The sequence below is a fragment of the Primulina eburnea genome, chromosome 3 (genome assembly GCF_022965805.1).
Source record: "Primulina eburnea isolate SZY01 chromosome 3, ASM2296580v1, whole genome shotgun sequence".
Lineage (NCBI taxonomy): Eukaryota > Viridiplantae > Streptophyta > Magnoliopsida > Lamiales > Gesneriaceae > Primulina > Primulina eburnea.
The window spans coordinates 49095673-49161994 of NC_133103.1; the positions used below are offsets into that span (position 1 = coordinate 49095673).

A 66322-nucleotide genomic window follows, 5' to 3' on the forward strand; every position below is an offset into this window, starting at 1 on the left:
ACACTGGTTGCAAGTGAATCCTTTAGGTGTTGCCCTAGGTGTTGCCACACCTGGCCGCAACATCTGCAAAAATTCAGTGTGTTTGAAATCCAAAACTTCTGGAAATTCGAGTGGAGATGATGAATCAGAAGCTGATGATGAAGAAATCACTCTTGAGAGTGTTCAAAAGCTTTATGAAGAGTTGTTTGAGGATTGGACCAAAAGAAACAAGCTAAACTCAACTCTTATGAAGAAGAACATTGATCTAAAAGCCGTAGTTGCCAAACTTGAGGTAATTTTGAGTAAAAAAGATTTAGAACTTGGTAAAACCAAAGAAGAACTTCAAAAGGCAACTGAAACTTTGTCCAAGTTTAATTCAAGCACATCCAAACTTGATTCCATACTTTTAATGGGAAGAGATGACAAGAAAGGCTTAGGCTTCAAAGACAGTGTGTTTGAGATTAGTGAATCTTCCAAGTCGACTATCTTTGTGAAGGGAAAGGATGATACATCCACGCAACCACAATCCAAACCGCCGATCAAAATATCTCCTACAAAAAGACAACCTGCTGCACATGTGCCTAAGAAAAGAAAACGCATGTATGTATGTCATTACTGTTTTAAGCCTGGTCATATCAGGCCCTACTGTTTTAAACTCCAGGATGACTGCATGAATCAAAATTCGAGCCAGATGTTGCCCCGAATGTTGCCCAACATTTCCCGCAACACCTCCCACCATCGACCTACAATAAGACAAATTTGGGTACCAAAGGTAAAAACTCACTGTAATGTTGTCTATACTTCATTGAAAACTAATATTGCAGGTCATTGGTACTTTGATAGTGGAAGCTCACGCCACATGACATGTTCAAGAGAACATCTCATCGATTATGTTGAACAAAATTGTGGTAGAGTGACCTATAGAGGGGGAGCTAAAGGAAAGATTGTGGTAAAGAGAACTTTGAATGTGAAAGGACTACCAAAGCTCCACAATGTGCTTCATGTTAAAGGATTAAATTCAAATTAGATAAGAATAAGCCAATTGTGTGACGATAATTTGCTTGTTAAGTTTGATAAACATACTTGTGTAGTTTTTGATGAAACTAATATGTGCATTATGACAGGTACAAGGTCTTTGGATAATTTCTACCAAATAGGTGAAGATCTTTCATGCAAACATGTGCAAATCACCGAACTTGACCTTTGGCATCAAAAACTCGGACATGCAAGCTTCAAAACCTTAAAAAACTTGAGTAAGTACGATGCAGTACGAGGTATGCCTAATCTTTCATTTGGTATACCATTTGTGTGCGGAGATTGACAAAAAGGTAAGCAGACTCGTGCGTCACACCCAGTATTGCCATCATCTGGGATAACACGCTGTCTGGAGTTACTACATATGTATCTTATGGGTCCTATGGAAGTTGGAAGTTTCGAAGGTAAGAAATATTCCTTTGTGTGTGCAGATGACTTTTCACAATTTTCTTGGATAATTTTCATTAGGGAAAAATCAGACACTTTCGATGTGTTTAAAAAATTGATCACAAGGATTGCAAACTTTCATAATTTGAAGGTGAGAAGGATAAGGACTGACCATGGTAAGGAATTCGAAAATACTTCCTTCTCATCTTTTTGTGACAAAAAAGGTATTTCACATGAATTTTCTGCTCCAAAGACACCACAACAAAATAGGATAGCCGAACGTAAGAATAGAACACTTCATGAAATGGCAAGGGTGATGTTGACTTCAAAGTGTATTTGTAATGCCCGGTTACTCGTACAAATGATAATAATGCGTTTATGTCGTTTATTATGTAGTTATTTAGCTCCTTAGATTCCACGTGATGATTGAAGTATCAATATTGAGATTGAACATGACTTTTATATTGCCCATGGTATATTGAGAATGAATATATGTCTAAATAGTTAGAGTAAGATGTGTAGGTAATGATAGTGTAATGGAAGTTGTGGGAAATGAGATGTAAATATGGTAGTTCGTACGGGTTTTAGCATAATGATTTGAATATTGATCCAAATCATGTGAGGCCTTAACCGTTAGAAAGCTAAGATATAATGCTACAACTTTCACGTTTTGGGTTTTGTCCAAATCATTGTGGAAGACAAGCCAAAAGTGCTCCGAAGTGCGTCGTGTCTACCGTCATTCCCTCACCGACACATGTTAGGAGAATGGGCATAACTTTTTACTCAGACCTCCAAATGACCTGAAACCAGTGGGAGATTTAAGCCAAGACATAGAGCTACAACTTTGTAGTTTACCATTTTTTCAGATTATGAACGGAAGAGACGTTTCTGGAGCAATCTTTGAAGAAGCAGTGCGCAGAAGCAGAATAGGTGGTGCCCGAGCGGTAAGAAATTACCGCCCGAGTGCCAATGGTTCTGGATTTTTGGTTTTGGACAGAAAGTGCCGCGCTCGAGCGGTAATTTATGACCGCCCGAGCGCCGCCTTATATATATATATATGGATAAGTTTCGACTTTCTAAGCCATTTTATCAGCTCTCCACTTTTATACCAGCAACCAACTCGAGAGAAACCTACAGAAATCTTCCTCCAAAGCTTATTTCTTCATTCATTTCAAAGAATTGAAGTTAGAATTTAGTTCTCCATCCCAAGAGCTTCCTAAGGTTGTAAGTTTTCTTCACTTTTAGTTGTTCTTTGTATAGAGGTGTAACTTTCACTAGTATAGACATAGTAATTAAATTATTGATATGTTTGACAGTATAGGAGCGAGAACATCGTCTCAAACCAGTATTCGTACACTTGGACTGTAAGTTGGCATGTTCTTGAAGTAATACATGAGTAATATTATGAATTTCAAATGCTTCTCATTGTCTATTGATATATGTACATTGTTAGTATGTTTATTGATGAAAACATAGCACCATATTCCATTGTTATGTATTAAATATGTAAGAAACTCATGAATATTGATGATGGGTGCTATGTCATGAACAAGAACATGAACATGAAAAGAAAAGGATTGATTTTACATGATATAGAGCTTGTTGACATCATGGGTGGTTTTAAGTCCACCAAAGCTATTGGCCAATATATGTTCATGGGGCGTGGGGTTGCCAAAGGTTGCTCCCTGACGTCCAACACAGTAGTAGCTATATAATAAAGCAAGCACGGTAGTACAGGTCAACTAATGAGGCTCAAGTACAAAAATGAACGGTATGACATGTTTTTAAGATCCATTATTGATCACGACTTGATATGTATGTTCCTTCGATGCATATTGATACGTATAAGTGCCAACTTATTGAGTTTTATAAACTCACGTAGCTCATGTATTACAGGATCAGGTAGTGAAGATGCCTAGGATGCCGGTTCGCCAATGGATGCTAGTGACGTGCCCAACCTCGACAAGAACCGGGACTTCTTATTGTATAGCTTCCGCATATGTATTGTAGTAAATTTTATATGAGGGTTTGAAACAAGTTCCATGTTATGAATGATGATACAAAGTATGTTTTTATATGAGAATATGCTTGAGGTTGTTGCTTGAGTTGAGTTTTTGGCTTATACAAAATATAGGGACATCATGCCAAAATTTTTATAAACCGTCAAAGTAATGCCTCTTGTTTGATTTGCTTCATACTATAGTTATATCATTCAAACCTTATTTTGATTATGGTAATCATGCTAAGTATAGGGTAAGGGTGTGACATTTTTATGGTATCAGAGCCCACGGTTCTTCGACAGGGAAGACACTGCACTTCATCCACATGGAGAACTCGACAAGTAAGTATCATTATATTACATAGTTTATGCTAAGTTATGTGTTTCTATGTGACCTACATGTAGGTTAAGATAAGCGACGATGCCACCGAAACGTAAAGTACATGAAGGAGAGTCATCTAAGGGCAAGGCCCCAGCAGTCGAAGGTGAGGGCAGTGCACCACGACCGATAGATGACTTCGCGCAATTACTCCAACAACAAGCAAAAGTCCATGGTGAACAAATCCAGCAGCTACTGGAGATGCAAAGGACTACTCATGAACAGGCACAAGCTCAAGCCATAGTACACAGACATGTGCCTGTTCAGACAGACGTATATGATCGTTTTAGACGTTTGAATCCTCCGGAATTCATGGGAAGCACTGATCCATCAGTAGCAGAAGAATGGATTAAGTCGTTGGAGTCCATCTTCTCCTACCTTCATATGGAAGATGTTGACAAAGTAACGTGTGCCATCTTTTTGTTAACAAAGCATGCAAGGATATGGTGGGAGAGTGCAAGGGTGGCAGTACCGGCGATACCATTGACATGGGAAACTTTCAAAACCATGTTGTAAAACAAATACTTCAGTAAAGATGTACGAGCCAAGAAAGCCAGTGATTTTCTTAATTTGAAACAAGGAACCATGTCAATGACAGAATATGTACAACAATTCGAAGCTGGAGTCCAGTATATACCATATATTGCACAAGATGACACAAGTAAGGGCGAACACTTCATGAGGGGACTTCGCTCTGAAATTAAAAGAGATGTACGAATGTCGAAAGTTGCTACGTATGGGGAGATAGTAAAAAGAGCACTTATGGCAGAACAAGATGAACATGACATTGACAGGGACAGGCAACAACGAAGGCAGCAGTACTTTCAGAAGAGCCAAGGAACAGGACAAGGCAAAAAGATCGATAGCAAAGGTGCTCGACCAGAGGAACCCCGTGGCAAGGGTCCCCCTCCACGTAAAGAACAGGACAGACCACCTTGTCCTAAATGTGACAAACTTCATGGCGGGGAATGTATGCAAGGTTCTAATGTCTGTTATCGTTGCAAGAAGCCAGGACATCTCGCCAAGAATTGTCCAGGAAGTTCAGAGAAAGTACATGGACGCCTTTTCTCCATGACCAAAGAAGAATTGGATGCTGATACATCGATGATCACCGGTATGTTCTTGATTTCTGGTATTACAGCTATTGTTTTACTAGATTCAGGAGCCACGCATTCTTTTATTTCGGAATCGTTTGTAAAGAGACTGGGCATTACACCAAGTACAACAGAGACACAACTCGCCATAGCCTTACCTTCCGGGCAAGAATTACGGACAGATCAGATTGTGCGAGGATGTTCAATATATGTCCAAGGTCATCAGATGTATGCTGAATTGATTGTTTTGAAAATGACCGATTTTGATGTGATATTGGGAATGGATTGGCTCTCGAAGTACAGAGTTACTATTGACTGTGGCATAAAGATGATCAAGTTTGCACCAGTAGGAGCTGAACCATTCACCGTAGCAAGTGCAGGTATATCCTTACCTCTTCGGATAATCTCTTGTAAGAAGGCTTGTAAATTACTACAGAAGGGGTGTCAAGGATATTTAGCATCTGTGTTAACTAGTGATCCACCTGTTCGTGAATTAAAAGATACAGATGTTGTTTGTGAATTTCAGAAGTATTTCCTGATGATGTAACAGGCTTACCTCCGGATAGAGAGATCGAATTTGTAATTGATGTTGTGACAGGAACTCATCCGATCTCAAAAGCTCCTTATCGATTAGCTCCTACAGAAATGAAAGAACTGAAAGAACAGTTACAGGAGTTTCTTGATAAAGGGTTTATTAGACCGAGCTTTTCACCGTGGGGTGCACCTGTTTTGTTTGTGAAAAAGAAAGACGGTACTCTTCGTTTGTGTATTGATTATCGGGAGTTGAACAAAGTGACGATTAAAAACAAATATCCACTCCCCAGAATTGATGATTTGTTTGATCAATTACAAGGAGCTGCTATCTTTTCGAAGATTGATTTACGATCAGGCTATCATCAATTAAAAGTTAAATCAGATGATATCTCAAAGACTGCCTTCCGAACCAGGTACGGGCATTATGAATTTCTTGTAATGCCATTTGGACTAACTAATGCACCAGCAGCTTTTATGGATTTAATGAATAGAATTTTCAAGCCATTTCTAGACAAGTTCGTGATTGTATTTATAGATGATATTCTCATCTACTCACGAACTGTAGAGGAGCATCGAGAACATTTGCAATTAGTTTTGCAGACTTTGAAGGATAAACATTTATATGCCAAATGGAAGAAATGTGAATTTTGGCTTGAACAAGTATCATTCTTGGGTCATATCATTTCAAAAGAAGGCATATCAGTGGATCCAAGTAAGATTGAAGCTGTTAATAACTGGCTACGACCTACCACTGTTACCGAGATACGTAGTTTTCTTGGGCTAGCTGGTTATTACCGTCGGTTTATAGCGGGATTTTCTAAGATAGCATTGCCTTTGACTGCTTTAACTCGAAAGAATGTGAAATTTGTGTGGGACGAAGCATGTGATCACAGTTTTCAAGAGTTAAAGGTAAAATTGACTTCAGCACCGGTCCTTGCTATTCCAGAAGGATCAGGAGATTTCGTAGTATATAGTGATGCTTCGAAACAAGGTTTAGGAGCAGTCTTGATGCAACACGGGAAGGTGATTGCTTATGCCTCTAGACAATTGAAAGAATATGAAAAGAACTATCCCATGCATAATTTAGAACTGGCAGCAGTGGTATTTGCGTTGAAAATATGGCGCCATTATCTGTATGGTGAACGGTGTGAAATTTACATGGACCACAAGAGTCTGAAATCTTTATTCACACAAAAAGAATTGAATATGCGACAACGACGTTGGTTGGAATTGGTGAAGGATTACGATTGTGTTATTAATTATCATCCAGGCAAAGCCAATGTTGTTGCAGATGCGTTAAGTCGAAAGTCCAGTTCTATTGCTGCGATGCAAGTACAAGAACAAATCCTATGGGATTTGCAGAACTTGAAGCTTGATGTTATTCCAAAGGGAGCTGCAATTCAGCTATCATCTCTAATGGTTCGACCAACGCTTGCAGACAGGATTAAGGTCGAACAAAGCACAGATAATGAAATACAACAATTGAGGCAGCGAGATGAAGAAAAAGGAAATTTGAACTTTGAATTGGATGGGGAAGGAATATGGACATATCAAGGGATATTGTGTGTGCCAAAGCAGGGAACGATCAGAACCGACATTCTTATTGATGCTCATGCTACTCCCTATTCGATCCATCCAGGAGGCACAAAAATGTACAAGGATTTGAAACCATTATTTTGGTGGCCAGGTATGAAAAGGGACATTGCTCAATTTGTTGCACAATGTCTAACTTGTCAACAGGTCAAAACTGAACATCAAAGACCAGCAGGACTCTTGAAACCACTACCCATTCTTGAATGGAAATGGGAACACATCACGATAGATTTCATTCTTGGTTTGCCAAGAACTCAAAGATGGTTCAATGCTATATGGGTTATTGTGGATCGACTTACAAAATCAGCTCACTTTCTTCCGGTGAAGACCACATACACGATGAATCAATATGCTGAAGAATACATCAAAGAGATAGTGAGGCTTCATGGCATCCCAGTGTCCATTGTATCAGATAGAGATCCCAAATTTACATCTGCATTTTGGAAAAGCTTGCATCATGCTATGGGAACTCGATTGTCATTCAGCACAGCATTGCACCCTCAAACTGATGGACAATTAGAACGAGTGAATCAGATCTTAGAAAATATGTTGAGGGCATGTACTATTGACTTCCCAGGTAGTTGGGACAGTAAACTACCGTTGGCTGAGTTTACATATAACAATAGCTATCAGTCAAGCATTGGAATGACACCATATACTGTATTATATGGTAGAAAATGTCGATCTCTAGTACATTGGGATGAAATAGGAGAAAGGAAATTATTAGGCCCTGAATTGGTACAACAGACAGCTGAATTGGTAACCAAGATCAGAGAAAGAATGCACACTGCTCAGAGTCGACAGAAAAGCTATGCTGATGTGCGACGTCGTCGATTGGAATTTCAGGTTGGTGATCATGTATTTGTAAAGATATCACCATTGAAGGGCATTTTGCGTTTTGGTAAGAAGGGAAAATTGAGTCCAAGATATATCGGTCCATTTGAAATCTTGGAAAGGATAGGAGACAGGGCATACCGAGTTGCTTTACCACCGAACTTATCAAATGTTCATAACGTTTTTCATGTTTCCTTGCTACGAAAGTATTTGTCCAATCCTTCTCACATTATTCATTAAGAACCATTGGAGCTTGCATCAAATCTCTCGTATGAAGAACGACCAGTCCAAATCCTCGATAGGAAATCAAAAGTGTTACGGGGCAAGGAAATACCTTTGGTGAAACTACTATGGCGCAACCATGCAATTGAAGAAGCAACTTGGGAGCGAGAAGAAGAGATCCAACGGAGATATCCTGAACTAATTGGTATGTCAAATTTCAAGGACGAAATTCTTTGAAGGAGGGGAGAATTGTAATGCCCGGTTACTCGTACAAATGATAATAATGTGTTTATGTCGTTTATTATGTAGTTATTTAGCTCGTTAGATTCCACGTGATGATTGAAGTATCAATATTGAGATTGAACTTGACTTTTATATTGCCCATGGTATATTGAGAATGAATATATGTCTAAATAGTTAGAGTAAGATGTGTAGGTAATGATAGTGTAATGGAAGTTGTGGGAAATGAGATGTAAATATGGTAGTTCGTACGGGTTTTAGCATAATGATTTGAATATTGATCCAAATCATGTGAGGCCTTAACCGTTAGAAAGCTAAGATATAATGCTACAACTTTCACGTTTTGGGTTTTGTCCAAATCATTGTGGAAGACAAGCCAAAAGTGCTCCGAAGTGCGTCGTGTCTACCGTCATTCCCTCACCGACACATGTTAGGAGAATGGGCATAACGTTTTACTCAGACCTCCAAATGACCTGAAACCAGTGGGAGATTCAAGCCAAGACATAGGGCTACAACTTTGTAGTTTACCATTTTTTCAGATTATGAACGGAAGAGACGTTTCTGGAGCGATCTTTGAAGAAGCAGTGCGCAGAAGCAGAATAGGTGGCGCTCGAACTAAACACATTGACATTAGACACCACTTTATTCGAAATTTAGTAGAAAAATGATTGATTTGAATTGAATTTGTTGGTACAAATAACCAACTGACTGACATATTCACAAAATCATTATACTTTGAGAGATTCTCCAACCTTAGGAAATCTTTTAGCATATGTTCTGCTTGATCATTCATAGATGTTGTCTCAGATGTTACAACATCTCGGACAACACCTAACATGCATGTGCATTTCTTGGACTTAGACATACTGCATTTGCATTCATACTGTTATATGATGTGTTATCACAATGTTGCATAATCTTCTGGTGCACTTACAGTTTCTTGTTCCATTTAATCTTTAACACACTTGGACATGATTGATGATCTATTTGAATCACAAAGTAGTTGAGGGATGATCATGTACTCCATGACATTGACCCATACGAAAGGTGACTTGAAAAGATTAAAAAAAATAATCAATTATGCATATTGATCTGTATCAGTAGAAAAGATGGGAAAAAGCTACCTAAAAGAGTCCAATGAAGACTGTGTTTTTAGTGTGGGAGCTACCACTTCTATGATCAGAAAGTTGTTAAATCATCAAGTGTGAAGATAAATCAAAATTGTTTTTCTGGAATTGTGCGTGTTGTCAGAAGATGTTGCCAACATTTGTGCCAACACTTCATTTGTGAACATATCTCATATTTGTTTTCATATTTCTATTTCTGTTACATTCTGTTATTAGGCATAAATAGGTCATGCATAAACATAACATTGTGGATATTGTTGGTCAAGAGGGTATGCGTATTTCAACAGAGAAAATTCGATGAAAATCCGGATTTTGCTAGAAATCCAATATTTGTGATTTTTGATGGTTCAGTGGTGTTAAAATCGATGTGGGTTTCAATTCTGGAATTTTTTTTGAAATGATTTTTGACGCAATTATCTCAGTAATTTTGGATAGTGATTACGGGCTAAAGCTGATCTTGTCTCCTATGAGAACTTAGTTTCTGACTATCGTCTGGCTATGAAGGTGGATGTCCATCCTGGACAAAAAAGGGGAGAAGATGCGACTCAAACTCAAGGGACTGTTTTGCAGGTGTTGTCTCAGGTGTTGCCAACACAACGAACAACACCCGTACTAACTTGATTTTATTCAGGGAGGTCAAAATTCTCATATTAAGGGGGAGCTAACTGGAGTTCAACTGAGAAATTGAGTTTGATTTTATTTTGTCCAGAAAGGTAAAAAAGAGGGAGATTGAAGGGAAATATATTTTCTTTATTTAATTGATATAATTTCTTATCTTAAATAATTTCCCTAATATTATCTTTCCTTGTTGATTTGATTGCGTATAATATTTAATTGTGGTTTTGCCTTTCTAGATAATTATGTTAAGATTTTATTGTCAAATAATATCTTCTTTAAGTCTAATTTCATTCTTGATAAGATTATGTGGAATATTGGATTTTACTTTTCTAGATATTATCTTTGTGATAAATATCTTCTAGATATAATATATATGATAATGATTTATATGATATGATATTATTGATTTTTCCTAATAGAATTCTTGTTTACCAAATCTTATAGATTTCTTTATGGAAGATAAACTTTAGGAGAGATGAAAGCTATACATAAGAGGTGATCAACGTGAGGTGGTGGTGGGTGCATAGAGAGAAGATTGTAGAGAGAGACTAAGAGAAATTCATAGAGTTTTAGTGGAGGAGTTTTTTTTGTGGGAAAGTTTTCGTGTGAGGTTCTTGGAGTTCTTCGTGGGAAAGTTTTCGTGGTGCTCTCTTTTCTCAATCAATATACACGCACTGTACACGTCATGGTTCTCATAGAAAAACATCCTACAAAGGCGTTGCTGATTTGAATAGGAGTCGTCCGTTTTGTTTTTCACTCTTCGCTTGGAGGTTTTCATGAATGCATAACTGATGCACTTTTGCACGTTCAGAATTTCAGAGAAAATCTTATTCAAGAGACGTGCTGTGTTTGAAGAGTGTTGATCCCGTGTTGCTCTGAATGTTGCCAACATCTACAGACAACATCGTAACGATGTTGACTGAAGATCACATCTAATTGATCGTACTTTTCGGGATCAAGTTTTGCTTTCTTATTCACGTTTTAATATTGTTGGTTGTTTTAGAAAGCTTTGTTTTCTCAACTTGTTGAGGAAATTGATTTTTGTCATAATCACTAGTGTTAGGTTTTTGTGTAAACATTGTAGTTTTCTAGTGATTAATTTTTTGCCAGAAGGCACCTGCACAAGTATTTATACTTGTGCATATTTAATCTTGTCCATCTATTTATTTCAAGTCAATTTGTGTTATTAATTTTCCGCTGCATGTAGATGTTGTCCGAGATGTTGTAACATCTGGCACAACATTTAATTCTGACATAACACAAATTTATTATTTTTAATCTTTTTCTGATATTTTCATTATTTTCGATATCTGTCGGACAAAATAATCCTTACAATTATGTTGATTTGATGTGGAAGATCCTGGCTTTGTATCGGGTTTTTTTTTAAAACTAATTTAATTTTTAAAAAAAATTCAAAAATAAAAATTTGCAAAACTACTGCAATTCGCGTTTGGTAAGCGCGAACTTTGCTCCAAGTAGGAGCGGGCTCCGACAGAATATTTAGCGACAGAATATATATCAAAACCGTCGCTAAAATTGAATCAGCGACGGTTACGAATCCGTCTCTAATTTTAGGGACGGGTCGCTGATATAGAATTTAAACCGTCGCTAGAATATATGTCAAAACCGTCGCTAAAATTGAATTAACGACGGTTGAGAATCCGTCGCTACTTTAAGCGACGGTTAAAAACCGTCGCTGAAATGGAATCTGTGACGGTTTATAAACTGTCGCTCTCATTTTTATAACGCCCACTCATAGGAGAGAGAAGGGGCGTTCAGTTAGTTGAACGCCCCTCTGTCAGTTATTTTTTAAAAAAAATTGGACAATTTACGACGGTTTTTTAAAACCCATTAGCGACGGATTTGCAAAACCGTCGTTACGTTGCTAACACGCGTCTCCGTTTTGGATTATTTTAATTTTGTTTTTAAATTTTTAAATTTTGAATTTTCCTTCAACGATAGGATTGTTTTTTACAATTTTTTTTATTTCATTTTTAAATCGTTGTATATATTTTATTTTTTATTTTAAATATTTAATTAAATTTGAATTAAATTATAAAAAATCCAAAAACTTTGTAACGGCTAGTTTCGATTATTTTCTATAAATACCCACAAATGTGCACACATATTTTCATTCCTATAAAAATGTCTCATTCTACAAGCAGCTCTAGCTCAAATTCTAGCTCGACAAGCAAAGACGAAATCCATGTCGAAATCGACGCGCAAGCTTATGATCCGGTTGAAGAAATGATGTCATTGGTACTTCAACAACACCAACAACTTATGGAATCATATCAGAGGAGGGAAACACGCAGAAGAAGAAGGTTCATCCAAAGAAATCGTGAGGTCGGGAATGAGAGGCTCGTCGATGATTATTTCTCTACGAACCCGATGTATCACAATGAAATATTTCGAAGACGATTTTGAATGCAAAGAGAGTTATTCCTCAGCATAGTGAATGCATTAGAGAATCATTCAACGTTTTTTCAACAGAGGGACGATGTTGTGTGAAGAAAAAGGTTCTCATCACTACAAAAATGCACAGCTGCGTTTCGTCAACTGGCTTACGGAGTCCCCGCCGACAATCTTGACGAATACCTACGTATGGGCGAATCAACTATCATCAAGTGTCTTTTCAATTTCTGCGAATACGTGGTTGAAATATTTGGTGATAGGTACTTGAGAAGACCAAATGCTGAGTGTGCTACTTTCGTTAAAGCTTTTCCTTGTCCGGAGGATCCCAAGAGGAAGTTGTTTAAGGAAAAACAGGAGTCCGCAAGAAAAGATGTCGAACGAGCATTTGTGGTGCTTCAATCTCGATGGACGATTGTCAGAGGTCCAGCTCGTTTTTGGTATAGGAAAAAGTTAAAACAAATCATGTTAGTATGCATTATTTTGAATAACATGATCGTTGAGGATGAGAGATATCACGTGACAAATTGGTACAACGATGAAGGTGACGAACCCGCATAACTTATCCATGGCTCAAATCGAGGATTTCAGGATTATCTTTGGACAAATTCTGAACTACGTGACACTCAAGTTCATCACCAACTTCGTGCAGACTTAGTTGAGCATATTTGGGGGCAATGCAACAGCAATTCGTGAATTATTATTTCATATGTTAGTTTTAATTTCATCAAAATGTAGTTTATTTCTAAGTTATTGTTTCATTTCAATTTCATATATTTTTTCGAACACCTACTTTATTTTAAAAATATATTTTAAAAAAAATTAATATTACTTATTATTATTAATAAAATTATTTTATTAAAAATTAAGATGGTTTTAAAAATTAGAATAATGATTTAAATAATGTAAAAATATATTTAAAACATATTTATTTAATGAGTGGACCGTGGGACCCATATATAATGAGTTTGAATGTTAAAAAGAACGTGAGTAAAAGAGATATGTTGTTATAATGAGTATGTGGCAGTGGAGCCCGTGCTTTTTGATGAGTTGGTGGGTGTTATAGTGGATGCCCTCATTATTTTGTTATAATTATATTTTCATCCTTGTTTAAATATAAATCAAATAAATTATAAAAAATATTATACAAGCACGCAAAGCGTGCATCGGTACACTATTATTTTATAATCCAAGAATGCTATTTTCATTACAAATGGGTCAATGAACAAGATTGGTGACTCTACTTGATTTTTTTATCTATCACACACCGTTTGATGCAAACGATAAACACCTGAAAGCTAGATGTACAGAATTCCCCATATCATATTATAATTTTTGGAGCACACAGATAAATAGATAGAAACAAACAACAAACAAAACACATAAAGAGATACATAAAAATCGTAATATTTTTTTATCAAATCAATAATGATTCAAGAAAGGAATCATACTTATGAGATTCGAGGAACCCTCGACTTCTCTTTAGAGAGGAGAAAATCGTCGTCTTTGAATGAGGAAGAGAGATATATGAGTAAATAATATATTTTATTTAATTAAAAGTCTACCAAAATTTATAGGATGGGTAGAAGATAATTTTTTATAGGGATGTATTCATTCTATACTTTCAAAGACTTTTAATGACTTTTTTTAAATGATTGACTTTTGTGGAGTTGATGGTTTTTATTGACTTTTATGGAATCTCATAGAATTGTAAAACAATTTCATAGACTCTTATAGACTTTTTTTCAAGATTTTTGTAGACTTTTGTAAACTTTTTTATATAATTATGTGAATTTTGTAGTTTATAATTGTGATTTATTTTTTATTAATTTTTTTAAAATAATTATTGGACATAGATAACCTCTTCAATTTTAAATTATTATTTTTATTTATGAATGTAAATGAATTTTACATACTTAAAAGTTAAATCAATTTAATTTGTGAAAAACGACAAATGAACTATCCAATTTATTGAAATCAAAATTTCAATTCTTTATGTCAATTCAACATATTAATGAATAATATTTTATAATTTCATAATAAAAATTTATTAAAAGAACACTCAAAATAGTAGTCTTTTATAAAAATAATCTAATCATTACTGACAATTTGATCAACATCGTTCTACATTCCATTGGCTATGATATCTCTCCATGCATTAGCATTTGCTCGTTGTTGTTTTTGAGTATTAAATAACTGATCAAAGCTGTTACCTTCATAACTTGTGTTGATGAAGACAATTGAGCTTCATTATCTAGTTCAATTTGAAATTCATCAAATTGACACTTTTTTCAAAGAAAATTGTGTAATATAGCACATGCCAATACAAACGCTGTTAGAGGTGGGAAAAAATACCGAATTTTCAGTATACCGAGATTACCGTGACGAAAAAATATTGAATTTACCGAATTTTAAGTATACCAAAGATTTCGATACGGTACGGTAACAATACCGAATTTTTGGTACGATAACGATATCCAATTTGAAAATTTTGGTATATACCGAAATACCGGAAAAATATACAAAAAGTTTAAATATATAAAAATTTAAAACAATAAATTATAATTTTTTTTAAATGTAAGGTTTTTTTGGTTCGGTATACCGAAAATTTTGGTATAGTATCGGTATGAATTTGCTTATACAATAATTTAAGATATATTAATTGAAATTAAAGAAAATAATTAAAAACAAAATGTTATATAATAATTAATAAAAAATTAAATTTTAGTTTTTAAAAAGTACAAATAAAAAGAAAAATAAATAGATGAGAAAAGAATGAAAGCTTATATTAAATGTACATCCAAATCTTTAGGTTGAATCAAGGCTTTTGTTGACATTTTATTGTTGTACTTTAGATTATAATTCTTGTACTTAATAGAATTCCATAGAGTCATTAAAAGTCTATTGACATTTTGAATACCTATAGACTTTTGTAGAGTTTTTAAAAGTCAAGTTTGAATATCACATGACTTTTTAAAATTCTACAAAAGTTTACATTGAATACTAACTTATGAGTATATAAAAGTCGAGTTTGAATACCTCTAGACTTTTAAACTCCATAAAAGTTATTAAAAATCTATAACCAATATACCCCCTTTAGTTTTTATAGCTCTACCTAGAATTTTATGGTTTGTACATAAACAATTATATTAAAATCATTCTAAATCTATGAAAATATTGGATATATATAAATTTTTAAAAAGTCAAGTTTGAATACCACTAGATTTTTTAAGATTCTATAAAAATTTAATTTAAATACTACTAAATTTTATAGAATTTATAAAAATATATGTTCAATACCTTTAAACTTTTAAACGGTACAAAAATCAATAAAAATAATCAAATATCCAACATTGAATACATCCCAATTTTTTTTGAGTGAGTCTCATGTAAGACCGTCTCACGGATCACAATCTGTGAGACGGGTCAATCCTACCCATATTCACAATAAAAAGTAATACTATTAGCATAAAAAGTTATACTTTTTCATGGGTGACCCAAATAAGAGATCCGTCTCACAAATACGACCCGTAAAACCTTCTCACACAAGTTTTTACCATTTTTTTTTTGCCCTTTTTATAAACTAGAATTCTATAGTTATTCACAGTCTCCTCGATCGATCGTGTGTGATTTCATTTTCCTTTGATTCTCTCTCCTTTGATTGACTCAAACCCTAATCGTATCCATTTCGAGGCGCCTCTTCCTGAAATGGACTCGCTCGCCTTTAATGATGCTGTAAACCAATTGTAGGTATCTTGTGGAGTTCATATTTCTGCCGATAGCCGTGCTGTTGCTCAGAAAATTTTTCAAGGTTTTGTATCCCTCTGCCTCTACATATATCATCTTATTCAGTTTTCGTACTGTATTTTCCCTCAATCGCATTCTTTGAGTATCATATGTAGTTTAAATATGTCCAAACACTACGGTTAATGCTTCTGATTCCCTATCCCTCTTTCTGAAAATATTTCTTCAATGGTCCATGTCTCGCGATCTGCTTGGTTATCTAGTAATTTTTCCTACTATTATTCGGAAGCTTGATTTGAGAAAAAATTAGTTATTAGAAATTTCGTTTAAGTTTTTTTTATCTATTCATTGACTTTTTAATGAGTATTTATCATTTTTCTAGCATATCGTATTGTGTTTGAATATAATTATTAATTGAATATTTTTGGGATGGGTGGAAAGTTAAATCAAAAGTAAACTGGTTGGAGATTGAAAACAATTTTTCAGAAGATGAAACGAAAATGGGACAGTAGTTAGTGTTGCTTTTGAAAATGATAAAATGTCTTTTACCAACATAAGCAAAGCAAGACTCAATACTTTTGTCATTCCAACAAGTTATTTTAAGTTCCAAATAAGTAAATCATCTTCCATTCCTAAGATTTAACGCAAACTTAAGGAAACTGCGATACCTATCTTGACTTTTGCTGTTTGGAATTCAAACCATTCATGTTTCCTTAAACATTTGCGAAGTTGTTTGTTGTGTCTACATTGCTGTTGCCATTATAAATTTGTAATAATTCTGTTTCTCTTTGTTTGCTGAAAACTACGGAGAAGATCTTTCGGTAACTGAAGGGGCTCTGGGCTTCCTGAGGCATGCCTCTATCAAGTTGGCGACAAACCTTAAATTATATATTGAAAAAATTATGCTAGATGAGGATGAATTCTGTTTAGATCGTGCATTTGTGGAACTGAAATAATTGGAGAGAGATGTAAACAACCAACAAAGTTTTTATCTTGCTCATGTAGAAACAATTTTAGTTCCTTCTCTATTCAGTATACGTGCTTTGGATAATATTCATCCCATGGTTTACCTCTATGTCATGTGCGGAAAGAATACAATATCTTGGGAGAAAAGTGGAAGAAGTTTGTGCAGAAGTGGTTGCCTAGTTCGGTGAAGTCGTTCTGTGGAATAGATAACAGGGCTGGCCTCTTGTCCCAGTTAGGCCCCGTGGTCGTCGCCTTAACTTCGAAAGAACATGCAAGCGTAGATAATAAAGACCATATCTCTTCGGAGGCTAGTCGAATTCATACCATTATAGATCAACTCAGGAGGACATTTTATGTTGACTACTGACAAAATTTTGTAGTTAGTCCAAATATGATTGTTGAAGTTTGGTTAACCTTCTCGATCATCTCATTTTATCGAGTTTATTCCCACACATAAGCTTGAATTTAAAAATATTAGTGTCTTATCTAAGTTTATGATTATTGTGACACGTGTTCTCGTTATTGCTTCAAAATTTTCTGATGAATTTCCTCTCATGGTTTTAGTTGGCAAGCTTGTCAGTAAGAATCCCCTCTTCACATCTCTCTAGGCAACTGAATCTGACCCCTGAAGGTGCCAGAACTCCATTTTTTGGCACTTCGATTGGATTGGATCATATTATCACCTTTAAAACCATAACAAAGAAAAAGCCTTCTGGATGCCCATGAAGATCATTTCTACTTGTTGGATGCCGTGGGAGTGGCATGACTGAGCTTGCTAGAGCTCTTTCCAAGCAGCTATTTGATCAGGAAGATATGCTTGTTTTATGCTACATGTCTGATTATCATTTTTATAAGAGGATTATGAAGAATGTAACTTTTAATTTGTGGAAGTGTTCCTAAATTAAAAGATGACTCAAATAAATAATGTATTTGAAAATTGTGATTTTCATAAGCATTATTATGGACTAAATTAAATTAATTCAAGTGTTGAATTAATTAAACATTATCGGACCTAGTAGAGTCAAAATATTAAATTAATTCAAGTGTTGAATGAATTAAATAACATTAGGTATTGTGGAGCCCAATTGGAAATAATTATTAACTAGTGGGTTTGAGTAAAATCAAGTAAAGTTTAAATGATCTCAAATATGTTTGAGACATTTAAATAAAAAGTCAATGGACTTAGTAATTGTTACAAGACAAAGTAAAAAGCATGCAAGGGAGGTGAAGAGTTGGAGACAACTTTTTCATTAAACAATGCATGACATGCTCATGCACTTTATCACTTTTTCAAGCACAAAGAAAAATTCCTCCCCTTCTCTCCTCAAGCTTCTTTGGCCGAAATTTATCCTCACATTTTTCATTCATTTTTCTTCTTCAATTTGTTGAGGAAAGCTTAGTCTTCTCAAAGTAAAATCTTCTAATTAGTCTAGTGCAAAATTAGAGGAGATTTTTCTTGTTAGTGGTGGACCTAATTTAAAGGAAAGAGTCCAAAAGCAAAGGAGAAGCTTGTAGATTGCCTACCTTCAAGAGCTAAGTCGTAAACTCGAGCCCGTTTCAAAACTTAAACGATTCGTTTTAAAACTTGGATCGGGGTCCCGGTTTTAACCAGAATCAACCCGAAGCTTACCAGATCTTTCCCAACTCATTTCATGTCTTAATTATACTACACCAGCCCCTAAACCCACAATTCCAGACCCCGTATGACCCCCAAACCCTTGCTGAAAGTTGCTGGAAAAATCTGCAAGTTACCAAGAAACCCTAGACGCACCACCTTCCATATTTTCGATCCTAGCCTACACCCAACGGGACCAGCCACGCACCAGCCACTCCTAGCCCATCTTAGGACCTACGGGACTTACTTGACTCACGGCCACAGCCCCATGCAAGCTGCAACACGCCTACGCTCGCTAGTCACCTAAGAAGCACCACCTGCGGGCCACTCTAGGCGATGACTCAGACCCACCAGGGTCTGGTCCACGGCTTGGAACACCCCCTCACGCCACCGGCTTCACCCATTCTCTAGATCTACCCAAAGCTGATCATACCTCTACAAAACGCCGCACGGCCCCTCACTCAACTCGTCTATACCTCGTCACCAGCCTCATGACACAATCTTAACACATGAACAGCCCTTATCACACACCAAAAACAGCAGCCCCTTGCACATACACAATAAAACGTGAGATGGAGGCATAACAATACAAAGTTTCATATCAAACTCATTCAAAAATGTAAACACAAGGTAGATCGAAGGATTGTCATGCATTTACATAGATATCAGCATACTTATGACATGTATGAAGAGAAAACGAAAGTACAAGCGTGTCTTGATGATTATAAGCTCACAAACTCGAAGAAACGCGTGTCGGGGAAGCACCGGAGGAGCGGGGAGGGAACTTTCTTGAGAAAATATGGAGGAATTTCGATTGTGGCTGGTTGCTGCTACAAAAATGAGAGGGAGAGGCTGCTGATGGGGAGGGAGGGGCGGCCAATATGAGGGAATAGGGTTAGGGTTTGCTAGAGTAGGTTTTAAATAGATAATACATGCACTAATGGGCTTAATTTAATTTTTTAAAAGAATTTTGAGCCCATTAAGCTTTAAAATAAACCCAAAAAGCCCTATAAAATTCCTGAAAAATATTTCGTTTAGGTACATTTTTGAAATATTGTCTAAGCCCTGAAAATGTCCTCCGAGTCGTTAAAATTTGCGTATCGGTTCCCGACGGGCAAAAATTCCCAGCCAATGTCCATTTTCAAAAATCATAGTTAAAACACCTCCTATAAAATATTTAAAAATAATTATTTAATGAAAATATTTTTCCTGAATATCCCCGGTCTCCATTCTTCGTTCGAGCGCGAAATGCAACTTAAACCCTAATGCATGAAACTTTAAAATAATCGTGAATTAAATCCTAACCATGAAATAATTATGCACTAAATGCATAAAAATCTTTACACACATATTTTAAAATAAAATCCTAGATTGCATGCTTTCAGATTACGTCGTTTAAATTTTCTGGACCTTACAGTAATTATTCTTGCAAGTTTGTGTATGATAGGGCCAGGGCCCATTTCGATGTGGGCCCGGATCCGCCCAGATGTGCCAATTTTGGGGGGCATGAATATCCTTTGTTGCTTAATGGTACATCGACCTTCGTATCTCAAATAATCGATGTGTTAATATATCTCATAAATTAGTAATTCAAGTATGTTGTTATACCATGGGAAGAGGGTCTCTGGAGTTTAACTGCTTGTCCTTTTGCCTTTTGTTGCAGAAAGATGACAGTAACTCGGATTACAATAATTAGCTGGATGCAAATGTGCATTCTCTGTTTGTAGTTTTTTTTGTGTTCAACTGCTTCACATCCTTCTGCAAATTAAGTAATGTGATGGCTTATGAATTATTAAGATGCTAAAAAATTTTGAATAGAAAAGGTCATGTACCCAAAAGCATATTGCTGAATAATGATATTTATATCAGCAATGTTTCATACTTGCTGATAGATCTTGAATGCAGGCTTACGGTCAGTTCTACAATGGAATCTGTACCTTAATTCTCGGGCTTACTTAATTGCTTCTGGAACTGTGGTCCTTTATTATTGAGTCCTATTTAGTCACTCTGCTGAAACTCTGTGATATCAAAACCACCAACATACATGCAATATAATTATACTTGCAAGTTTGTGTATGTTGAGAGTTGAATTGACTTATTTTAGTTTTTTCAACCATTCTAAATTGAACCTATCACATGGAGCGACTTTTCTTCTATACATCAAATTATCAGCTTGCTATTCTAACCATATTGTATATTGTGCATTCCCAATGAGAAACATGGATATTTATTGTCAGACAGAGATACATCTGTCCTATGAGCAATTTTTGAGTTGAAAGTTTCTTATTGTTGATTTTCTCTTACGACACTTGATATTCTTATGTTTTAATATTATTTTCTTCTACAGTGCAATGTTGATTTTGTGCTTTTGGAAAGAATGGATCACTATTGCTCTGGATGGCTGAAGCCACATTTCCAAGATGTAAGAAAACATTGGTTTTATTTGTCACGGTCTCGCAATTTAGAATTTTACATGGCAATACGTCTTAATTGATAGTTTAATTTTTATACACAAAATCTCGTATTATAACATATATAACTGGAATTACATGTATTTTTTTTGCAAGATGTATGGATATAATTTCATGTAAATTATGGTGTAACAATTTGTAAAGGGAAAAAAAATAAAATTTTAATGTGAAAGAATTAGGGACACTATCTAGTTTTGCGAAAGCAAGAGTTAAGAATTGGGCAAAAAAAAAAAAAAACTATTTTTAGGTGGCCAGGATAAATTTTATTTGTTATTTTTAATTTTTTTTACTGTAATGTAAAAATATTTATGACTAAAATCTTGTCATTTTAAAAAAACTCATGTGCGGCAAATGATAACTATATATATCGACTAAGCAATTTTGAAGGTGTTTGTGTGCAAACCATTAGTTTTATTTGTCATTTATCCCAATAGAGAATAGCATGGCAGTAAGTCACTTGTATTTGGATGCCCTTCAGTTTAAAAAATTCAAGAGTGAGTCTCATGTGAGACCGGCTCACGCATCATAATCTGTGAGACGAGTCAACATTATCCATATTCACAATAAAAAATAATACTCTTAGCATAAAAAATAATATTTTTTCATTGGTTACCCAAACAAGAGATCCGTCTCACAAATAAGACCCGTGAAATCGTCTCACACAAGTTTTTGCCAAAATTCAATTACTCAACATTGAATTTGAGTCCAAAGATTTACATTTAGGGGAAAAATTTGATTGAGATAATTCCACTTTTAATATTTTCATAATCCAAACTAAGTGTTTGAAATTGTATCAAAAAAAGAAAAAACACCTTTTTTACATCAATCGAGATCAAACAAAAAATCTTCTCCTTTTATATTATCACCAAATGGTTCTTCTAGATACAAATCCAAATACTCGAGGCCGGGTCTACATACTATATTCACTCCATGATATTGCATCCCGCACTGGAGATAAGGACAGTAGTAGATCATCCGTTTCAGATCTGTCTGTGTGCGGTCCCCTAACTATCTATAATGTAACATGTCGAATGGATCAGATGTGTGGCACAAGGGTCCGGAAAGTTTACATAATCCTCATCAGTGAATGGATGTGCACAGCAGGCACTACAAGAAAATACACATTCAACAACACATCAAAGACAACGGTTTTTATCAAAACCGTTGTGTTTTTACTTTTAACAACGGTTTTAACAAAAACCGTTGTCGTAGATCGGTTTTTAAAAACCGTTGTTTATGAGCGTTTTTTTGCTACGATAATGTTGTTTAAAAACCGTTGTCTATGAGCGTTTTTTTTAAGCCTATGACAACGGTTTTTAAAAATCGTCGTCTATATGTGTTTTGTAAAGGGTCAAAGACAACGGTTTGTTTAAACCGTTGTCTTTCAACTGATTTTTTTAGTTCTATGACAACGGTTTTTGTAAACCCTGTCTTTTCTTATTTTTTATATATGGTAAAAGACAACGGTTTTAAAACCGTTGGCTTCGATATTTTTTATTATAAAATTTGTAGTTAATATTAAATTTTGCGACGGTTTGGTAAACAACCGTCGCTAAATTTAGCGACGGTTGTTTACCAAACCGTCGCTAATTTAAAAATTGCGACGGTTTTGTATAAATTAGCGACGGTTTTAAGCAAAACGACGTAATTTTAAAATTAGCGACGATTTTACGGTTTTAAGCAAAACATCGTAATTTTAAAATTAGCGACGGTTTGGCAAAAACCGTCGCTATATATAGCGACGGTTTTAAACAAAACCATCGTAAATTTTAAAGTAGGGACGGTTTGATAATAGCGACGGTGTTTGTTTAACTATAGCTAATAGCGACGATTTATGAAATTAATGTCGCTAATAGAGACGGTTAAACCAAAAAACCATCGCAAAGTCTCTAAATATTCGTGTTTTCGGTCTATTTCTTCCACCCCACTTCATAACACTTAAGATTTTTCTCTCTTACACGATTTTAGTTTCGATTTAGGGTAAATTTTTTTTATCTTTAATTTTTGGTAAATTTTTAAGACTAGAAATATTGTTAGCATAATAAGATTGTAAGTTAATTTTTTTTATTTTACTGAAAAAATTAGAGACGAAAATCATGCCAAATCGTCGCTAAAATTAGCGACGAACTTTATAAAAAAACCGTCGCTAATTTTAACGACGATTTTGCATGAATACCGTCGCTAATTTTAACGACGGTTTTTGAAAAACCGTCGCAAATTGTAGCTACGACATCACTCCAAACCATTGTTTTCGAGCGAACTCTTTAACCACATGGCCTTTAACAACGATTTTACAAACCTACGACAACGATTTTTCACCGTCGTCTTTAGACGTCTACGACAACGGTTTTTCACCGTTGTCTTTGAGCACACCCTTTAACCACACGGCCTTTAACAACGGTTTTATTTGACCTAAAGACAACGGTTAAAAACCGTTTGTCTTTTGCTTTTTTTTTTTGTAGTGAGGGTACCCTTCATCTTATAAGTTTGAAAATCTCATCCACTCTTATGTCCAGCGAAATCTCTATCATAGTAAATGAGTTATCAAGTCGTAAGGGAAGAGTCAGACGAACAAAAACATCATTCCTACGAGTAGCATCGTAAGGGTTACGACATATCGGACACCCGAAATTCGCTTTTAATAATTTTCGACGACAATCCCAATGAAGAAAACGTCCCGGACAAATTCCTGGATACACAATCATTGCACCATCTTCATAAGTATACTAGCATACGAAACGACTCTCACTACCATTACAAAGAGACATATAGAACTGTCTCCGATTATCTAGCGCATGCCCAATTCCTTGCTCATCCTCAGCCATATTCTGTTTAAGAAAAAAATTATTAGTTCATTCCACATTTATATAAATAATTAATATAAAATTAAAGTGACTAGCAATGAAAGAAAAAAATACATGAGTTATTCAGGCTGAAATTCATGGATTGTTTTTCAGTGCATATATAGCTTCACGATATTTATTTCTTTCAACTGAATACATATAAAAGCAGGTTGATATTTTAATCCAGTGGTGCAAACTGCATAGTGAAATACAGAAAGGATACACCTGAGTTGGTTTTGAGTGATTCCCGTAAAATATAAACTAGGGCGGACAAAGAAGAGAATTAAACAGATCTTTTATTTTAATGCAATGAGAAGAATATCCAACATTTAATATTTCAAGAGGGAACACTACAAGAAAATACACATTCAACAACACATCAAAGACAACGGTTTTTCAGCCTTTAAAAAAACACTCATAGACAACGTTTTTTAAAAACCGTTGTCGTAGCCTAAAAAAACGCTCATAGACAACGTTTTTTAAAAATCGTTGTCGTAGATATATCAAAGACTACGGTTTTAAAGAGACTGGTGTCTATGAGCGGATTTTTTTAGGATACGGTAACGGTTTTTGTTAAAACCGTTGTTAAAAGTAAAGACACAACGGTTTTAATAAAAACCGTTGTCTTTGATGTGTTGTTGAATGTGTATTTTCTTGTAGTGAATTCCCTCTTGAAATCTAAACTGTTGGATGTTTTCTCGTTGCATTAAACTAAAGGATCTGTTTATTTCTCTTCTTTGTCCGCCGTAGTTTATATTCGAGATGAATCACTCAAAACCAAGTCAGGTGTATTCTTTCTGTATTTCACTTTGCAGTTTGTACCACTAGATTAAAATATCAACATGCTTTCATATGTATTCAGTTGAAAGAAATAGATATCTTGAAGCTATATATACATTGAAAAACAATCCATGAATTTCAGCCTGAATAACTCATGTATTTTTTTCTTTCATGGCTAGCAACTTTAATTTTATATTAATTACTTATAAAAATGTGGAATGAACTAATAATTTTTTTCTTAAACTTAAGATGGCTGATGATGAGCAATGAATTGGGCATGCTCTAGATCATCGGAGACAGTTCTATATGACTCTTTTTAATGGTAGTGAGAGTTGTTTCGTATGATGGGATACTTATGAAGATGGTGCAATGATTGTGTATCCAGGAACTTGTCCGAGACATTTTCTTCATTGGGATTGTCGTCGAAAATTATTAAAAGCGAATTTCGGGTGTCCGATATGTCGTAACCCTTACGATGATACTCGTAGGAATGATGTTTTTGTTCGTCTGACTCTTCCCTTACGACTTGATAACCCATCTACTGTGATAAAGATTTCTCCGGGCATAAGAGTGGATGAGATTGGCAAACTTATAGGACGAAAAGTACCCTCACTACAAAAAAAAAAAACAAAAGACAAAAACCGTTGTCTTTGGGAAATCAAATAAAACCGTTGTTAAAGGCCATGTGGTTAAAAGGTGTGCTCAAAGACAACGGTGAAAAATCGTTGTCGTAGACGTCTAAAGACGACGGTGAAAAACCGTTGTCGTACAGACCGTTGTTAGTCCCTGTGGTTAAAGAGTTCGCTCGAAGACAACGGTTTGGAGTGTTGTCGTAGCTACAATTTGTGACGGTTTTTGAAAAATCGTCGCAAATTAATTAGCGACGGTTTATGACAAAAGTCGTCGTTAAAATTAGCGATGATTTTTTTATAAAGTTCTAGCGACGGTTTGGGAAATCATAAAATTCGTTACTAATTTTAGCGACGGTTTGGCATGATTTCCGTCGCTAATTTTTTCAGTAAAATAAAAAAAAATTACTTTTAATAATTTAATAAATATAAAAAAACTTACAATCTTACTATGCTAACAATATTCCTGGTCTTAAAAATTTACCAAAAATTAAATCGAAAAAATTACCCTAAATCGAAACTAAAATAGTGTAAAAGAGAAAAATTTTAAGTGTAGTGAAGTGATGTGGAAGAAATAGACCGAAAACGCGGATATTTATAGACAGTTTGAGACGGTTTTTGGTTTAAGCATCGCTATTAGCGACGGTAATTTCATAAACCGTCGCTATTAGCAACAGTTAAGCAAACATCGTCGCTAATTTAAAATTTGCGACGGTTTTAAACATAGCGACAATTTTTGCCAAACCGTCGTTAATTTTAAAATTGCGACGGTTTTGCTTAAAACCGTCGCTAATTTATACAAAACCGTCGCAATTTTTAAATTAGTGATGGTTGTTTTAAATTAGCGACGGTTTGGCAAAACCGTCGTTAATTTATACAAAACCGTCGCAATTTTTAAATTAGTGATTGTTGTTTTAAATTAGCGACGGTTTGGTAAACAATAGCGACGAGTTTGCAAAATTAACTACAAATTTTATATAAAAAAATTCGAAGATAACGATTTTAAAACCGTTGTCTTTTACCATATATAAAAAATAAGAAAAGACAACGGTTTACAAAAATCGTTGTCATAGAACTAAAAAAACCAGTTGAAAAACAACGGTTTGTTTAAACCGTTGTCTTTGACCCTTTACAAAACACATAAAGACAACGGTTTTCAGGCTTAAAAAAACGCTCATAGACAACGGTTTTTAAAAAACGTTGTCGTAGAAAAAAATAACGCTCATAGACGACGGTTTTTAAAAACCGACTGTTGTGTATGAGCGGAATTTTTTAGGCTACGACAACGGTTTTTGTTAAAACCGTTGTTAGAAGTAAAAACACAACGGTTTTAATAAAAACCGTTGTCTTTGATGTGTTGTTGAATGTGTACTTTCTTGTAGTGCCTGCTGTGCACATCCATTCACTGATGAGGATTATGTAATCTTTCCGGACCCTTGTGTCACACATCCGGTCCATTCGACATGTTACATTATAGATAGGTTAGGGGACCGCACACAGACAGATCTGAAACGGGCGATCTACTGTCCTTATCTCCAGTGCGGGATGCAATATCATGGAGTTAATATAGTATGTAGACCCATCCTCGAGTATTTGGATTTGTATCTAGAAAAACCATTTGGTGATGATATAGAAGGAGAAGATTTTCTGTTTGATCTCGATTGATGTAAAACAGGTGTTTTTTCTCTTTTTGATACAATTCCAAACACTTAGTTTGGATTATGAAAATATTAAAAGTGGAATTATCTCAATCAGATTTTTCCCCTAAATGTAACTCTTTGGACTCAAATTCAATGTTGAGTAATTGAATTTTGACAAAAACTTGGAGTGCCTATTGCAAGTCTCAGCTCCAACATAATCATAAAGGAAATCACAAACCTGTCAAACTAAAGCATAACATCCACTATTTACATTTGTATCGAGCATGTAGCAGTTGGTTGGATTCCGATGGCGTACAACACGCCATCACACAACATTGAATGACAATGGAATTATGATCAATCATAAGTACTTTGATGATAAATATATGTGTGGGGACCCGGACGCTAATCATTTTCTTAATCATCATTGGGACTAATTTAATCAATTATAATAAACACGATCTAATTTTTTTTTTAAAAGTACATTATCAAAAGCGGAACGTAATGGCATACATCTTAATATACATGTCAGTATTAAAAGTACAAGTCTTGCACTATATACAATCAGTCTCAACTAAGGTTTAACAACTATATACCAAGTGTTTAAACCCTATCTCTAGTCCAAGTCCGTAGTCTCCACTCTAAACTCGATCTTTCTTCACCTCTGTGACCCTGGACCTGTCCCACCTGTTGCCATGCACACATACAGACACGACAACAACCGGATAACTCCGGCGAGAATAAAATCCCAGTATAAACAATGTATCAATGCAATCATATAAAACATATATAAAAGCATAAACAAACATTAAAACATGTATCCAATCTTGACTACATGAACCAATACAAATCTGTATTTAAATCAATGACTCGTTATCTCATCTCAACTTATTTCTAATCTAGGGATCCCGATCTAATTTAGACTCTGGCATGCTATATCGAATATCTACAATAGAAGTCGATCTACTTCTACGCTCATCGATAAACCACAGTCTAGAGTCCTAGCTGTTCTGTCAAAGACTCAGCGGTTCTGCCTTAGCTAGGCTGATCTGCCCTAGACTCGAACTCTTGCTCTGCTATAAATTCAATAGACTAAACATATCAATCTGATAATTTGCAAATATCAATTCCATAAAATAAAGTATGTGATTTTGGGAAACTCAAGTCAATCCTAACTCGAGTTGTGCAATCCCGAATCAATATTTATTTATACCTTTCGTTCTGTCGCTCTGATACAATCGAAGTCTCGACTCAAAGTCTGTCAATGTTCAATCTGGCAATGACAATATCAATATACTGTATCAATATTCTATTCAATTCAAGATATCTCTGTCTTATCAAATTCTGAGGTACAACAGTACAATCTTGCGATACCGGTGATACCATACCAGTATATACTAATTCCAATAACTTATAATCAACCACAGTGCAAATCTGACATCGCATCTCAGTCAATTTAACTCTGAAATTCATAACAATTCCATACTCAATCTGTTTCTTAATCTGACTTCGATTCTATGATGTCTACTATGTCGAGAACACCATATATGAATCGTATATGATTCTGGACATAGTATAATTTCAAATCTTAACAAAACGTAACAAAACTTACGTCCTGTTGTAGCTGTCGTTGCTAGGAACACGGTGCCGTACTCGGATTTAAATTTGGACGGACGGATTGATCGCAAATCGAAATCTAAAATCAAAAGCAATTCCTCCCTCAATTTTCGTTTTCCCTTTCTTCTGAGGAAAAATTTGCATTTATATATATATATATATACACCAACGTTGCATAATACACCACATGTCGATTTTTCCTTTTGCATGACTCGCGCAAATGCGCCAGTAATGGCGCATTTGCGCGAGACCTACTGGTCTCGGCCTATGCGCGGGACTTTTTTCCGCGCATATGCGCGATGTCCTCTGGACCTCGCTTGCATAGGCTCGTGCATATGCGCAACATCTTCCGCGCATATGCACGAGGTCTTCTGCCTGTTTGCGCTAATTTATGGTTGGCTTTGGTTGGACTAAAAAAATGAAAAATCCAGGCTCTGCTGTATATTTTAAACAGTTCCTAGTCGATTCAGCCGTCGCTAAGAAGGATAAATGTTGATCGAGTTTGAGACTAGTATCTGCGATGCGAGTACCATGTTTCATTGGTAGAGGACATTGTGATGTCCGAGCATGCAGATAGGTGCTCCTTGTAAAGTGCGCTGAACAACCCTTAATGAAGGACTTTCCAAGTGGTTCTCACTTATCGAGTGGAAACGTCCTAGTTTATGGCTGTGCACCATTAGTACTTATGATCCGGGACGACATTGAGACTCTAGCATTGCACTTTGACTTATTTACCGACTCTTATGGGGTCATCAGGTGGCAAAGTTGGGTGTTTTGTCGAAACATATAGGAGTCGATGTATTGTAGTCGGGGATTCACCGCTTACCTTCGGGTATGGATATTTTATGTCATCTAATGTGTATGTTCAAGAACTGTGAGGGAATGCTTTTCGATCTCACTGCTGTCTTGGTACTCATGAAATCCAATGCTGGGAATGATGTGTTCCTAAGGTCTTGTTGTTGCCTGGATAATGTTTGGAAAGTTAAACAAATAATATCTGGGCATCAGCAGCTGCAGGTAGAGCGTAAACATCAATGCTACTGTATGCCTTTTTTGGAAAAGGTATCACTATGCTTTCTCCTTAAGCTTTATTTATTATGATTCTCTTTAAAATTATCTGCTTTGGTTCTTAATAGAGGAAAAATCTTCTAGGCTTTTGTACCTAAACTTAAGAAACGGTTTTGCTTCCTCTGTCACAGACATCGAAGAATTTTAATTCTGAATTCCTTGACCATCTAGACGAGGTGTTTGTTTTGCCGCATCCATTTCCTTTGCAATATTCTGAAATTGCAAGGATACAACTGAGGAAATTAATTCCTGAAATGTTGAGCCCAATGCGGAAGAAAGTTATAGTTTATCTATCTCAAGCTGCATTGCTCTTGGACATTGGAGCTCTCATGGATGTGAGTTCTTACGCCTTGCCTTGTCTTATTTTCATTAGTTTTGTTCAGATACTGCTAGCTTACGCATAGCAAGCCATGTTCATGTGTAAGGTTTTATTTTCTTGTAGATGTTAATATTTAGAAGGGTGTTTTTTAAATATTTTTCTTTTTACTTTTGCTTATTTTTTTTCCCTTTTATTCAGTTATTCATGTACATTTAGGTATTTGACCAGTTTGATTGCTTTAATTCCTCGTTTTAGCTTGTTTTTGGGGCGAGAGATTAAATCATTTTTGTCTGCGTGCTTTGGGTTTATGCTTTGCGTATCTTGTGTTGAGGCCTTTAAACTAATTGTTCTAGTGCCAATGATTTCTTTCAGCCCGTTACATTAGAACTGGAATAGCTTTGTATAGTTCATGAATACAATTCATAGCTCTTTGAAATGTTAGTTTAGCTCTTGTTGTTGGTCTTATTAAAAATTAAGCTTAAATTAAACTATCTATGTGCTCTATAATGTGACCGAAAATCCTGAAGCAATTTCGTTTTTCAAGTGATTTTGCATCATTATTTACGGTAATAACAATAGATATTGATACATTGACAATCTAATGAAATATTTGCGCTTGAAGTGGTGAAGGCCAATTGTTCTTTGACGGTTTCTTGAATGTTTTCTTGAAGGCCAATTGTTCTTCTATGGTTTCTTGAATGTTTTCTGGAATTGGAAGGTGTCAAACGTTTGAGCCTAGATGATAGGTTCAACTGACTTTGAACAATTTAACAACACAAATGTATCAATTGAAGACTGTAAAATATGCATATTAATGAGATTTAATCAAGGTTCAAAAAGAAATGAATTGATTGAATAAAGGAGGGGAATACCTTTCCTATATTAGTGAAATAGGGCCTCGACATGATTCGACTTGCCTTGAACTAGCCCTCGTGCTTTGCCTTTGACTTAGGCCGAAACGTAGGAGTAGGAATTCTCTTTTTACCTCCGAGAATAAAATAACTGTGAGGCCCAATACCTAAACTAGGCCCAGCCCATTTCCATTTAAATAAATACCCAATCCATTTGATAGAAGATAACAGAAGCGTTAATCCAGAAACTCTTTCCCAGCCTTGCCCGTCGTTCTCTTCTTTCTGCAGCAAGCGTGCAACGTCCCAGCGGCCAGATTTTTGTGCAGTAGGTTAGCAATCTTCTTCCTCCTTTCCATTTGCTTCTTTCCTGCCATGAATCGGAAGGTGACGAGCTCGATTTGGCTTGATTTCCAGCAGCAGTGCGCGTAGCTTCGATTCGGTTTAGGTAAGCTTTTGGCTTCGAATTTTGGTTGTTCTTGGTGTATTAGTTTATAAAAGTGAAGAATTGAGCTTTTCCCCTAATTTCCAGCTAGGTTTCCGGCGTGAACAGTATTACCAGCTACTTGTTCCGGCGACCCACCTTTGCGAAATTACCGTTGTGCATTCTAGCTTCGTTTTTTTAAGGTATTAAGCTTGAATTCAGATTGTACAAGGGTTATATAGGCTGCCCGGAAATTGATTTTTAACCGTTCCGATTTAATTTGTTTTAGTTGGTTAGAATGCATTATATTGAAGTGTATAGCGGATTTATATTGTAGGTTATATTGTTGGACGAGTTCATCCGATATTCCTTAAGATTTTCTGTGGGATTGTAAGTTAGTTGAGGTACGCTCAAACCTATATCATCATGACGCTTATATTGGCGTGTAAGAATATTCGATAAATGTTGTTTGATATTATGTGCTTTGAATGTTTATTTTTGATGCATTCATGCATAAATTATATTGGTATAACATATTGAGCCTTGACTCCTTTGACGGCTATTTATGTTGATTCTGTTGAGATTTATTGAGTCATCAGAGGGACGAGTGGGTTAGGATTAGCCACATTCCCAGATGACAGCTAGGGACCAGCGACTTAGCTACTCGCATTCCCGATGCTACGTGCATGGACGAGCGGCGATTTGATGCTGCATTCCTGGCACGGGTGGCCAATGTTACTGTTGATGATGCGATTCGTTTGGATTCCATTTGGTATCTGTTATTCCATTGTTACCATTCATGCATCGCATAGCATTGCATTTACTTGATATTATTAGATTTCTTTTATATACGTCGTGATTTTACTGGTTTGTCGTACTGGGGTCCGACCCCTGTTCTTTTGATGTTGTGGTTGTTTTTGATGCCATAGCAGGTTATTCCAGGGGTTTTGACGCGTCTGGTGGAGCGTCAACGAGTGGTAGCCAGTAGTCAGTCGGTTGGTGTCAGATTTCCCATATATTTATATATATTATGTTGGTTTGATACATTTGCCAGAGAGATGCCTTGTGTAGCTGTATGGTTATGTTTTAATGTTGTTTGGATTTTATTTGTGGTATGTTGTGTCTAGTCCTAGCCAGTGCGGCTGTAGGATGTTGGTGTGGTTGATTGTGAACTTGGTGTTATTTTCGAGCGTATATTGTTGTTATGGTGTTTTGAAATTTTTGGGATGTCCTACTTACGGGGAGGTTATACCGAAATTTCTGTAGGCCCAAATGAACGTTTTAAACTCGTTTTCACTGTTTATACTATTAATCCTTGTTGTTTGGTAACTAAATATCAATTAAGAGCACGGGCCCTGACAATAACTGGAAAATCTCTGCTTTTTGTGCATACTTAAGCATAACACAAATGTCAATTAGAGAAGAGGAAAAACCCAGCACTCTTCAGTAAGACAGATGGGAAAGAAAAACAAAGAATTCTCAGAGTTGCCTATGCACAAATTCTCTCTAATCCCTAGCCAATGGTAGTAAAAAAATGATATCACAACAGAATGCATATTACTTTTTTTATTGGGCTCTTGATTATTTGGGCCCATATCACTTGCTTCCTGTTTGGTAGCAAAATTGCAATTTTCTCTGGTGGATGACTTATTTTAGGCATGACAGAGAAAAGTTTTGCGACAGCGCGACCTTCCTGAAGGAATGTGTCTGAGATCTCATTCTTGCTGTTTGATGTGATACACCTTAACAATAAAGAGTCAACGGGTATGCGAAACTTTTTAAAACTGTAATCGTCCATTTGATTCATTTTACATGTCATCTGCCTAGTGATTTGTTGATATGGGTGTTGAATATCTGAACATGTTTAGCCTAAGGGAACAAGAAATAAGGTTTAGGATCTCGAGGCCATACTATTCAGATTGCCGTTATATGATCTAAAATTACTACAAAACGATACAGTGTCTTAAGTACCTCCGTCAGGAAATCTGCCCTACATCGAAAAGCCTCTACAAATTCTACCTTTTTCAAAAGCCCAAAGTTTTGCCAATTGCACTGTGAGCGCAGATCAGTTGGGTGTGTATTTCGGAGTCGTTAATAACATTTAAAGGTGTTTTGAGGCAAGTTATTTGTCTAAATGGTGTGCAGGATATGTGAGTCTTTCTTGTAAGAAATGGCTGACCCAGTGTGCTAAGATATGTTGTCATTGAGTAAAACTTATGACCAGTTAGTTTGAATGATGTTGATTCTAATACACTTTGCTTTGGTGTCTGCAATGATGAAAGGAATTTGCATCTTTGTCTAGGATTTACATCACTCTTCACTTAATGTTCTTCTCTTCTCTCTCGTTTTTTTCATATTCAAATAAATGTAAGTTATATTTGTGTCTCAGAATGGTGCACATGCCGCTAAGGAGTGGCTTGAGACAAAATTAGGACCCGAGTTGCAAAAATCTTGGGGAGATGGAATAGAGGACTTGAGCGTTGTTTATGTTGACGTGCTGGTTGGTACCTTTCAGCTTAGTTGCCGTGTTGAAAACACCGGTCACTTATTAAATGACAAGGTTTATGGAAAATTCAGAAAAACTCTCATGAATCTGAGAAAGATGCACTATAGAAACAAACGACATGTCAAGATGATACATAAGCTGGCGATATACGCCCATGATGTACCATATAATGCTGAGCTAATGGTAAGAATTATCGATGAGATGCTCAAAGAAGCTTTTGACTTCAAGCAAATGCTGGTATTTTCCTTTCTTTATTTTTTTATGTTTCCTTGATTTCTTTTTATTTTTTCAATTTTTAAATCCGGCGTCTTTAATATTTTAAATTTCAATTATGCTTCAATTGTTTTTGTATTGATTGGATAGGGAAACCTAGACTTCTTTGATTGGGAGGAAGAGTGCCAGCAACAAATGAGGATTCAGAAGAAGGCTGAGCACGATTATATGGATAATTTTTCAAAATTTTGTTATAAATGTGTGGAATCTAATCAGACAACCAGGATAATTCAGGCTCTATTGGAATCCATGAGAGATGTGCCTCATGTGAAGGAGCATTTTCAACGCCCTCATTCGTTCTTATTTTTAGGTCTCCATCGTGCAGGGAGAGAAGACCTCGCTGCCGGACTTTCCAAATGTTATGCTCCTGAGAGTTACATGAGCTCAGTTATTGAGGTTGACCTGTCCCTTTGCACTGAACCGGATTCATTTTTCAGGTTTGTACTGCTCTTACTTAATCTATCAGTAAATATTTGGAATTTATGACTCCCAACAATACGAATCTCCTTCGTTTCTTTACTATGACATATTTGTTTTTAAGTGCACTTGCAAAGAGAAAAATGGAGACTTATTTGTTGATGCAATGAGAGCGAGGTCAAGAAGTATTATTGTATTTTATGACTTTGAAATTGCTCACATTTCTGTATTCAGCAACATTCTCTCAATTCTTGACCATGGATTTCCGAGTGACAACAAAGGAGGTGATATTTATTTTCTTAATTCGATCATTATATTCATCTCAAGATGTGGAAATAGATAAATGATAAGTGCTCTCTTCAGAGTTCTTGATGATGATAGAATTGATGATACTAGAGAGGTGAACATTCTTGTTCTCGACTCATTCTTTTTTACTTTGTTTTTTTAGTATACATGTGATTTGATCGTAAGAGTTAGTTTGCTTATCGAATTGACTTGGCCAATTTGGCAGGGATTGAGGCTTAGGACTGAGTTTCTAAACCGGCTGGACGAGATTGTGCTTTTCTTTCCTTTTAGACGTCAACAGTTTGATGTGGTGGAACGGTTGACCCTGAGTGGTCTTGATGTGGAGAGAAGAGATGAGTTCTCTATCATGATTCACAGTTTATTTCACTCTGGAAAAGTAAGCATTTATTCCTTCGTTTTTTTTAAAAGAAAGTATTTGTTTGCAATCCCAACCTAATGTTTTTCCATTTCTCGCCTTTTTTGTCTTATGTTAAAGATAGCCAAGATCATCTTCTCCTACATTGTGCTTTTGCTGCACAGATTTGGTCCAAAGCTTTTAAAGAGCTGGAATTGGTGTGGGCTGTACCGGCTAAGGCAAAGGATATGTACATAGTCGAACCGAGCTTGCATAATGGAAGGAAACACTTGAGATTCTGGTTCACCGTCATCCAATGCGTTTTTTGGTCCATTTGGGTGGAGAGGAATAGGCGAATTTTCGAAGATAAGGAGGAGGTGGTTGAAGAACTATGGGACAAAGTGAAATTTAGAGTTGCATGTTGGGTGAAGATTCAGAAAGACTACGAACATCTGAGTGTCTCTCAAGTTTACAGGGACTGGAATGTTGTTCTAGTTTAAGATGTCTTGTACTTGCTTTTAATTTTTCGTAGGATTACTTTCTAATTTAGCGGATGTCTTATCCGCTTTTTGTACCAAACATCTATTTCGTAAGTAATAATATATGTATCTTATCAAAAAAAAAAAAAGATAGTTTATAATCGCAAGATGAGCTCATCATCGTGTCTATGGCGGATGCTGACGAAACTTAAAGCAGGATAGTACGTGCTCGTGAAGGATTTCATGGTATATACCATTTTTTTGTTAGAGGCAAGCTATTGGGATTTCTTGATTCCTAAAACCTCTTATTCATGTCAATTCGTATCATAGATTTGCTTGCGAAATCCATTTTTTTTACAAATATTATCACGGCATAAACAAAATTTTGGAGTTATGCCTGTTTTATGATCGTTTATAAGTTGATAACATAAAATTAAATATGTAAATTATTAAATTTTCTGGAAATAATGAAGTAGTGTGATTAGTGGTTCAAAGTTATGTGGTATGCTAAATTTTTTTTAGAAAAATATTACACACCTACTAATAAATTTTTGAGTGCGTTATTTTAAGTTATAAATATATTATTTTATAAATAATAAATTCTTGTGTCAAATATAATGAAGTTAAACTAATTTTTTTAAAAAACTTATTATTTCTAAGAATAATAAGGTAAACTAACATGGGGAGGTTCTTGTCTTCATGACAAGCTTGCGTTTGTCCTGTTCTCTCCAACAAGGTTGCTTTTTATTGGAGTTTGCGTTAAGCTTTTTATACATCTAGTTTAAGGGTCCCTGTAGTTTAACACAAATTCCAAATTGGTCCCTCATCTTATGACATTCCCTAATCGGCCCCTAAACTTCTAAAATTTTCCAGTTTAGTCCTATGAGCTAAAATATCTTCGAAAATGACCGAATTAACCCTCTTTCGTTAAATACGTAGCTTGTTTCAGACATTATATTATTATTATTGTGTAATTTAAATGTTTGAGGAGGAGATACTCTCAAAATTTTGTGGATTTGAACACATGTTCGAGATTGATTATTTATAAGTTTTATTACCATAAATTGGAATATTTTAAATAAGTAGATCTAACCTAGGTTAGATACCAAGAGCAACCAAGAACAAATCAAAGGATTCAGGTATGGATCAAAATATTAGAATCCTAGAAATAGTTCCAACTTCATCTAAACTCTCCGTAGATCTTAGAAAAATTCAAAAAGCAATACAGAACTATGTCAATCAACTATACTATATACCAAAAAAATTGAGTAAACCACTGAGAAAAAAAAAAGAAATTCTTGAAACTTTGAATGATTTCAAACAAGAATCCAAAATCTAGAACAACTCATTTCAAGTAACAAGATTACAGGAAGAAAATTATCATCATATTTTGGTACCGAACTCTTAATACACCAAATAGGGATGGCCGAAGTGATACCAAAACATTAAACCGATGAAGAGAAAATGATCAATCTTATTAAAGCTATCTGATAAAGAAAATAATATGATGACAACTATAAAATATGAGTTTCAAATTCCATGTCTAAAATTTTTCCAGAAAATGTGATGAAACTAGTATAAAAAATGGAGAGAAGCTTCCACAGATGACAAAAGTATTTCTAGCTGCAAGATGCATTCCAGTGCATATCGAAGTCGCTTAACATTAAAAATCTTCATCGTTGAGTAATTTACGGAGAAAAATGTGCATGAAAAAGTTATGAGAAACAAACAATAAATATTTTATGCCCATGTACACAATTTGGAGGGCTCAGCTTCTGGAGAAGTCTTTAGATGTCGCCGATACAGATTGAAACACTACCTTACAAAGACATATAGCCAGTTTTGGCCAACTCACACCTCAACCAAAGTTTCAAATTCCATGTCAAGAAATTTTCCAGAAAATGTGATGAAAACTTCTTTAAAAATGGAGAGAAGCTTCCAGAGAACTAAGTATATATGGAGCAAGAAAAATTCTATTACTTTTTCATCAAGCACAAATTTTTGCTCAATGAAACTTTTCAAAGAAGATTATTATTACAATAATGAAAATAAATCAAAGCTCCAATTAATTTGAGGCTTATTATTAATTTTGAAAATCATGTAAAATTCATAATTCAAAATTAAATCGCATAATATAATTTTCAATAATTTTGCCAGAACGAAAATCTCTAAAATATCAAGATGGAGGCAAAACCTATTTGATACCAAATGCTAGAAATACTAACATAAATACTGAACTAAATTCGATTTACAGACACACAAACATAACACGTAAAGATAGACTTGCAGAAAATATAAGCAGGAACATGGCTTATGGCTTTGTAAGGTAGTGTGTCAATCTGCTTGGGTAAAAACGCGGAATTAATGCAATCAAATTGGTCAAATACCTAAATGTACTTGAATAACTTTATAAAAAAGGGAAAAAATTAAGCAAAAATAAAAAAGAAAATTATTAAAAAAACACTCTTTTAAATACTAACATCTACAAGAAAATAAGACCTTACACATGAATGGCTTGCTATGTGTGTCATACTAATCTAAGCTAGCAGTATATGAACAAAAACGAAAGAAAATAAGACATGACAAGGTGTAGTCTATAAGAGCCATAAAGTCAACACGCAATGCGGCTTGAGATAGATAAACTAAAACATTCTTCCGCATTGGGCTCGACATTTCTAGATTAATTTCCTCAGCTGTATCCTAGAAATTTCAGGATATTGCAGAGGAGATTAATGCTGCAAAACAAGCACCTCCTCTAGATGGTCAAGGAATTCAGAACTGAAATGCTTTGATGTATGTCGAGAGAGGAATCAAAACTGTTTCTTAAGTTTATGTACCCAAGACTAGAAGATTTTTCCTCTATTAAGAACCAAAGCAGATAATTTGAAAGTGAAGCATAATAAATAAAACTTACAGAGAGCATAGTGATACTTTTCCGAAAAAGGCATGTCGTGGCATTGATATTTATGCCCTACATGCTGATGCCCAGATATTATTTGTTTAACTTTCCAAACATTATCCATGAAACAACAAGGCCTGAGGAACACATCATTCCCAGAATTGGACTTCGTGAGTACCAAGACAGTAGTGAGATCGAAAAGCATTCCTTCACGGTTCTTGAATGTCCCCTCAATCATCTCTAAAACAGAGGGAGAGGCTTTCTCGATATTCGCAAACATGAGGATGCCGTATACCTTTCTCTTTGAGATATCAACGAGCTTCCCAAGCAATGTGTCCCTTCAAAAAAAACAAAACTTAAATCTAAAAAGAATACTGTCAAGGGGGGAAACCGTAAGGAAGAAAAACACAAGAAAATTAAACCAGTGGTTCTGGACTAACTCACCGAGATCATCACCAAAATTATCGCCCAAAGTCTACATCTTGATAATCAGACATGTCGCATAAAACAAGCATATCTTCGTGAATAAAATAGCTGCTTGGCAAGAGCTCTAGCAAGCTCAGTCCTGCCACGACCACTGCACCCAAGAAGTAGAAATGATGTTAATGGGCATCCGACTGGCTTTTATTTGATATGGCATCTATTATAAAGCTGATAATATGATCGAGTCGAATCAAAGTGCCAAAAAACAGAGTTCCGGCCATTTCAGGTGGTAGATTCATTTGCCTAGAGATGGGAAGGTGAATTCTCACCGAGGAGTTTGCCAACTAAAACTCAAGAGAGGAAATTCATGAGAAAATTTTTATGCAATGAGGAAAGCATGTGTCTTATCTGTTCATGATTATTGTGACACGTGCTCTCATTATTGCTTTAAAATTTTCTAATGAATTTCTTGTATTGAGTTTTAGTGGCAAGCTCGTTAGTAAGAATTCCCCCATCACATCTTTCTAGGAAGCTGAATTTGACCCCTGAAGGTCCCAGAACTCTGTTTTTGGCACTTCGATTGGATTGGATCATATTATCTCCTTTATCGTGGAAACCATATCAAAGAAAAAGCCTTCTGGATGCCCATCAGGATCATCTCTACTTGTTGGATGCCGTGGGCGTGGCAGGACTGAGCTTGCTAGAGCTCTTGCCAAGCAGCTATTTGATCACGAAGATTTGCTTGTTATATGCGACATGTCTGATTATCATATGCAAACTCGGGCCACGTTTTCGTGATGATCTCTATGTGTTAGTCCGAACTCACTGTTTTGATTTTGTTTTCTCTTTTCCCCCTTGACTATGTTTGTTCTAGCCTGAATTTTTTTTTCTCCTGAAAGGACACATTGCGCGGGAAGCTCGTTGGCATTTCAAAGAAAAAGGCATACGGCATCCTCATTTTTGCGAATATCGAGAAAGCCTCTCCCTCCGTTTTAGAGAAGATTGTTTCAATTCTGCATAAGGGGATATTCAAGAACTCTGGGGAATGCTTTTCGATCTCACTGCTGTCTTGGTACTCGTGAAATTCAATGCTGGGAACGATGTGTTCCTAAGGTCTTGTTGTTGCCTAAATAATGTTTGGAAAGTTAAACAAATAATGTCTGGGCATCAGCAGCTGCAAGTAGAGTGTAAGCATCAATGCTATTATATGCTTTTTTTGGAAAAGGTATCACTATACATTCTCTTTAAGCTTTATTTATTTATTATGCTTCTCTTTCAAATTATCTGTTTTGGTTCTTAATAGAGGAAAAATCTTATAGGCTTTTGTACATAAACTTAAGTTACAGTTTTGCTTCCTCTGTCGCAGACATCGAAGAATTTCAATTCTGAATTCCTGGACCATCTAGACGAGGTGCTTGTTTTGCCGTATCCATCTCCTCTTCAATATTCTGAAATTGCAAGGATACAACTGAGGAAATTAATTCCAGAAATGTGGAGCCCAATGCAGAAGAAAGTTATAGTTTATCTATCTCAAGCTACATTGCTCTTGGACATTGGAGCTCTCATGGACGTGGGTTCTTACGCCTTGCCTTATCTTATTTTCTTTAGTTTTTGTTCATATACTGCTAGCTTATATAGTATGGCACACATAGCAAGCCATGTTCACGTGTAAGGTCTTATTTTCTTGTAGATGTTAGTATTTAGAAGGGTCTTTTTTTTAATATTTTTCTTTTTACTTTTGCTTATTTTTTTTCCCATTTATTCGGTTATTCAATTACATTTAGGTATTTGACCAATTTGATTGCATTAATTCCTAGTTTTAGCTTGTTTGTGGGGCGAGAGATTAAATCATGTTTTGTCTGCGTGCTTGGGTTTATGCTTTGCGTATTTTGTGTTGAGGCCTTTAAACTACCGTTACATTAGAACTGGAATAGCTTTGTATAGTTCATGAATACAATTAATAGCTCTTGGAAATGTTAGTTTATCTCTTGTTGTTGGTCTTATTAAAAATTAAGCTTAAATTAAACTATCTCTGTGCTCTATCATGTGACTGAAAATCCCGAAACACTTTCGTTTTTCAAGTGATTCTGCATCATTATTGATGGTAATAACTATAGATATTGATACGTTGGCAATCCGCAATCTAATGAAATATTTGCGCTTGAAGTGGTGAAGGCCAATTGTTCTTTGATGGTTTCTTGAATGTCTTCTTGAAGGACAATTGTTCTTCTACGGTTTCTAGAATGTTTTCTGGAATTGGAAGGCGTCAAACGTTTGAGTCTAGCTGATAGGTTCAACTGACTTTGAACAATTTTACAACACAAATGTATCAATTGAAGACTGTAAAATATGTGTATTAATGAGATTTAATCAGAAAAACAAAGAATTCCCAGAGTTGCCTATGCACAAATTCTCTCTAATCCCTAGCCAATGGTAGTAACAAAATGATATCATAACAGAATGCATATTACTTTCTTTATTGGGTTCTTGATTATTTGGGCCCATATCACTTGCTTCCTGTTTGGTAGCAAAATAGCAATTTTCTCCAGTGGATGACTTATTTTAGGCATAACATAGAAAAGTTCTGCTGACGACCTTTTGCGCATCATTAGCGACCTTCCTGAAGGTATGTGTCTGAGATCTCATTCTTGCTGTTAGATGTGATACATCTTAACAATAAAGAGTCAACGGGTATGCGAAACTTTTTAGAACTGTAATCGTTCATTTGATTCGTTTTACATGTCATCTGCCTAGTGATTTGTTGATAAGAGTGTTGAAGATCTGAACATGTTTGGCCTAGGGGAACAAGAAATAAGGTTTAGGATCTCGCGGCCACACTATTCAGATTGCCGTTCTATGATCTAAAATTATTAGAAAACGATACAGTGTCTTAAGTATCTCCGTCAGGAAATCTGCCCTACATCGAAAAGCCTCTACAAATTCTACCTTTTTCAAAAGCCCAAAGTTTTACCGATTGCACTGTGAGCACAGATCAGTTGGGTGTGTACTTCGGAGCCGTTAATAACATTTAAAGGTGTTTTCAGGCAAGTTATTTGTCTAAATGATGTGCAGGATATGTGAGTCTTTCTGGTAAGAAATGGCTGACCCGGTGTGCTAAGATATGTTGTCATTGAGTGAAACTTATGACCAGTTGGTTTGAATGATGTTGATTCTAATACACTTAGCTTTGGCGTCTGCAATAATGAAAGGAAATTGCATCTTTGTCTAGGATTTACATCACTCTTCACTTAATGTTTTTCTCTTCTCTCTCGTTTTTTTTATATTCAAATAAATGTCAGTTATATTTGTGTCTCAGAATGGTGGACATGCCGCTAAGGAGTGGCTTGAGACAAAAATAGGACCTTAGCCCCAAGTAATAGAGGACTTGAGCATTGTTTATGTTGACGTGCTGGTTGGTACCTTTCAGCTTAGTTGCTGTGTTGAAAACACCGGTCACTTATTAAATGACAAGGTTTATGGAAAATTCAGAAAAACTCTCATGAATCTGAGAAAGATGCACTATAGAAACAAACGACATGTCAAGATGATACATAAGCTGGTGATATACGCCCATGATGTACCATATAATGCTGAGCTAATGGTAAGAATTATCGATGAGATGCTCAAAGAAGCTTTTGACTTCAAGCAAATGCTGGTATCTTCCTTTCTTTATTTTTTATGTTTCCTTGATTTCTTTATATTTTTAAAATTTTTAAATCCGGTGTCTTTAATATTTTAAATTTCAATTATGCTTCAATTGTTTTTGTCTTGATTGGATAGGGAAACCTAGACTTCTTTGATTGGGAAGAAGAGTGCCAGCAACAAATGAGGATTCAAAAGAAGGCTGAGGCCTGAGCACAATTATATGGATAATTTTTCAAAATTTTGTTACAAATTTGTGGAATCTAATCAGACGACCGGATAATTCAGGCTCTATTGGAATCCATGAGAGATGTGCCTCCTGTGAAGGAGCATTTTCAGTGCCCTCATTCGTTCTTATTTTTAGGTCTCCATCGTGCAGGGAGAGAAGACCTCGCTGCCGGACTTTCCAAATGTTATGCTCCTGAGAGTTCAATGAGCTCTGTTATTGAGGTTGATCTGTTCCTTTGCACTGAACCGGATTCATTTTTCAGGTTTGTATTGCTCTTACTTAATATATCAGTAAATATTTGGGATTTATGACTTCCAACAATAAGAATCTCCTTCGTTTCTTTACTATGACATATTTGTTTTTAGGTGCACTTGCAAAGGGAAACCTGGAGACTTATTTGTTGATGCAATGAGAGCGAGGTCAAGAAGTATTATTGTATTTTATGACTTTGAAATTGCTGACATTTCTGTATTCAGCAACATTCTCTCAATTCTTGATCATGGTTTTCTGAGTGTACAACAAAGGCAATGATATTTATGTTCATAATTCTATCATTATATTCGTCTCAATATCATTGCCTCTTCAGAGTATAATGATAGAATTATGAACATAAATATCATTGCCTTTGTTGTCACTCAGAAAACCATGGTCAAGAATTGAGAGAATGTTGCTGAATACAGAAATATCAGCAATGAATGAAACAGAGAAATGATAAGTACTCTCTTCAGAGTTCTTGATGATGATAGAATTGATGATACTACAGAGGTGAAAATTCTTGTTCTCTACTCATTCTTTTTTTTTTTCATTTTGTTTTTTTAGTATTCATGTGATGTGATCGTAAGAGTTAGTTTGCTTATCGAATTGACTTCACCAATTTGGCAGGGATTGAGGGTTAGGACTGAGTTTCTAAACCGGCTGGAGTTCTCTATCATGATACACAAGTTATTTCACTCTGTAAAAATAAGCTTTTATTCCTTCGTTTTTGTTAAAATAAAAATAAAAAAGAAAGTATTTGTTTGCAATCCCAACCTCATATTTTTCGATTTCTCGCCTTTTTGTCTTATGTTAAAGATATTTTATAATCGCAAGATGAGCTCATCATCGTGTCTATGGCGGATGCTGACGAAACTTCAAGCAGGATAGTACGTGCTCGTGAAAGATTTCATGGTATATACCATTTTTTTGTTAGAGGCAGCTATTGGGATTTCTGGATTCCTAAAACCTCTTATTCATGTCAACTCCTATCATAGATTTGTTTGCGAAATCCATTTTTTTTTTACAAATATTATCACAGCATAAACGAAATTTTGGAGTTATGCCTGTTTTATGGTCGTTTATAAGTTGATAATGTGAATTGAGAGAATTTGACTGAATCATTATTTTATTCCTTCAACATGGAATTTATACAAGGAGAGAAGAGATAATTACCAAATCTCTTATCAAAAATAAAATATTCTGCTACTCCTATCAAATCTTTTATCAAACTAAAATATTCTACTAATCCTACCAAATCTCTTATCAGCCTAGAATACAAAAAATAAAACCCTAAAAAATAAATAATAGTAATTCTAACACGCCCCCTCAAGTTGATGCATAGATGTCGATCATGCGCAACTTGGATTTAAAAGAGTCAAACTGCGGGCGATGAAGATTCTTCGTAAGAATGTCAGCAAGTTGACCATCGGACTGAACGTACGGAATGCAAATTTCCCCGCTGTCAATCTTTTCTTTGATAAAATGGCGGTCAATCTCGATATGTTTAGTCCGGTCATGTTGAACTGGATTATGAGCAATGCTTATAGCAGCCTTATTATCACAGAATAACCGGAGAAGAGTAGTGAAGGACATATGCAGTTCCCGAAGTAGAATCTGTAGCCACAAAAGTTCACACACCCCATTAGCCATAGCTCGATATTCAGCCTCCGCGCTACTTCGGGCAACAACCGATTGTTTCTTGCTCTTCTAGGTAACCAAATTGCCCCAAACAAAGGTGCAGTAACCCGACGTGGAGCGGCGATCATGCACCGAACCTGCCCAGTCCGCATCAGTATAGGCTAACACATTTCGAGAAGAATTCTTGCGAAACAGGAGGCCCGAACCCGGAGTACCCTTAAGGTAATGTAGAATGCGAAAGACAGCCTGGAGATGATGTTCATAAGGGTCATGCATGAATTGACTGACGACATTCACGGCGTGAGCAATATCGGGACGAGTATGTGCAAGGTAAATGAGACGACCCACCAAATGTTGGTACCGAGATTTGTCAACGGAAACATCATTAGGAACGTCGCACAACTTCTCATTAGGATCCATTGGAACAGTAACAGGTTTGCAGTGTAGGAGACCTGTGTCACGAAGTAAGTCGATAACATACTTGGTTTGGGACAGAGCAATCCTTTCAGATGAGCGTGCAACCTCCATCCCCAAAAAATAACGCAGCGATCCCAAATCCTTCATAACAAAGGTAGAACTGAGAATACCTTTAAGCCTGGCTAACTCCGGAAGATCACTGCCGGTAAGAACAATATCATCGACATATACAATTAAAATCGAAACCAGACCCTGAGGAGAGTGCTTAAAGAACAGAGTGTGGTCTGATTGAGCTTGAGAATAACCGTGGGTAGTGATGACGATGTAAACTTGCCGAACCAAGCCCGGGGAGACTGCTTAAGGCCATAAATAGCCTTACGAAGGCGACAAACATGACCCGGAGGAGAATCTGCAAGGAAGCCCGGAGGGAGCTTCATGTAAACTTCTTCTTCAAGCTCACCATTTAGGAAAGCATTCTTGACATCAAGCTGATAAAGAGGCCATTCAAGGTTAACTGCAAGTGAGAGTAGAACACGGACATTATTAAGCTTAGCCACCGGGGCAAAGGTCTCCTCGTAATCCACCCCATAAGTTTGACTATAACCTTTGGCAACTAACCGAGCCTTGAAGCGCTCTATTGAACCGTCGGACTTATATTTGATTGTAAATATCCAGCGGCAGCCAACCGCACGCTTTCCCGCGGGTAACACGCCTACCTCCCATGTATTATTAGAAGTCAAGGCCTCCATCTCTGACATAACAGCCTCCTTCCATTGCGGATCCTCCATTGCCTCATCAAAAGAGGTAGGAACACGAGTAGTCTGTATAGCAGAGGCAAAGGTTCTATAGGAGGTGGAAAGGTTAGCAAACGAAATAAAATTATTCATGGGATATAAAGGTGCCCTGGTACAATTCCACGTCGGTTTTCGTAGAGCAATTGGAACATCCAAATCAGTAAATACCGGGGTAGGTAAGGGAGAAGATGCATTACCTGGATCATCGGTCGAAGCAGAATTAGGCAGCGGTAGAGAAGTGGCATGACCGGGAATAACGGCATGAGGGCGGTGCCGGGAATAGACCTGAAGAATCGGTGGCAGAGGAGGAGGGTTAGGAGTAGGGGAAGAGGCCGAATACGGTACCTGGTTGAAGGGCAGGATCGACACGGACGATGGTTGAGTTAATAAGGGAGTGGGTAATGGTATGGGAATAGGGTCGGGAAGGTCACACTCCCCCTGAGATGTAACCGAGTCGTAGTAAGGAATGTTTTCAAAGAACGAAACGTCCATGCTAACAAAAGATTTGTTAGTGATGGGATTATAACATCTATAGCCCTTTTGCGTAGGAGCATAACCCAAGAAAATGCATTTTATGGCTCTTGGATCGAACTTGGAGCGCGTTGGGGACGTATTATGGACAAAGGCAGTACAACCGAAAACTTTAGGGTCAACGGAGGTAAAAGAGCGGTTCTGTGGGAAGTAGGAGTGAAACAATGTAAAAGGAATTTTAAAGTGAAGGACTTTGGAAGGTAGCCGATTAATCAAATAGGCAGCGGTTAACACGGCATCGTTCCAAAAACGAGTAGGAACTTTAGATTGGAACATGAGGGAGCGGGCAATCTCAAGTAAATGGCGATTTTTTCTCTCCGCGACACCATTTTGTTGGGGGGTGTCGGTACAAGAGCTGTGATGAAGAATCCCGTGAGATTTAAGGTATTCCCCCAGGATGGAATTAAAGTATTCACGACCGTTATCAGTGCGCAGGACTTGAATATTGGTATGAAATTGTGTTTTGACAAAGGAGTGAAAATTTTTAAATGTGAGGGCTGCCTCAGATTTATCTTTAAGAATAAATACCCAGCAAAATCTAGTATGATCATCAATAAATGTTAAAAACCATCTTTTATTGGTATAACTCGGGACTCGAGATGGACCCCATAAATCACTGTGTATAAGGGAGAAAGGAGCAGAAGGTGTATATGAATGCGGTGGATAGTGGACACGATGGTGCTTTGCTAATTGACAGATATCACATTGAAGTGAAGACGGATTTTTATTTTTGAACAAGGAAGGATACAACTGTTTTAAATAATAAAAACTTGGATGGCCTAATCTGAAATGTAACAGCATGATTGGACAAACATTAGAAAAGGAAAAAAGGCCCAAGTGTAAACCAGCGCCGTCTTCGTGGTGAAATATGTAGAGGTCATCCACTCGTCTAGCATTGCCAATCATCCTCCCCGAACGACGGTCCTGAAAAACACAGGCATTAGGGAAAAAAAGTAAGGAGCAATCTAGATCAGCGGTTACTTTACTGACGGATAGTAAATTGCAATGTAAATTAGGGACATGTAGAACAGAGGTAAGGGTTAAGGTTGGTGATATGGGAATTGAGCCTTTGCCAGCTATGGGAGAAAAAGAGCCATCCGCAACCTGAACTTTATCGCGACCTGAACATGGAGTATAAGAGGAAAACAACTCGGAACACCCCGTCATGTGATCGGTGGCACCGGAATCTATAAACCATGGCCGATGATGAGCGAGCGCAGCCAAAGCTCGAGAGATGTTACCTTGACGAACATGGGAAGTTGATGAGGAAGCAGGAGTAGGCTTGAGGAGACTCAGCAATTGATGAATTTGATCAGCGGAAAAAATCGTAGGGGCAAGATCTGAAGACCGAGGAGAGGTCGTAGTAGCCACAGCGGCACTTTTTCCGGTAGTCTTCGAGCTGGATGGTAACTTTGGGGGCTTGCCATGAAGCGCCCAACACTTCTCTCGAGTGTGCCACGGCTTATGGCAGTAGTCACACTCAAAGTAGTCAGACTTGCCCGATTTTCGAGAGTCATTGGTTCGAACTTTGGCTAGGGCAGGGGCCTGGACAGCCATGGCAGAAGGCTCGAAAGAGGCGACGTCGGGGCCGAGCATGACCATACGGCGGCTTTCTTCACGACGAATCTCGGAGAAGACCTCTCGCGGAGTTGGGATAGGATCTCGGCCAAGTATCCGACCCCGAACCTCATCGAGATCTTTATTAAGTCCAGCAAGGAATTGGAAGACACGGTCTTTCTCGATTAATTTGAGGAACCGAGCATGATCGACAGAGCATTTCCATTCAAAGTCATAGTATAGATCGCATTCCATCCACAAGGCCATGAGATCGTTGAAATATTGGGTGACAGATTTAGATCCTTGTTTAGCATCCCTCATCTTAGTGGTCACCTCATAGAGTTGAGCCGAATTCCCAACATTAGAATATGTATCCTTGACAGCGTCCCACAAGGCACGTGCGGAAGGGAGAAACAAATAGGAACGGCCAATAGAGGGCTCCATGGAATTGATCAACCACGACATGACCATGGAATTCTCAATCTCCCAGGCATTGTAGGAGGAGTCGGTTTTGGGAGGTTCGGGCGTGGTACCATTAAGGTGGCCAATTTTTCCTCATCCCTTGATGAACAAGGTGACCGATTGGGACCACTGCAGGAAGTTGGTACCATTAAGTTTATGGGTAGTGATCAAAAAATTGGTGGAGATTTCATTCTGGTTAAGGTTGATGGAAGATTGGCCTCCACCATTAGGTTTTGTGGAAGATGAATCAGCCATAAAGCTTCCAAAGAAGAATTCCGGGCTGCTCATAATAGAGGAGCAGTCGGAACAAAATTAATGAAAGCCGGATCGATTACTGGCTCTGATACCATGTGAATTGAGAGAATTTGACTGAATCATTATTTTATTCCTTCAACATGGAATTTATACAAGGAGAGAAGAGATAATTACCAAATCTCTTATCAAAAATAAAATATTCTGCTACTCCTATCAAATCTTTTATCAAACTAAAATATTCTACTAATCCTACCAAATCTCTTATCAGCCTAGAATACAAAAAATAAAACCCTAAAAAATAAATAATAGTAATTCTAACAGATAACATAAAATTAAATATGTAAAATTATTAAATTTTCTGTAAATAATGAAGTAGTGTGATTTTGGTTCAAAGTTATGTGGTATACTAATTTTTTTTTCAAATGTTACATGCCTACTAATAAATTTTTGCTTGCGTTATTTTAAATTATAAATAAATTATTTTATAAATAATAAATTGTTGTGTCAAAAATAATGAAGTTAAAACTAATTTTTTTTAAACTTATAATTTCTAATAATAATAAGGTAAACTAACATGGGGAGGTTCTTGTCTTCATGACAAGCTGGCGTTTGTCCTGTTCTCTCCAACATGGTTGCTTTTTATTCGAGTTTGCAGTAAGCCTTTTATACATCTAGACATCTAGTTTAAGGGTCCCTATAGTTTAACACAAATTCCAAATTGATCCCTCATCTTTCGATATTCTATATGGTCCCTACACTTTTAAAATTTTCAAATTTAGTCCTATGAGCTGAAATATTTTTCAAAAATGACCAAAGTAAGCCTGTTTCATTAAATAGCCTAATGAATATGGTATCAGAGCTTGAGTTGAAAATTTCAGACGTATTATATTATTGTTATTGTGTAATTTAAATATTTGAAAAGGAGATATCTCTAAAAAATTATGGATTTGAATACATGTTCGAGATTGTTTATTTATAAGTTTTATTCTCATAAATTGGAATATTTGAAACAAGTAGATCTAATAGAGACAAGGGTCCGCATGCTTAAAAAATATAACATGGTCTGTATCCTAAAAAAATATAACAACTGGATTAAAATGTTCAAACAGATGGGATATTAGTCAACGAGAATCTTCAGAATTTACGTATTAACATAGAAACTGAAATATTGTTACACAGTGAGATATTAACTCGACAAGAATTTGACAAAGCTATTTCATGCCATTATCTCCTAAAATAAAAACGTTTGTTGCAGTCTCAATTCCCATGCCAGTGTTGTGAAATTGGAAGATATTTCCAATATCCTATCTTTCTTGGTGGAGAGAACAAAGAGAATTTTGACGTTTATAAAGTTTCCTTTTTTATCTGATGATTGGAATCCTTGATTGCTGTGGGAAAAAACCACGTCGTAGAAATTTAATCTTTGACCCAAAAAAACGCGAAAATTTAGAGGGTGCTGGAAGAGAGGGATGAAGGAGGTGTATGGCAGTCCAGGGAAAAGGAGTGGGCTAGTGATAAGGATTGGGCAGTGTTTGTGTGCAGCTGGTTCTGTTGGGATTATTATGGCTTCTGCTTTTGGGAAGAGTTTCTGTTTTTGGTGAATCCAAATTGTGTTGCATTAAACACACCACACAGACACGTAAATTGCAGGCGTTTGCCCATGTAGGTAGATGAGTAACACTTAAATTTAATGGAGACTATCGTAGATGAACATGGAACCTATTATGAATATTCTCCTAAACATGCGCAAAAAAAGATTTTGATTGGAGATGTGTACATTATTCAATTTGTTAATTTCGATGAGCGTGATCTAGGAAACAAATTCCTTCGATGCAACATAATGCATATCTATTTCAAATTGTTACAAGTTCAGTTTTTTTTTTAAAAAAACAAACTACAAGTGAGAATGGTTGCTTGTATTGGTCTTGAACTCTGTTCTAAGGACCGCCAGGTGCCACTAGATCACCGAGGGTCTCCATGCAGAACTGGTTCTTATTTACCTAGTTGTTGGCTCCCTCTTTCTTGTGCGTTCTACTTCACTTTCTCTGAACTCAGTACTGAAGTTCAACTTCGGTTTCTCTGATGTTTGGATGAAATTGAAATATCTGTTCTACTGCTTCAAATTGCCTGCTTATATGATTTTGAACAATAATTTTTAGATTCTTGGTCAGTTCTACCAACTTTCCGGTGTTTGAATCATGGAATTTGTCCAAAGATTGCTAATCTGTATGCATATTTTGACAGCTACTTAATTGGTTCCATGGGGCTTCAAGTTTTGTGGAGCTTTGGACTTGCATGCCTCGACATACATGATTTGAGCTTCAACAGAGACCTTCTTAATCACTTCATGGTCAGCCTTCTTGTTGTTGGTGATTGGGTAACTAACGTCTTCCTTAACCTTCATTTGAAATACTTCCATACTTGCATTTAACAAATTCTTCATTTTTTTCTCGAAACAAATAGATTATCAAATAAAACCTCTATTTATACACTTGTGAAAAAGGGAGTTGTTTTCTGGAGTTTGAGTTGATTTAGGACAATACAAAAGCCTAATGCCGTTTTATGCAACACAGAGTGTTAGATTTGATGGCTGGGGATTGCTGTTAATGCAAGGGTAATTTTTCATGGTGAGCCACGATAAGACTGTATGAGTAGAAATCTATCCTTAGAACACAACAAAGTTTTCAGTTTTTTTTTTTAGTTTCACGGGTTTCGAATTAGGGTTGTAAAGGTGGGGAGTAAGGGTTGAAAAGGAGAGTAAACAATAAGGACGTGTTAATCGACTGTCTTCACAAATAAATGAACGTGTGAAAGGCACATGATGTGGGTCCATGTTAATGTTAACGTCAACATAATGACAGGGACCAATTCGGGAATATTTTAAAAAGTTGAAGGATTAATTAAGCAGTCAAAAATGAAGAGGGACTAAAATGGGAAAAGCGGTAAACAAGGAGGAAGAAAATGGGTATCATCCCTAAATCGAATATTTCTATAAAATTTTAGTATCTTCACCATTATGTATAACATAAAGTATACAGAGAATGAAACTTCTTAATTGACATATTGAAGGAAAAATCGTTTTCGTCCTCTACAACTCCGCAAATTTGGTTCCTTGAAATTTCAAAATTGCGTTTCAATCCATATATTTGATCTTTTTTAGTAATTTGGTACTTTCTCTTTGCAATATTTATTCTTTTTTAGTTTTCAAGTATTGAGACATCGTGTTCTCGCATCCAAGACGCAGCGGAAGTTTAAAATTTTTTGTTTGGGCGTCGTGTGTTTAAAACTTCATTCATAGGGCGTTTAGAATTATACATTGCGTTATCAACGCTGGACTCCAAACTATTCCGATGTGTAGGCAGATATAGCTCTTCTTGTAAACCCCTACGAACGGATATCCTCTTTGATCATCTAATAAGGTCCACGATCAGAGACTATTTTTCTCGTTTGGTTTGCGCTAGAAAATCCAAACGATTTGTGCGTTAAGACTGTAGTCTACGAATTTCCAAAATCCGGAGACAGTGCAACGACGGTGGAAGAACAAGGAAGGCCGAAAATATTTCTTCACCAAGTCTTGTGATGGCCGATAGTTTTTCAAAAATGGGGAAATTAATTGATTCGTAATCAATCATTATCCAAGCTAATCAAATCATTAATCCGAAATTAATTGCATGACTTGATTTGCTTTAACTCAACATGGCCGTGACTTCAATGGATGGAGAGAAAAGCTTGTAGTGTATTTTGTGTGCAAAATTATGGTGATGAATTATGAGTTCTAGTGGTGCATGTATAGAGGTTGACTCTTAATCTCATCAGGAGTCCATCTCCTTTATTATATTTAAACTATCATATTATTAATATATAATATATTTATTAACATTTGTTAATACATGATATAATAATATCATATACACATATTTTATATTACCATATAAAATATATGCATGTATATATATATATATATATATATTAAATTAAATAACCATTATTTAATTTATAAAGTAACTCTTTGGTTAATTTAATTCTAGACTCCTCTAGAATATTTTTGAGAATTTGTGCATATTAGTAATCACCACTATTAGCACAATCATTTAATTATAAAGAGAGTGTCGAATGGACCGGATGTGTGACACAAGGGTCCGGAAAGACAGTATAATCCTCATCAGTGAACGGATGTGCACAGCAGAAACTACAAGAAAATACACATTCAACAACACTTCAAAGGCAACGGTTTTAATTTTTACTTTTAACAACGGTTTTAATCAAAACCGTGATTAAAACCGTTGTCTTAGCCTAAAAAAATCCACTAATAGACAACAGTCGCTTTAAAACCGTTGTCTTTGATATATGTACGACAACGGACCGTTGTCTATTAGCGTTTTTTTGCTACGACAACGGTTTTGGTTTTTAAAAACGGTTGTCTATGAGCGTTTTTCTAAAGCTACGACAACGGTTTTTTAAAAATCGTTGTCTATATGTGTTTTTATAAAGGGTCAAAGACAACCTTTAAACTGGTTTTTTAAGTTCTATGACAACGGTTTACAGTCTTTTCTTATTGTTTATATATGGTAAAAGACAATGGTTTTAAAAACCGTTGTCGTTGAATTTTTTAAAATAAAATTTGTAGTTAATATTAAATTTTGTGATGGTTTTGCAAACCCGTTGCTAATTTAGAAATTGCAATGGTTTTGTATAACCGTCGCTAATTTAAGCGACGGTTGTTTAGCAAAACCGTCACAATTTTAAAGTTAGCGACGGAGCGACGATGTTTGTTTAACTGTCGCTAATAGCAACGATTTATGAAATTACTGTCGCTAATAGCGACGGCGACGGTTAAACCAAAAACCGTCGCACACTGTCTATAAATATCTGCATTTTCGGTATATTTCTTTCACACCACTTCACAACACTTAAAATTTTTCTCTTTTACACGATTTTAAGTTCGATTTAGGGTAAATTTTCTCGCTTTAATTTTTGGTAAATATTTAAGTAAGATTGTAAGTTTTTTTTTATATTTACTAAATTATTAAAAGTAAATTTTTTTATTTTACTGAAAAAATTAGCGACGCAAATAATGCCAAACCGTCGCTAATTTTAGCGACGAACTTTATATTAAATCATCGCTAATTTTAGCGACGGTTTAGTAATTGACGACGGTTTTGCATGAATACCGTCGCTAATCGCTAATTTTAGCAACGGTTTGTGATAAACCGTGGTTTTTTAAAAACTTCGCAAATTGTAGCTACGACAACAGTCCAAACCGTTGTCTTCGAGCGAACTCTTTAACCACAGGTCTTTAACAACGATTTTACAGAACTACGACAATGGTTTTTCACCGTCGTCTTTAGACGTCTACGACAGCGATTTTTCACTGTTGTCTTTGACCACACCCTTTAACTTCAGAGCCTTTAACAACGGTTTTATTTGACCTACGACAACGGTTTTTGACCGTTGTCTTTTGCTTTTTTTTGTAGTGAGGGTATCCTTCGTCCTATAAGTTTGTCAATCTCATTCACTCTTATGCCCGGAGGAATCTCTATCATAGTAGATGGGTTATCAAGTCGTAAGGGAAGTGTCAGACGAACAAAAACATCATTCCTACGAGTAGCATCGTAAGGGTTACGACATATCGGACACCCTAAATTCGCTTTTAATAATTTTCGACGACAATCCCAATGAAGAAAATGTCCCGGACAAGTTCCTAGATACACAATCATTGCACCATCTTCATAAGTATCCCAACATACGAAACAACTCTCACACCATTACAAAGAGACGTATAGAACTGTCTCCGATGATCTAGCGTATGCCCAATTCCTTACTCATCCTCGGTCATCTTATGTGTAAGAAAAAAATTATTAGTTCATTCCACATTTATACAAGTAAATAATATAAAATTAAAGTGGCTAGCCTTGAAAGAAAAAAATACATGAGTTATTCAGGCTGAAATTCATGGATTGCTTTTCAGTGTATATATAGCTTCATTATATCTATTTCGTTCAACTGAATACATATGAAAACAGGTTGATATTTTAATCTAGTGGTGCAAACTCCAAAGTGAAATAAGATATGATACACCTGAATTGGTTTTGAGTGATTCTCCTAGAATATAAACTAGGGCGGACAAAGAATAGAATTAAAGACAACAGTAAATTTGCAGTTAATATTAACTCCAAATTTTATATATAAAAAAAATTTCGAAGACCGTTGTCTTTTACTATATAAACAATAAGAAAAGACAACGGTTTACAAAAATCGTTGTCATAGAAGTAAAAAAATCAGTTGAAAGACAACAGTTTAAACAAACCGTTGTCTTTGACCCTTTAACAAACACATATAAACAACGGTTTTTAAAACGGTTGTCGTAGCTTTAAAAAACGCTCATAGACAACGGTTTTGTTAAAACCTTTAGTTTATATAAAACCATTGTCTTTGATGTGTTGTTGAATGTGTATTTTCTTGTAGTGAATTCCATCTTGAAATATAAACTGTTGGATGTTTTTCTCGTTCCATTAAACTAAAGGATCTGTTTAATTCTTTTCTTTGTCCGCCCTATTTTATATTCTAGATGAATCACTCAAAATCAAGTCAGGTGTATCGTTTCTGTATTTCACTTTGCAGTTTGCACCACTAGATTAAAATATCAACATGCTTTCATATGTATTCAGTTGAAAGAAATAGATATCTTGAAGCTATATATACACTGAAAAACAATCCATGAATTTCAGTCTGAATAACTCATGTATTTTTTTCTTTCTTAGCTAGTCACTTTAATTTTATATTAATTACTTATATAAATGTGGAATGATCCAATAATTTTTTTCTTAAACATAAGATGGCTGAGGATGAGCAAAGCATGCGCTAGATCATCGGAGACAGTTATATATGTCTCTTTGTAATGGTAGTGAGAGTTGTTTTGTATGCTGGGATACGTATGAAGATGGTGCAATGATTGTATCCAGGAACTTGTCCGGGACATTTTCTTCATTGGGATTGTCGTCGAAAATTATTAAAAGCGAATTTCGGGTGTACGATATGTCGTAACCCTTACGATGCTGCTCGTAGGAATGATGTTTTTGTTCGTCTGACTCTTTCCTTACGACTTGATAGCCCATCTACTATGATAGAGATTTCTCCGGGCATAAGAGTGGATGAAATTAGCAAACTTATAGGACGAAGGGTACCTTTACTACCAAAAAAAAGCAAAAGACGAACGGTTAAAAACCGTTGTCGTAAGTCAAATAAAACCGTTGTTAAAGGCCATGTGGTTAAAGGGTGTGCTCAAAGACAACGGTGAAAAACCGTTGTCGTAGACGTCTAAAAACGACGGTGAAAAATTGTTGTCGTAAGTCTGTAAAACCGTTGTTAAAGTCCCTGTGGTTAAAGAGTTCGCTGGAAGACAGTGCTGTCACAGTGTTGTCGTAGCTACAAAAAACCGTAATTAGCGACGGTATTCATGCAAAACCGTCGCTAAAATTAGCGACGATTTTTTTAAAAAGTTCGTCGCTAATTTTAGCGACGGTTTGGCATTATTTCCATCGCTAATTTTTTCAGTAAAATAAAAAAAATTACTTTTAATAATTTAATAAATAAAAAAAACTTACAATCTTACTATGCTAACAATATTCTGGTCTTAAAAATTTACTAAAAATTAAAGAGAAAATTTATCCTAAATCGAAACTAAAATCGTGTAAGAGAGAAAAATTTTAAGCGTTGTGAAGTGGTGTGGAAGAAATAGACCGAAAACGCGGATATTTATAGTTAGTTTGCGACGGTTTTGGTTTAACCGTCGCTATTAGCGACAGTAATTTCATAAACCGTCGCTATTAGCTACAGTTAAACAAACACCGTCGCTAAGTCTTAAACAAAATCGTCGTTAATTTTAAAATTGCGACGGTTTTGCTTAAAACCTTCGCTAAAATTAGCCGTCGTAATTTTTAAATTAGCTATGGTCAAAATTTAATATTAACTTCAAATTTTATTAAAAAAAAATCGAAGACAACGGGTTTTAAAACCTTTGTTCTTTTACCATATATAAACAATGAGGAAAGATAACGGTTTACAAAAATCGTTGTCATAGAACTAAAAAAACCAGTTGAAAGACAACGGTTTAAACAAACCGTTGTCTTTGAACTTTTACAAAACACATATAGACAACGGTTTTTAAAAACCGTTGTCGTAGATATATCAAAGACAACGGTTTTAAAGAGATTGTTGTATATGAGCGGATTTTTTGAGGCTACGACAACGATTTTTGTTAAAACCGTTGTTAAAAGTAAAAACACAACGGTTTTAATAAAAACCGTTGTTTTTGATGTGTTGTTGAATGTGTATAAAGAAAATCAGAAACCTGTCAAACTAAAGTATAACATCCACTATTTACATTTGTATCGAGCATGTAGCAGTTGGTTAGATTCCGATGGCGTACAACACACAACATTGAATGACAATGGAATTATGATCAATCATAAGGACGTTGATGATAAATATATGCCTTGTTATTTATTGACAAGTAGCATAACTTTCCAGGATGAGCATTCGATTCAATATCTCTACTACGGATATGGTGAAGTATTCCATGAGTGGCCAGCAGATTATATTCCAAAATTCTGGTAAAATTTTTGCGATTAACTGCTTCTAACAACCAAAGAAACAAAATCATGAAAATAAAGAACAACATGATTGCAAACACAACGGAATATGATTCAAATTTTCCTGCATACAAAATTGACAATTCAACGATTTCTAAAATTCTGAAAACCTAATGAAGAAACAAACACCACGCTACACAACCCCTTACTATATTTTATCCATTTCCAAACAACAGAGTAAATCCTAAAAAGGTGTAATTGCATAATAAAATCACCGCAAAAAAACACTGCTATTCTATTTTAAGAAGGCAAAAACAACATTTCCAGAACAGAAAGAAGAAATTCACTACCTTACCTACAGAAATCGCCTCCAGAAACTAGAATCAACTGCGGCATAGATAGCGGCGCGGCAAAAGAATCAAGCGGGAGAATGACACAGAGTTTCGAGTGGCGGGAAAACTAATAGCACTACAAGAACATATTTATTATTTTTTAATAGAAAGTTGTAATGAAAACCGGTTTTGATGTCTCGAACTAATAAAGGTTTTGTTAAGCATTCGGTCCTTATAGGAGCGTTTCTATGTTATGTTAATAGTTGCTTGTTGGTTGGTTCCAAATAATTAATATACAATTATATATAAAGTTCCAATTATTGATAATCTAATATTTTTTTTGTCATTACTTAATTTAACTTTATTAAAAATTTGAAAAGATTATCTAAACTTTGACCAACCCTTGCAAAAACTATCTTTTTTCCTTCAATTCATCTGCATCGTGGAGAACTTCGAAACAAGTGTCACTGTCTCTAAATAACAGCAGCAGCTCTTGTTCATAGCTGATGGTGTAAAATTAGGAACATGGACTAAGCTGCTTTAGATTTTGTAATCAACCTCTTTAGAAGGATGGATGAGCTAATTTTCTGATTATTCATTATCTTTAACATAATACAAAAGGAGAGGGCAATAAATGGAAAAACAGCAGTTTTCTTGAAGGCCAATTGTTCTTCTACGGTTTCTTGAATGTTTTCTGGAATTCGAAGGCATCAAACGTCTGAGCCTAGCTGATAGGTTCCACGGACTTTGAACAATTTAACAACACAAATATATCAATTGAAGACTGTAAAATATGTGTATTAATGAGATTTAAACAGAAAAACTAAGAATTCCCAGAGTTGCCTATGCACAAATTCTCTCTGATCCCTAGCCAGTGGTAGTAAAAAATTGATATCATAACAGAATGCATATTACTTTCTTTATTGGGCTCTTGATTATTTGGGCCCATATCACTTGCTTCCTGTTTGGTAGCAAAATAGCAAATTTCTCCAGTGTATGACTTATTTTAGGCATAACATAGAAAAGTTTTGCGACGACCTTTTGCGTGACTTTTGCGCATCATCATCATGACCTTCCTGAAGGAAAGTGTGTGAGATCTCATTCTTGCTGTTTGATGTGATACACCTTAACAATAAAGAGTCAACGGGTATGCGAAACTTTTTAACTGTAATTGTCCATTTGATTCGTTTTAACATGTCATCTGCCTAGTGATTTGTTGATATGGGTGTTAAAGATCTGAACATGTTTAGCCTAAGGGAACAAGAAATAAGGTTTAGGATCTCGAGGCCACACTATTCAGATTGCCATTCTATGATCTAAAATTATTACAAAACGATATTAAGTACCTCCGTCAGGATATCTGCCCTACACCGAAATGCCTCTACAAATTCTACCTTTTTCAAAAGCCCAAAGTTTTGCCAATTGCACTGTGAGCGCAGATCAGTTTGGTGTGTACTTCGAAGCCGTTGATAACATTTAAAGGTGTTTTGAGGAAGTTATTTGTCTAAATGGTGTGCAGGATATGTGAGTCTTTCTGGTAAGAAATGGCTGACCCAGTGTGCTAAGATATGTTGTCATTGAGTGAAACTTATGATTAGTTGGTTTGAATGATGTTGATTCTAATACACTTTGCTTTGGTGTCTGCAATGATGAAAGGAATTTGCATCTTTATATAGGATTTACATCACTCTTCCCTTAATGTTTTTTTCTTCTCTCTCGTATTTTTTATGTTCAAATATATGCTTCAATTGTTTTTGTCTTGATTGGATATGGAAACCTACACTTCTTTGATTGGGAAGAAGAGTGCCAGCAACAAATGAGGATTCAAAAGAAGGCTGAGCACAATTATATGGATAATTTTTCAAAATTTTGTTACAAATTTGTGGAATCTAATCAGACGACCCGGATAATTCAGGCTCTATTGGAATCCATGAGAGATGTGCCTCCCTGTGAAGGAGCATTTTCAGCGCCCTCATTCGTTCTTATTTTTAGGTCTCCATCGTGCAGGGAGAGAAGACCTCGCTGCCGGACTTTCCAAATGTTATGCTCCTGACAGTTCGATGAGCTCTGTTATTGAGGTTGATCTGTCCCTTTGCACTGAACCGGATTCTTTTTTCAGGTTTGTATTGCTCTTACTTAATATATCAGTAAATATTTGGGATTTATGACTTCCAACAATAAGAATCTCCTTCGTTTCTTTACTATGACATATTTGTTTTTAGGTGCACTTGCAAAGGGAAACCTGGAGACTTATTTGTTGATGCAATGAGAGAGAGGTCAAGAAGTATTATTGTATTTTATGACTTTGAAATTGCTAACATTTCTGTATTCAGCACATTCTTTCAATTCTTGACCATGGTTTTCTGAGTGACAACAAAGGCAATGATATTTATGTTCATAATTCCTCCTCAGAGTTCTTGATGATGATAGAATTGATGATACTACAGAGGTGAAAATTCTTGTTCTCTACTCAATTTTTTTTATTTTGTTTTTTTAGTATTCATGTGACGTGATCGTAAGAGTTGGTTTGCTTATCGAATTGACTTGACCAATTTGGCAGGGATTGAGGTTTAGGCTGAGTTTCTAAACCGGCTGGACGAGATTGTGCTTTTCTTTCCTTTTAGATGTCAACAGTTTGATGTGGTGGAACGGTTGCCCGTGAGTGGTCTTCCTGTGGAGAGAAGAGATGAGTTCTCTATCATGATACACAAGTTATTTCACTCTGGAAAAGTAAGCTTTTATTACTTCGTTGTTGTTAAAATAAAAATAAAAAAGAAAGTATTTGTTTGCAATCCCAACCTCACATTTTTCCATTTCTCGCCTTTTTGTCTTATGTTAAAGATATTTTATAATCGCAAGATGAGCTCATCATCGTGTCTATGGCGGATGCTGATGATACTTAAAGCAGGATAGTACGTGCTCGTGAAAGATTTCATGGTATATACCATTTTTTTGTTAGCCGGAACTGCGGGTTCGCCCGGTAGTTTGATGGGACTACCATCGTAGGGACCCTTGAGACTTGAGAGCGAGGCAAGCTATTAAGATTTCTGGATTTCTAAAACCTCTTATGTCAACTCGTATCATAGATTTGCTTGCGAAATCCATTTTTTTTTAATAAATATTATCACAGCATAAACAAAATTTTGGAGTTATGCCTGTTTTATGGTCGTTTATAAGTTGATAACATAAAATTAAATATGTAAAATTATTAAATTTTCTGGAAATAATGAAGTAGTGTGATTTTGGTTCAAAGTTATGTGGTATACTAAATTATTATTATTTTTTAACATGTTACATAATGGTCCCTACAATTTTAAAATTTTCCAATTTAGTCCTATGAGCTGAAATATTTTCAAAAATGACCAAAGTAAGCCTGTTTCAATAAATAGCCTAATGAATATGGTATCAGAGCTTGATTTGAAAATTTCAGACGTATTATATTATTGTTATTGTGTAATTTAAATATTTGAAAAGGAGATATTCTAAAAAATTATGGATTTGAACACATGTTCGAGATTGTTTATTTATAAGTTTTATTCTCATAAATTGGAATATTTGAAACAAGTAGATCTAACCTAGGTTATATACCAAGAGCAACCATGAAAGGACTCAGGTATGGATCAAAATACTAGAATCCTAAAAATAGTTCTAGATTCATCTAAACTCTCTGAAGATCTTAAAAAAATCCAAGAAACAGTACAAAACCATGTCTATAAGCAATACCATATACCAAAAAAAAATATGAATAAACCATTGAGAAACAAGAAGAAATTCTTGAAATATTGAAGGATTTCAGACAAAAATCCAAAATCTAGAATAACTCATTTCATGCAAAAATATTACGTGAAGAAAGTTATCATCTTTTGGTATGGAACCCTTATTATACCAAATAGAGTTGACCGAAGTGATATCAAAACATTTAATCGACGAAGAAAAAACATCAATCTTATTAAGGTTATCAAATAAAAGAAAATAATCCGATGACAACTATAAAAAAAGATTGGTCTAGACGAGCTACAAAACTTTGCAGAGTCTTTTGCAAATCTCAATGTTTTAGAGCTGTAAATGAATACGAAAACTACCAATAAAAAGTGTGGGATCCTATGATACATAAAAGATCCAAAATGTATATAGATCACATTTTCTACTCCTATATCAGCTTCGATTTTGAGCTGGAGCCGTGAGTTTATCTGATTTCTAGCTGAATGATGCATTTCAGTGTATATCGAAGTCGCTTACCATTAAAAATCTTCATCATTAAGTACTTTACACATAATGTGCACGACCAAGTTATGAGAAACAATATTGTATGACCATGTACACAATTTGGAGGGCTCAACTTCTTTAGAAGTCTTTAGATGTCACCCGTGCAGATTGACACACCACCTTACAAAGCCATACAGCGAGTTTTGGCCAACTTACACATCAACCAAAGTTTCAAATTCCATGTCTAAAATTTTTCCAGAAAATGTGATGAAAACTACTTGAAAAATGGAGAGAAGCTTCCACAGATGAAAGTATTTCTAGCTGCAAGATGCATTCCAGTGTATACCGAAGTCGCTTAACATAAAAATCTTCATCGTTGAGTAATTTACGGAGAAAAATGTGAATGAAAAAATTATGAGAAACAATAAATATTGTATGCCCATGCACACACTTTGGAGGGCTCAACTTCTGGAGAAGTCTTTAGACATCGTCGATACAGATTGAAAGACTACCTTACAAAGCCACCTCAACCAAATTTTCAAATTCCATGTCAAGAAATTTTCCAGAAAATGTGAAAAAACTACTTTAAAAACGGAGAAAAGCTTCCAGAGAACTAACAATATCTGGAACAGGAAAAATTATATTGCTTTTTCAACAAGCACAAATTTTTACTCGGTGAAACTTTTCAAAGAAGATTATTATACAATAATAAAAATAAATCAAAGCTCCAATTAATTTGTGAGGAACCGATTCTTAGAATAATAATAATTTAACATTTTCGAAAAATTTTGAAATTTTCTTATTAAATAATTTATTAGAAGTATGACACTTAAAATAATTAACGGTCCCCACTCATAATAAAATAAAATTAATATTAAAACTCCATCATTTAAAATAAATCACCAACATCCGATTAATCCAAAAATCCAAAAATATTTACTAATTCAATCTAAAATAGTCAAACCAGACTATAAATTTAATTTGCTTATCACCAATCCTAATAATCAAAAGTCAGAGTAAATAATTTTAAAAACGTGCGTAATAATATAACTTAAACTAAAAGGTCCTCGGGTTTGCACTGCCACTGGCCCGATCCTGCTCACTGGTCACCGCCTCCTGTCTCCTCAACTACCTCATCTGCATCGATCAATTCTAGTGAGTCTAATGACTCAGCATGCATAAACCATGAATAACGAATAATACGTAATAAAAATCCATGTAATTTAAACTTAGCTTGTACATAAAATATTATAGACATAAATATGTATAAAGCGACTTCCCTGCATAAACAATTTCATAAAAATCATAAAACATATTTTCATATTTTTTTATGCATAATCATATACGTAAAAAATTTTGGTAGAGTTCTGTTCAATGCAAGTGGCCCATACACATAAATCGTTTGATCAAACTAAACCACAATACTGAGCTGGCAGGGATCACCACAATTTTGACCGGATGTCTACTCCCACATACATAAATTCTCAGTCATACTTTACCGAGTGTAGAGGTCCCCGGTCATACTTTACCGAGTGGAGAGATCCCCGGTAATACTTTACCGCTTTCCAATTCCGTAACATAATTTGGCCACGACAAATCGCATAGCTCAAAATAATTATTTTGCATTTGATACATATTTATGAGCATCGTGGACTTCGTTAGAACACCCTGTACTTGCTGCCGTAACTACAAAATTTAAATCACTAAACTTAGCACAAATCCCGAACGTACACATGCGAATCCCGAATTAATTAAAATATCCTACGACTTACCGAACGACTCGGGACACGAACCATACTTAGCCAACACCCTAACCTACTGTCCAACAGCTTAAACTATCACCAAACAATAATCGAACCAACATAAAACAACGTATGATCCATAGAAACCAAGCTGCCCCAAGGAAATGCGCTACGACCCTTGTGCGCTTTCAACGACTTCACGCGTAAACCGACTCGAATCGAACCCGAACCAAGCCCTAGACTTGACCCTTAGACATAACATAAGACCATGGTTAAGCCCCTTTTTACTCAGAACCAGCGCCTAAGCCCCAAAAAAATCAGAAACGTGACAGCCCCTCATGTGAGACCAATTTCTGTGCAGCTTTCGAGTTTCTGGTTCCAGCGCTCTACCCGACCATCCAGCCCGTGAACCACCACATCTAGGCTAACCTTAGGACCCTAACACATGCCCCAAACCATAGCCAACAGCCCCTAAATATTTTTAAATTTGCATAGTAAAATGAATATGTATGAATTTAAAATAATTTAACACATAGTATGCATTGCTTAGATTTTTAAATAAATAAATAAATTAATTCAATCATGATTGAGGTTTACGTGTACTAGTTTTGGGCACTACAGTTCCTCCCCCCTTAAATAAATTTTGTCCTCGAAATTAAGGCTTACCGAACAGTTCCGGGTACCGACTCCTCATGTCGGCTTCGGTCTCCTAGGTAGCGTCTTCGTCGGAAATCGGAATGATTCAGCAACTTGACCTTGACCAACTTGGTAACTTTGTTCTGTAGTCTCTTATCCTGTCGGTATAAAATCTGAATAGGCTTTTCTTCATATGACATGTTCGGTGATAGCTGTAACGGTTCAAAGCTTAGTACATGTGAATGATTTGCCATGTACTTCCTTAGTATCGAAACGTGGAGCACATTGTGTACACCTGCCAGATTTGGCGATAGTGCTACTCGATAGGCTAGTGTTCCAACTTTCTCGAGAATCTCGGACAGCCCAATGAATCTCGGACTCAACTTGTCCTTTTTCCTAAATCTCATAACACCATTCATAGGTGTTATTTTTACGAAGACGTGATCTGCTACGGCAAATTCAAGGTCTCTTTTCCTCAAATTAGCGTAGCTCTTTTGACGACTCTGAGCAGTATTCAAGAACTCTCATATGACAGGCCTGGAGCCAACTGTAATGGTTCATAGCTCAATACGTGCGAAGGATTAGCTAGGTACTTCCTCAGTATCGAGACATGGAACACATTGTGTATCCCGGCCAGATTCGGCGGAAGGGCAACACGATAGACTAGTGTCCCAACTCTGTCCAGAACCTCGAAAGGTCCAATAAACCTCGGACTTGACTTGCCTCTCTTCCCAAATCTCATAACACCGTTCATAGGTGCTATCTTTACAAAAACGTGATCACCTACGGCAAACTCGAGATCTCTCCTCTTCTTGTTAGCATAGCTCTTTTGGCGACTCTGGGCAGTCTTCATTCTGTCTCGAATCTTGACCACCACATCTGCAGTCTGCTGAACCATCTCTGGATATTTTAAAAAAGATCTACCTATATATGATATGACTAGGAATGCGGTACAAGAGATTCCTCGTAGCTCGTAGAAAAATAGTATAAACAAGTAAATAAAAGGTTTTTCAGAATTTCAGTTTTTTTTTTTTGATGAAACATAATCGACAACAATAATTTGTTTCTTTTTACGAACTTGATGTTGATAAATCGGCGAGTCTAGAAATTCATTTCGGACAATTGAACATTCTCGAATTGTTTCTTTTTAAGAACCAAAAAGATTTGTGCCAAAATAACAGATGCCAAGAAGAATAAAAGACCTTGGACACGTAATGGATCTTGAAGTACTATTTCTGCATCTCCCTGACCAAATCCACCCACATTAGGATTACTCGTTAATGGTTGATCAAATCTGATGGATTCACCTTCTGAAACAAGAAGTTCTGGTCCAGGAGGGATAATATTAACCACTTGACCTCCATCCGACGGATCTGTTATGGTTATTTCATACCCCCCCCCTTTTCTTTTGTATGATTTTACTTACTATACCCGCTCATGTAGCATTATAAATTGTATTGTTACTCTTGCTTCCGTCGGGATAAATCTGGCCCCTTCCCCTATTTCCCCCTACGTACATAGGATATTTTAAGAAGTGAACATCCTTCTTAGTAGCGGGGTCTGGGGAAAGAATAGGAAATGCGATTTCGTTATATTTCTGACCAAGGACAGGCCCTATCACAAGAATATTTTTTTGATTAGGGCGGTAGCTCTGAAAAGACAAATTGCCCATCTTTTCTTTCATCTTGGGAGAAATACAATCGGAAGGAGCTAATTCAAACCCCTCCGGTAAAATAAGAACAACCCCTACATTCAAACCACATTTCTTACCATTAGCAAGAACTTGTTTCACTTGCTTATCATAAGGAATTCGAACAACTGCTTCAAATACAGTATCAGGAAGTACCGCTTGTGGAACCTCAATATCCACAAGCTTATTAGCTAAATGGCAATTGGCGCATACAATACGTCCAGTCGCTTCTCGTGGATTTTCATTAACTCTGCTGCGCAAAAATGGGATATGCACTTGAAATGGATGTTC

At 35.9% G+C, this 66322-nt stretch overlaps 1 protein-coding gene across 11 annotated transcripts; it reads left to right on the forward strand.

Moving 5' to 3' along the window:
- The first annotated feature begins 29549 nt into the window (after nucleotides 1-29549).
- LOC140827788 (uncharacterized) lies at nucleotides 29550-60444 on the forward strand. 11 transcript variants are annotated; one of them, XM_073190629.1, is made up of 9 exons: nucleotides 29561-29820; nucleotides 29958-30161; nucleotides 33807-34160; nucleotides 34287-34633; nucleotides 34737-34897; nucleotides 34977-35013; nucleotides 35125-35295; nucleotides 43997-44092; nucleotides 51079-51493. In XM_073190629.1, exons 1-7 carry the CDS (start codon nucleotides 29593-29595, stop codon nucleotides 35129-35131), a joined length of 1338 nt encoding a protein of 445 aa, XP_073046730.1. In that variant the 5' UTR covers nucleotides 29561-29592; the 3' UTR covers nucleotides 35132-35295; nucleotides 43997-44092; nucleotides 51079-51493. The 11 variants fall into 11 exon arrangements, with proteins under 11 accessions (XP_073046731.1, XP_073046732.1, XP_073046730.1 ...); XM_073190628.1 differs by lacking the exons at nucleotides 43997-44092; nucleotides 51079-51493 and adding exons at nucleotides 35883-35978; nucleotides 40421-42466 and having other exon boundaries at nucleotides 29562-29820; XM_073190621.1 differs by lacking the exons at nucleotides 43997-44092; nucleotides 51079-51493 and adding exons at nucleotides 35883-35978; nucleotides 40421-41680; nucleotides 42371-42466 and having other exon boundaries at nucleotides 29578-29820; nucleotides 34737-35013.
- Nucleotides 60445-66322: the final 5878 nt, after the last annotated feature.

Bases quoted from the DNA above. Each gene is read 5' to 3' on its own strand.
- LOC140827788 (XM_073190627.1), top strand. From the start codon at position 29,593: ATGGATATTTTATGTCATCTAATGTGTATGTTCAAGAACTGTGAGGGA. The intron at 30,162-33,806 runs GTGAGTTCTTAC...TTTGTGTCTCAG, and splicing joins ACATTGGAGCTCTCATGGAT to AATGGTGCACATGCCGCTAA. The intron at 34,161-34,286 runs GTATTTTCCTTT...TTGATTGGATAG, and splicing joins TTGACTTCAAGCAAATGCTG to GGAAACCTAGACTTCTTTGA.